A 72089-nucleotide genomic window follows, 5' to 3' on the forward strand; every position below is an offset into this window, starting at 1 on the left:
AAGTCGGTTTTGGCTTGCCCCAAAATGCCACTCCGCGAACCTTCACCACGCTTCAGTAATACTGACCCCTAGGGCTGCTGGATTTGCCAGTGCACGTACAGCTGTAGCCCATGCGCACTAACCTCCTAATTTCAAGTACCCTAAGTAACCACATTGCTTGTGTTGCATTAAATAACAAACGAAACGTATTCAGCTTTTGCAGTTGGGACGGCTACAGTATTTTTCCCTTTGCTTTGCCAGCTTACAGCTCCATCTGACATTAGGAACACATTGCCTGAAGTACAACGTCGACTATCCAAGTCTCCAGCCCAGTTTGCATAGGAATAACGAATAGCTTTAGCTTCATCTAATATGTTGTAGCAAAGTTTGCTTGTCAATGTCTCATTGAAATAGAGTATGATTTGCTTTACAGCAGTAAGATGAGCTTCTGTTGGACATGAGTTGTAATTTGAAACTGCACTTACGGCGTCTGCTGTGTCTGAACGTATTGCAACTAAAGCGTATAGAAGTGAACCAACCATTGCTTAATACTTCCTTGAATCCACAGGCTGACTGATCATATTATTTTTTATGAGTTTAACAATTGTGTCAGCAGATTTAGATACCCGCTTTAAGGCTTACTTGCCAAAGCAATTAATGATTTGTTAGAGAAAGCGTTATTAATGTAGAGATTTTGAAGAATTAGGTTGATCAGTATTGATTCCCAAGCAATAGTGCAGAGGTCCTGAGTCTTTCATTGTAAACTGTTCTGAGAGAGCACGCTTCACTTGCATTATTGATGCATTGTCATCATTCATTATAATGAGATTATCAATGTACACAGCCATTATAGTTTTGATGCCTAAATAGCTATCTTTAACATATACGCATGGGTCAGCAGAAGATTGAGTAAAATCTATAAACTTCAGAAAAGTATCAAGAGCAAGATTTCAGCATCTAGGGGATCGCTTCAGTCCATAAACAGACTTGTTGAGTTTTCACACAAGGTGTCAAGCTCCAGTTTTAATAAAAATTTCTGGTTGGGCCATGTAGACTACTTTATCTAGTTTGATTGTTAAAAAACCAGTTACAAAGCCCATTTGGTGAATGCACATGTTGTGATTAAGGCCATATGTCAATAGCGTATACAAATTGTTGCAAAGCTAACAACAGGTGAGAATTTTTTCATGGTGGGCTATTCCATGCTGCTGTGAACCATCAACTACTAGTCGACCTTGAAATTGTCTTACTGTTTCATCACATTGATGTTTAGCTTTAAACACCCACTTGCATTCAACACCACTACGTCCTTGAAGCAGCTCTGTAAGATTTCAGGTACTGTTACCTATCAGCGACTGATACCCTTAACAGCTTTCATTCGTTCCTTATGTTGATAGCTTGGTTTTGCCTCTGGGAATCTTTTTGGTTCAATTATGTGACTTTCTTTTTGAGCAGTATTTTGAGCTCGGTCTGCATATTCATCAATTCCATAGCAAACCAGAGGTCTATGTTTGCAAGCAGATAATCGTCATTGTCGCCATTAATCATTGTGTAGCTCATTGACGTTTGGAGTTGTCTGTTCATCTACTGAATGTTCAACATCCATAGACTGCTGCTTTGTAAATTGGTCACATGATGGCTTGATGGTATTTGTAAAGTTCATTTTATGAATTACCACGTATTGTCTGCTAATAACTTTACCAGACAATTCATCATTAGCAGCATCTAGAAAAATTGTTTGTAAATGTAACAAAGTATTTTCTACCTCCAATTGATTCTGTTTTCATTGCACGAATGTCACAGTGTACTATTTCCAACTTGCGGGTAGCTCTACTATCTCCTACAGATTTGAAAGATTGATGAGTTATCTTCCCTTCAGTACAGTTTCTACAGAATGTAATATTTATTGCAGGTAAGCTTGTGGCACAGACTATATTTCCTCGGCTCAGTTTTTTCAGAGTAGAGTTGTTCACATGTACTAAATGTTGATGCCAAATCTCTGCCTTAGCAGTATTGGCATATTGAGTTTGAGGTTATACCCAGTCTAGGATGAACAGCTTATTAGCGAGCAATCCCATAGCCCTAATCCGACCACTAGCATCTTTAATCCAACTTCGAGCATGACCGAACTGTACATTGTAGCCTTTTTCAGTGGCTGCTCAGGTTGAAAATAAATTGCTGGCATTGTTGAAAGGCATGAAGTACATTGTAAAATGCAGCTGCACGTTAAAATTTTTGATTGAGCTTTCACATAACTTTTACATACCATCTCCCACAGCTTCAATGGTTTGACCATCACCTAGGCTACCAACTCCCACAGCTTCAACTGTTTGACCATCACCTAGGCTACCAACTCCCGCAGCTTCAACTGTTTGACCATCACCTAGGCTACCAACTCCCACAGCTTCAACTGTTTGACCATCACCTAGGCTACCAACTCCCGCAGCTTCAACTGTTTGACCATCACCTAGGCTACCAACTCCCACAGCTTCAACTGTTTGACCATCACCTAAGCTGACCATTTCAATCTGCCCTAGCTAATTGTAGCCATCAAAAATTTCCCCGTTAAAGATGTGGCTGCGTCAAAAAGGTCGATTTAATGAAATTAAGACCAAGAAAAGGCTAAAACATAAGCTACAATTTGATGACATTTTTTCTTTGTAGACTAACCCTGTCCAGAGATCCATGCATTGGAATGAGGCCATCTTTCAAAAGGCTCACATACCAGCAAGTGGTTCATTTGTGACGTAACTAGTGATTCATCGGAAAATAGTCCACGAGCGATAAGTATAAGGTCGCTTCATTAGCCAATCATCAGCACGAAATTATCATATATGTCGTAATAAAATTATGTTATCACTCGTAAAATGTGTTGTCTGCTTTCTCAAAAATAAGGATTTTACTCTATTATTAAATCGCATGGACATCGATTTTTACTAAATTAATTAACATCGTTACTCTAATGAATTACTCGATCGACACGTTTTATTAACGAAAAACAGAATTTTAAAAATTGCTGTAAAGTTACTGCGAAGGTGACTCCAAGTTTTTTGGGCATCAGGTGGTAAAAGTGCTACGGAGGAAGATAGGAGAATGGAGGTAAATTTATCTTTTACTTTGAGTCTTCTATAGATATACTGTTGAGTTTACATCCAGATTATGTTTTCCTGCATGTTTGAAGTTATAATGTAATTTCCTGCGCATGCGAGATACATGTACGTATGTACAGTGAGTTGTTAATGGCTCTTTTTAATCTATAGCATCTAGCGATACAATGGCTTAAATTGATGAATATACAAAAGGTAATATTTTTAGTGCTATACATGTACTAATTAATAAAATTGTAACTTTTTGCCATCACCAATCATCGTTTTATAATCTTTGACAGTTTTATCTAGTAAAGTGGATTTATGACTTGACTTTAGATGTTCACTTCTCATATGTAGAAAGTGAAGAAAATCGATTGATCAATGCAAATCTTTAACTTCCAAAACGAAAGCTTCGAATCGTTGGCTTGGCATACTTATGCTTCTGTTAAACATTTATTAATTTTTAAAATTACACTTGCAATCTATCTAACTCCCAATTTGAAAGCTTTCAGTAGATACGCACTAGAATGACATATCTATGAATGAAATATATATATTGCATTTGTTTTACTGATTACAGGATGTTTATGTGGTCCCAACAGCCAAAGCAGCTTTGCCAGTGTGGAAACTGCCATAAATGGGAAAGAGAGACTTGAATGTGAGCTGCATAAACTATGATGTTTTGTTTGAGTTTGCTGCAGCAGATGAATTTGTATTATTGTACCAGCTGAAACTATGTGAGTGGCCACGATTTGGATAGATGTTTTTAACAAAAGCTTTGTGCCAAGATGAAAATCTTTTGCTTGTAAAAATTATATTGTAAAAAAATATTGTTGAAGATAATGCAAACATTGCAAAGAACATTGAATACATCATAGCCCTGTTGACACCTGTTCTAAAATCTTTTCTGATAGATGGATTTATGAAGTGCAATCAGAGCTGCATGGACAGGCACTTTTTCATAGCTCAACCATTTGTTTAGTACTTGAATCAACTAATCAAATGTGACTAAGGAATTTTTTCTACACACTGATACCAATAATGACTTGTTAACGTTGACGGTCGACTATACAATGTACATGACTTTTAGGGATGCAGTTGGTTTTGCAGCATATTCTTTTCAAAGACACGGTTTGCTTATTTTACTTACGGTAGTAAGAAACTAGTTTTCGGTGTGGGCAATGATATACAGCCCCAGGATAAACGACGGGCATAATGTGGGGGGCTGTTGGGAGGCTGTATATCATTAGGGTGGGTAGCGACGAAACTGTGCCAATACAAGGACCTTATTCTACATAGTTTGCTTGACAGAATTACCGTAGACCGGTAGAACTGGTAGTCGGTACTGAGATGTTTACACAGCATTTAGAACAAGCTAATATGACAAGTTTTTAATTTTCCTTGTTTGAGGTGTTTGAGACATTGGTAATAATGTATCTCCAGTTGGATTTAAAATTTTATTCTAGCCAACACGAGCAAATACAAGATAAAATATATTCCAATAGAGCCGCGATGGACTGGACTTTTGTCGCAAGAGCCCATGTGAATACGAGAGATAGAGACAGGTTGTATTACGCGTTACATCATTTTTGGGCAAGTCCAGGCATTTCTTTTTTGCTTGAGCATTTTTACCGTGATCAAATTTTTTTAATTTTAATCTTCAAATATCTTGACAATGAGATTGCCTCACACAACAAACAACAAATCAACTGATAGACAAAGAAAAATACTTTCTTTTAAAATCAACTCAAATTTGACGCAACCACATCTTTAAGGGTCATATGACACAATGCTCCAAAGTCGATTAACCAAGGTGAGCTACTTTGCGATGGCAAAGTGTGATCATGATTAGTGATAAATGCAAAGGGATTGTCTGCGCTGTCAACAGTTTTTCTACATTCACTTACTAATTGTGCATTCTGGCAGTGTCTGTCCTCTGAGCATTACGTTGACTTGTTGCCAGCTAGCTTATCACAGTTGTGATAGATGATTAGTTTTCTAGTTCTAGGCTGCTTTCTTGACACCAATGCAGAGTCAGATGCATTGGCAGAACTGGGTTCATTTTAGTTTCGTTTGCTGCGTTTCACCTCTTCATTTATCAATGACTGCTGATCAAACTCAAGTTTTCTACTTTTGCTTCCAGTGATATTACAAGATGAGCATAGCGGTTTAAAAGACTGCTCAGGAGCGTGTCTATTTGATCTTTCTCAGAAATCGGTCCGTCCATAGCGATGAGTTTTTCAGTAAGTCCTTTCATATGTTTCAAGTGTTGTTCTACAGGTGTACCTCCTTCATTACTGTTCTGAAATATTGTTTTCTCAGAAATAACTTGTTTGCTAGTGTATTCCAATAAAAGGTTCCGAAGCCGATTCCATGCTACATCAGGTGCTTTTGTACCTGTTAAGTAGAGAAGTTAAGTACTCATAGACAGCAGTTACTGAAAACGTCACAATTACACAGCTACACAATATATGAATTCAAAAGCAGTTTTCAGAGCTTAATCAGCTGAATCTTTCTGTGCTTTTTAGTACCGTCCACAAAATCGTTTAAATTCTTTACTAGTAAAATGTGTTCCATCTGGAATCTCCATATCTGATAGTTCTGACTGTCCAACTTATCTATGGTCTATTTATTACTATCCATTGTAGAATGAGAGATAGAATTGACTCCTGCTTCAGTAGTACTTGTTCTACTTTCCCTGGTATCAAACACATGTACAGCTCTTGGTGTCCTGTCTAGACCCATGACATGTTAGACATGTACATGTATATTTGATAGCTAAACAGCAACTGACTAACCACAGAGATAAGACAAGTGAGTAAAAGCAAAATTAGATAATGATTACATAATAAAGTCAGTAAATATAAACAAGGGAGTCTGAATGGCTATATACCGAACAAACAAATGACTGTGAACAAATGACCATGTGTGTGCGTGTGTGTGTATTTTATCTATTAGCAGATATATAACATTTAGCAAAATGAAGATATTGTTATAATATTGATCAAGTTAAACAAAATAAATGAAAGCTTAGTAGTTCCAGTAGATGCAGAGGTCTTGCGTAAGTCTATTGGAAAACTGTTCCATTGTGACGGTACTCTGTATCAATTATTTTTTACCTGAAGCAGTATAAAATAATGGTAAAAGTAGAATGGTTTTTAAAAATCTGTTGGAATAGTGTGAATAATTTTTGTTTTGTCATCGCTTGAATAAAATTTTTAATGAGCTATCAAAAGCATGTTATACTAATAAACCTTATAAACAGGCAACACAGACGGCTGAACAAACAGGGACCGAGATAAAGTCAGTGGTGATGATGTCAACGACTAGTAAGGTTGACTGGGGCACCTTTGGCCAAAAATCACTTATTTCACTGTAACTTGTGTGATAGTAATTACAACTTTCTGAAATTTGGACACGTAAGTCACTTATATTTTATGCATTAAACCAGATATTTTCAAAACTCTAATGCTGCTTTTGTCTTCTGAAAAGAGTTAAATTCTCAGAGCTAAAAAATATCAGAAAAGTAACTTTGTAGGCCAAACTCTTTGTCCAAAGCTGCCCCATCAGATAATAATTGACACAATACTTACACACAAATTACTAAGTGATTGGATATAAGATTTGACTAAATTAAATTGGCAACTAATGCCTACATTTTATTTAGTAAGCAAGCTGTTCTACTATTTGTACTTCATCAGGAAAAAACTGCCAACTAATGTCTTTCAAATGTATTTTGGCTCACAAAAATAACAATTTACTTAACACTTCCACAATACTTCACATGTGGCTCCAAGATCACAATGGCTGGTATATTACATCATTTTCTGTTTATTATGACAGGGATCACAACTCCAAGAATGTTTTCCTAATTAAACTTGGGGTGGCTAAAGCTGTCCCATGGCCAAATGTGCCCCGGTTACCCCTACATATTTAGCGTCAGAAACACTGCTTATAAGTCTTAACACCAAGAAAATCTTGCAAATAAATTTTTGTGGTTGACACACTTTAATCCCATGTGATGTAACATCATTAATTGGATGTGTGCACCATGTGCGATAGTGCACAGAAAGCAATTGGGAGAAAATACCTCAGAACAATTAATTCGTTTTTTTACCCACACCTGACTTGCTACGTGACAATTTGGACCCACAAAATGTAACCTGTGCTTTAATATATCATCATTATGTTTAGCCCACATATTTTTTCAATTTTTGAATGAAGGCCGCAACATTTTTCCAATATAACCCGCCTTTTGCTTACCATCTCAGGTTAATTTATTCCCAAGCCGGTTTATTTCATCTTTTTATATTTTGTTTGGCATTCACACTCTCTTTATGCATCTTGGTGTCCAATCTGTTATCATAAAGGTTCATCTGTTATCCATCATTCTGCTAACACGTTCAAACCGTATCTTTTATTTTACTTGAATTACATGTATGTCCTTTAGTTTGTGATTGCACCATTCATTAGTTTTTCTATTTTTGTATGTTACCCTAACATGGCTCATCGCTTTCTTCTTTGAGTGTCTTGCAGTATCTTTTTCATTTTGCCCATTAGAGTCCATGTTGCTGCTCTATATGTCATTGCTGAACCTGTGAATTAAATAGTGGTTTTTTGTGAGTATATTTATGTTACTTTTAAAAATATTGCGGTATTTTGCAAAAGCGACTTCTTCGTATTTATCAGTCTTTTGAATTCTTCATAGCTTTTGTTTTGTAAAAATAAACTTTCTCAAGGGTATATATACTTTTGCAGTTCTATGTTAGTTTTACTCACTTTCTCCTGGAATAAATATGCACTTAAATTATTTATCATATGAATGCTCATTTTTCCATGAGCGCTACGACCTATAGAAATTATGAAATATTAAATATAATAATTTGTTCAAAAATTGGATATCTAGTGTTCCTTTTATACAAAGCTGTGAATTACATTGTAAAAGTATATTCGTTTTGCTATGTCAGACTCAAATTTAGCGTAGCCAGGTTGTTCAGACCTTTCTGACCTATGGTGGACCTTACATATATGTTTATGGGTTTCGTTTTGCTGATGCCGCTGTTGTTGGTGTTGTGAGAAACTTCATGAAACTGACACTAGAGATGGAAAAAATCATTTTTAAGCTATATCTTGTCGAAGCATTTAATAGTTTCGTTGCACTCAAAAGCTTTTACTAAAATTAGCAATATGTGATTAATTTTCTGCATAAGGTTTTCACTGATGCTGTCTTTAGAGTACTTCTCAATGAATACGGCTGCTTTGCACTTCAATTAATTTTTTGACACCTTTTGGTAGTTTTAAAGTATGCTAAAGGTATCATGAACTATTTTGCTGCACTGAGACAAACTGTATGTGATTTAATAACATTGTTTAATACTTAATCAACTATGTGCTTTTGAAAATGAACATTCTCAAAGTATTCATCCACTTCATTTATTTCATTTGAGTTATGAAGTGTACCTTCATCATGGAAGTTTGTAATTTGCTAGATGTGGTACCTAAAGTATTTGAATTTATCTCTTTCCTGCATTCAATAAGGTTATGTTCATTCTATATCACATTGCAATTGTATCGGAAAGCTACTAGTTGTGCAAGAAAGTTTTCAATGTTTTCAACCTCTATTCTTTTCCGAAGTATACAAACATAATTGCAAAAACTGTTGTACTGTATAGGATCAACAGTCATGAAGCTAATTTTAATTGGTCAATTATATTCGGCGTTAAATATTTATTATATATTGTTTTGATGTTTATGTCATTGCCAAAAAGTTCCTTTACTAGACCTAGCTTCTGGAAGTTTTGATTTAGACTTCGATTAATTTGATTAAATGGACATGAGGCAACTAAACGTCATTTTGGGTTTGATAGGGTCATCGGGGGTGTAACCAAATAGGAGTCAACAGAGACCAAAGTACTTTGTTCAATGAGCTCCATCAGGCCAATTTCTTGGGTTTAGAATGGATAAAAGCCAATACCTGTTGCTCTGGTTAACGTAGCCGCTTTTTACCACAAATTTGACACCCTCTACATTGCTTAACTGAGTCCAATATGTCAACTTGTATGTGGAGTGTAAAAGAGAGGCCTTGGTGTGCATTGTGTGGACGTTTAGGAGTGTCAGGTCTTAGGTGGGAAAGAATCACAAATTGATTCTTTGGTGAGTATATATATATATAAACTATAAATTCCTAAGAATTATGAACTAGTATTACTAAAATTAGAGTGCTCAACAATATATTGGAGCAGCTATATACTAATAAATTATTTAAAAGCAATACTTATCTTTTTTCTCAGCTACTGTCAGTTTCATGATATTCTCATTCATCAGGTTGTGTTGAAATAAACAAGATGGTGTTTATCACCATCTTGTTTATTTCAACACAGCCTGATGAATGAGAATATCATAAAACTGACAGTAGCTGAGAAAAAAGATAAGTATTGCTTTTAAATAATTTACTAGTATATATATATATATATATATATATATATATATATATATATATATATATATGCATATATATATGTATATATATACATGTATATATATGTATATATATATACATATATATATATATATATATATATATATATATATATATATGCATATATATATGTATATATATACATGTATATATATGTATATATATATACATATATATGTATATATGCAACTCACATATATATGAAACTTAAGTAACTTCAGTGCCTACACAAATTTTTTTAATTATTAATCCTGAACACATGTGATCACTAAAAAGGAATCAATCAGGGCAGTATAATTTGTATAACAGCTTTAGGAAACCAATATATTTTTCATTACACAATTGTTATATGAGACCCTCATTACCAAGTCATTATTTTCATAAAATGTTATGTGTCCTCAGTAAGTCAAGCACAGTGAATTATGAGAATAGCAGGAAAACACTGTTAATATAGACAGCTCTAACCGAAAGGTGTGAGCCCATGGAACTTAATCATAGAAAGACCCCTTAGTGTCTGGTAGTTCCAGAAAAAAATTAGTTGCTTGTATAAGTTCTCTTATGAGCCGACATGAAGATTATCTTGTGTAGCAGAAGTAACACCAGTCATTATTTTCTTGCACTGTGGGGAATAGGTTTTTGAATTAATGAAATGCATATAGCTTGCTTGAAAATGATTCTTGAAACACTTCTCCAATTGTCAATTCTCATTTGATTTTTTCTTCATAATTGTTAAAACTCATGCTCTTGATCTCCTGTGTCTCCAGTAGAGAAACATCTCCTGTTAAACTCATCTAATTCTCTTGAAGATCTCTGTGTCTCTCTTTTTATCTCTCTCTGTGTCTCAGTCATTTCTTGAAAGGCTGTATCGAGTTACAAACACATCTGAAATCCTAGTTTGTCAAAGCCACACCTCACAGCTGCTATAAGCTAACTTAAAATAGCGTATGCATGTCAAAAGCACCAGCGGTAGTTTCTTATCAAATATGGTTGGTTGAATATAAACCCACAACATAATTTTCCTTAACCGTGTTATTTTATTATTTTACATATTTTACAGTTTATAAAAATTCGTTGAGGTAATTCTCTATAACAACATACCTAATTGCAACTGGTGTACTCTTTGGTTTGCCCTCTGAAGTTCTGTAATAGAAATAAATTTCATTAACTCAAGCCATCTATTTCATAAAACTTGTGCAGGATAATCTATTTATATAAATCTTAATGTTTTTGTGTTGTCCGTGCTTTGGTCTGTCTATTGCGAGTAGTATCTAGCAATGAAGAATCCATATCACAGAAGATTTGATCTCAGAACTTTCCATTCAATAGGCAATAAACTAATCCTATGATCTCTGTGAGAGGCAATTGGCTCATTGGGCGATAAGAGTCGTTATCTAGATGAAAATATGTATATCTCTCTGCGCTATGGTGCAACATAACTAAAGCTTGCTCTCACGACTCTTATTAGTAAGTTTAGCCAGGCTAGCTTACTCAAATTAGCCATTGGCAATATGTCAGGGTAATTGCAAGTATCAGGCAATTAAATTAGCTGCCACTGTTTATAAGCTATTTTCTATTACCCGTGGGACGACTGGCATACATTTAGTTGTTAACTAAGTTGATTATGTGGAATACGGAGCTGCATGTTGTCACAGTTTCACGACTGTTGATGAATCATTAAAGCCTGATAATGGTTGCAAGTTAACATATTTGTTTACAACAAACTGTTACTTACTCTTGGTTTTAATTATGTTCTCATGCACTGAGAGCCTTTCAGTTCCAAAAAGTCAGAAGTCAATCTTCTTCCTCATGAAAGTATTTAATTTTAATTACATAAACATCATTTGTTTACTTTCTGACACAACGCCACACAGATGTACGAAATTATTAAAAGCTCATGCTTAGATGCATTAAAAGTCGTCAAAAAGTTGACACTATATTAATAAATTTAAACCACAATAGCATGCATACATGTAACTCTAATAACAGTTACCAAGCAGTCGAGATGCTGACCCTAATAAATTTATTTAACCTATTCTGATCAACTTGAAAACTAAGCATTTAAGGTCTGCCTGAATTACAGTGCATATGTATATTATACAGCCCCAAAAAGTGTGGGAGTGTATATAAAAGCTTTTTACATCTTCGGTGAAAGTTTTTTCCAAAAGTTGTCTTTCTAAAGATTCAAATTCTCTGTTAGTTCATTACAGATAGGTTTAATTAACTCCAAATGTTGAAAAGTCGTTAAATGGGGCATTTAATGTCGTTGCTAGAAATATTACAAAGTTTCAAATGTGACATTTTGTGAGCATTTTAAGGTTGTTGATTAGCTACAAATTTTCTATAATTAATCTACTGACAGTGATAATGTCAACTCTGATTTAGATTATAATTTCTATGAAGTGAGAAAGTCGAACTACATAATTTAATATTTTCCTGTCTGCAAAGTATCATTTTTCCACATTGATTCTCTGAGTTCAACTACTACTCTACAAAAGTACGCAGAGTCAGGTAGATGTAAACTGATAGCCATTTTGATAGAAATGTAGGAATATTATTGTGTATACACACATTATGTGTAGAAACATTGTTGTGCACATAAACATATATAATTATTTTATAAAAAATTATATAGGAGAGAGTGAGGTAAGTTGAACCAGGGCTGGTGTGATAAGTTGAACATATGTTCAATTCACCTCAAATATCTATAGGCATGCATTTTCTTCGTTTTACATGCCTCAAAACTGATGGCAACTTAGCCCGTCCTCCCTATATGATATATACGTATATATATATATATATATAAATATATAAAGATATATATAAATATATATAAATATATAAAGATATATATATAATTATATATATAAATATATATATATATATATATATATATATATATATATATATATATATATATATATATACTAGCTATGCCACCCAGCGTTACCGGTGTAATATAGAAAAGTCTTTGGACAGAAAATTGATTTGTATTTAACATGTAACAACATTTGCCATTATAACTTTCAAAGTACATATCATGAGATAAGTGTGTCGTGTAGTCGAAATAAATTAGGAGATAAATAAAAACAACTAAAGGTTTTAAAACTTTGTCAAACAACTGTACCTTTCAAGTTAGTAGCCTGGTATATTGCCAATGGAAAACTCCACTAAGCTAGTTAATAAGGTTAGGCTTCCAATGACGGTAATTGACTTTGAGTCTGTACTGCTGTCCAGCTCAGCTGTTCTAATAATAGCTATAGCCGGATTTCCAACAGACGGATTTCCAACGGACGAACTTTGAGAAATATATATATAGATATATATATATTTAGGGAGGGCGGACTAATTATATATATATATATATATATATATATTTACATCTATATCACATGTTGAAAATGATATGAGGTTGTTAGCTAACTCGGTACAACATAAATATGTACATACATGTAGATGCGTATATACGCCAGCACATAGGCATATATGTGTAAACACAAGTGCTTGTATATATTTTCATATATATTATATATATTAATTATATGAAATATGTTGTATGATATGAATATAATATATATATTATATTTGATATATATAAAATATTATATATGCTATATACAATATGTTATATATAAAATACATTACATATAAAAGCTGTTATATATAAAATATATATATTTTTTGTAATGTATTTTGTACTTTATGTATATAATATATATTGTGTATAATATACATTGTATATAATATACATACCTATACATCTAAAAATATATGAAGTTGTATTTACACATACATGTATATGCCTATGCGCTTGTGTATACATGCATCTGTATACTTATAAATGCTGTATCAAGTTGACAACTACTTGTCACACGTGATCAAGTAACTTGTCACACGTGATCAAGTAACTTGTCATTTCGGAAGCCAAATAATTTATTTACTATCACTACATTGAGTACAGTTACTTGTATCTGTTAGGTATTTTCTACTGTGGCAGTTACTACTACATTTCTGTTTGTTGAACTAAGTTGTGTATAGTAGTTAAATGTGCTGTTTGAATATTTAGCCAAATTTCTAAACCGTATTACACACTAGTTTGTTATAGCAATATATTTTTAACAAATTTTAAAAGAAAAATTTTCTGAGCAGTTTCGTTAAATATAAGTTTTACCTGCAGTCTGCTGAGCCATGTTACTTCTCTGCTCATGTACAAGTAACTCCAAGTCTTGCACCTTTTGATTAGCTGTACTGAGCTCTAAAGTTGTAGTTGTATAATTATATGCAGCAGTTCCAAAAACAAAATCTGTGGAACAGGCAACTCATTCGGTAAAATGAAATAATTTCTTTGGTTTAAAACTTTGGCCCACGACTTTATCAAGAAAGCTGTGAACATTAAAGTCTGTGTATTGCATATAGTCTGAGTTTGTATTTGGATTTTTATTTAGGCAACTCGAAGTGTAAACTTAAAAAAAATGGATGCCATTACTTAATTTCAGAGGGTAAGTAATTGAACATTACTTTTATCAAAATTTAAACCTCTGACTTTATATCATAGTTTGCAACTAAATCTCTGTTTAGACGATTTGGCGTCTGAACTTCACAAAATTATAAGTTTGCACTGCTCTGACCATGAAGTGCTTCAATTTATTCACAGTATGTTTATTATCTTATCTTACCCGCAGCTTGAGCCTTCACTTTCATATCCAAATCCTGAACACTTTTCTTTGAGCTATTCAGTTCTGTAATATAAAACAATGTGATAGATTCTAGTATCAATAGCAGTTTGTTAACTAAACTTATTAGTGTAAATATGAGTCTGTTACTACATGTATATGTTTCAGCTGACTGTTTTGTACTGTAAATCTTTTGCCTTGATATTCAAAGTAGCTGAAAATAGCAATGAAAACACTTCTTGCTTCCAGAAAATAGAGAACTGCAGCGTAAAAACCAGAAATAGTTAAATGTCTTAGAACGGTGATTGCAACATTGAAACCAATAAAATTAAATTAAGATCAATTCAAAGCTAAAACATCTACTACAATTTTCTGTCATTATTATCTTTGTAGACTAACCCTGTTCAAAAAATATAACAGTTCGAATAAGGTTATTTTTTGAAACCCGCAAATTCAAGTGGGTCTTTTATCGTGACATATGTGGTCAGCATATACAAACTTTTATTTAATCAATCATCAGCACGACATCTTTATATAGGTCATCATAAATGTTATACCTAGAAAACTCGTCTGTGATCGCGAAAGAAACTTGTTAGTGTATTTACTAATTTACTAAATGACGAACTCTGAATCGACACGTTTTATTAATGAACAACAAAATTTTAGCAATGCTTCTTTGAGCTCTAGCAAAGGTGGATCAAAGTTTTTGGAATAACAGATAGTTAAATATTTGGGCAGCCAGCCTATGTTTAAAGCTGACAGGCATCAGCAGTGTTATGCTGCATAGAAAGATAGGATATACACTAAACTAAAAATATAAATTTTATTAGTCATGAATACATATACTGAATAATAAATTTATAATTTTTTGCTATCACCAATTAATATTTCATAAATTATCTTCAATTTTTCTCTAGCAATTTTGCTACTGAATTAAATCTATAATTAGCATTTGCAAGAAAACCTCTAATTGAACAGCACCTCTATTTGTACGCCACCTCTATTTGACCGCTACTGCAAAAAAGGTTGAAAAATAAAGCGCCAATATCTAATCGATCGCCACCTCCATTTGACCACCACTTTGGCTATCTTTGATTTTTATGAACCATAATGTCAAATGATCAGTAGAAAGGTGTTTACAAAATTGTATTACCAATGAATCAGTTACATTATTAACAATCAATTCTCTAGTCATCCAACTTCTCATCTCTTTGCTTTTTTTGTTAATGTGTAGAAAGCAAAACCATAGAAATAATCACTAACGGTTTCAGGCTAATAGTAGTTCCTTGTTTAATGTGGTCTTGGTATTTCAAATTACATGTACCTATATGAAACATGGTTTAAATTTACGCTGGTAAATGAACTTTGAAAGCATAAACATAAAAATCATTAAAATCTGTTTTGGTCTAGTAGTAGTCCCTTGCTTAACACTGTCTTTCTACTTTGAAATAGCCTACATATATAAAAAACGGTTTAGATTTATGATAGTAGATGAATTTTGAAAGCAACGCCATAAAAATAATTTATAACCATCTCAGGCTAATAATAATTCTTTGTTTAACACGGTCTTAATACTTTGAAGAACATGCGTATATAAACGGTTTGCAGGTTTTTAGCCAAAGGTTACGCTTAGCGAGCAAACGTCTGTGCGAAATGCTGAGCGTGAAATTTCCTCCACTAAAAACTGTTTGGACGCTAGTATTAACTATTTCAGCAGTGCAGAAGAAGAGTTGAGATCAGAAAATATTGTGGAAGGTGTTGAACAATTAAAAGATGTTTGTTCCATTGAAAGCAAAAATCAGAACGCAGCTATCCGAGCAAACAACGGAAATATTTTTGCTTAAAAAATGTTAATTTTTGTTTCTGTGTGTAATATAAGTATGGTTAATTTATGTCACTTGTTCATGAATAGATATTTTTATCATTTGAAAGATTACCTTTATATAACTGTTAAATATGCAGATTTATAATGTGCTAATTAATAGCATCCTTGCAACTATGTCAACACTGCTTATAATGGATCGATGCTCAAAACTCCACTACATATGCATGTTAAAAGGTAGTTTCGGCTACAAACTGCAGCAAACATATCAAAGGTTTCAATGAGTTTTTTTGAATCCTTGTTAAATATAGATATAAAATAAAAATATTTTTTCAAATTTAGAATGAAATAAAAATAAAATTGCCAACAAAGTGCGAAGAAGGACACAGGCTATACTATAATCGCAGGTCAGTTGCAAGCAATATACATCAACCGGTAAAGATATTTCGGTTTTTCTCGAGACACATTTATTAAAGATCTTTAATAAGTTGGAGGTAAGTTAGCAGATTTATTGCATGTAAAAGGTTTAATACCGGTCTATTAGAAACAGAGAGCAAAGTATAGGCAACATTCGCTTCACCCGTAATAGGGTTAAATCTTCTTCCGAAAATTCTGACGAGCCATTTGAAAACTAGACTGCCAGCTTCTATTTGAATGCCATCTCCAATTGACTGTCACTACAGAATAGGGTTGAAAAATAGAGCACCACGGCGTTCAATTAGAGGTTTAATAGTATGTTCACTTCTCACTTGTAGAAAAAGAAGAAAATGTATTGATCAGTGCTCATCTTAACCTCCCAGTAACAAAGCTTCGAATTGTTGGCTTGGCATACTTATTCTTTTGTAAAACATTTGTCCATTCTGTAATTTTACACTGCCAATCTTTTTAACTTCCAAATTGAAAGCTTACAGTAGATAAACCTTAAAATGACATATTGATGAATATCATATATTCATTACATTTGTTTTATCGACTACAGGATTTTATATAACGCCACCAGTGGAGCGGTGGTGTCAGTTTTGAAACTGCCATCTATGGGAAAAGAAAGATATGAGTGCGTGCTGCACGAACCATCATATGTTGCATTCTGTTCCTCAGTTTGCGACACATTTCTGCGACTCAGATGTGTTGCAGAAGTGCAGCACACCAGTGTTTATTAAAACAGGTCCATTGAGAGTAGCCTATTATAGTTATCAACGCTATCATGATAAGTTTTGTAGTCAATTGACATTTTGTTGTTGCTAATTTTGCTAGATGTCATATAACTTTTGAGTAAATTGCAATAAGTTATCCGAAGATAATAAAAGTGTAATATTTTGTTGCACACAAGTGTCCAGAGGAGGAGAGTATAACATCATCTAAAAGGTTGCAGGATGTGAGATGTGCAACACTGTACGTAAAGACAGAGGAAACGATGCAGCTACAGACCTTTGGTATTTTGGACATACCCAGAAAGTCTTACAGGAGCCGATTGGTGATTACCACCAACCTGTGTGTGCATCATAGTGAGAGCTACATATCCTAAGACCAAAAATGAGGAGGAATATTGAAATACAACACATGCAGACTTTGATTTTTATGCAGTAAAATAATTTTTTTTATTATATGAGCTAAAACTATGTGAGTGGCCACGACTGGGATAAATGTTTTTAATAAAAACTTTTTGCTCAAATGAAAAACTTTTGGCTCGTAAAATTTACGTAAGGAATTGATAGAGTTAAATATAATGCAAAACACAATTTGCCGAGCAGATTGAATACATCTCAGACTCGTTGCCCTCTGTGCCAAAGTCTTGTCTGATAGATGGGTTTATGAGAGGTTAATCAGAGCTGTATTGGCAGGTAATTTTGCACAGCTTGAGTCAATACCAACTGACCAGATTTTAAGAGCTACTCCAAAATTTCTACCCATCACACTACTAAGTGAGAACAGGTTGGTCCACACTAAAAACCACCAACCAGGTGCAAAAAAAAGCTTCATTAACTTTTACCAGACAAGTTTACCTTCAGAGTTGAATTAGCGGGTTAATTGATTTTAAATAAAATGACGTTTTTTTGCATTCACTATTTTAGTCAGCTAAAAAAACACATTTGTTTTGGACTTTTTTCAAGTAGTCACATGTGTCCAGTAACATTTTTTTTTATACAGATTGGTCCTAATAATGACTAAAAAATGTTGACTATACATGACTATTTTAAGGATCCAGCTGGCATCGCCACATATTCGAGTACATTATTTTTGAAGATGCGGCTTGCTTATTTTTTCTAGCATCTAGCTTACATGTGGGTAGCGACTGAGAACTTCGCTAATACAAAGGCCCCAATAAACTATATTCGCTCAATGACCTAATTACCGTTGAGTGACAGAATCGTAGTCAGGTACTCATATATTTACACAGCATTTAGAGGAAAATAAAAGGAAAACTTTTAATTACATCATTTGATATGTCAAAGACACACATAAGGATATATATGTAGCTAGACAGATAAGCAAATACAGAGTAAAATAGTGTAAAATATCTAGTAGTGCCAATGGAACTGCCTAGCAGTCATCTTTGATAGTGATAGCCAATGTACTATGATCAATAGACAGGCCGACTCACGGCTATATACATCATTTTGGGCAATTCTGAACACATCTTTTCTTTTCGAATAATTTAATTGCGCTAAACATTTGTTGATTGTGATTTTGAAGCATTTTAACAGTCCAGTCACGCCAAACATAAAAAACTGCAACTGATAGGATAGTACCTATACTTTCTGAAAGAATCAAAAAAATTTTGATGCAGGTATATTTTTAACTAGCAATATGTACATGTGTTTGTACATGTACGTATAATTGTCTATAGGTAATTGCACATACATATATATGTACCTACATACACACATAAGCACATATATGCACCACACCATTCACATACATACACATACATGTTTATGTGTATGTATGTACATGTTTTTAGCAGTGTGTGCCTCAATGATGTTGATATGAATATGAGAATTATACTATCTACTCATGCTGTAACTGATGAGCTCATTATAGTTCAAATTAGTTCCTTATCTTATCTGACCTGCAGCTTGTGCCTTCACTTTCATATCCAAATCCTGAACACTTCTCTTTGAGCTGTTCAGTTCTGTAATATAAAGTAATGTGATAGATTACAATATCAGTAGCAGTGAGTTAGCTAAACCTGTTGGAAGAAATATGCACACATCACTATCCACTTGTACTGTAGCTGATGAGTCTATATTAGTTATATGAGATTATTATAGATTCATTCAAAGTAAATCACTATCTTATCTTACGTAGAGTTTGTGCTTTCACTTTCATATCCAACTCCTGAACACTTTTCTTTGAGCTGTTCAGTTCTGTAATATAAAGTATTGTGATAGATTCTAGTATCAATAACAGTGAGGTAGCTAAACTTGTTGGAACAAATATGCACACATCACTATCAGCTTGTACTGTAGCTGATGAGTCTATGTTAGTTATATGAGATTATTGTAGATTCACTCAAAGCAAATCACTATCTTATCTTACGTAGAGTTTGTGCTTTCACTTTTATATCCAAAGCCTGAACACTTTCCTTTGAACTACCAAATCCTGTAATATAAAATGACAAAACAACTTAATAGCTGTGTGAGAACCAAATCAGAAAGATATGGTGAACATATGGTAAATTTGCTGGCAATATCAGCAATCAGTCATATCTTTTGACTTTAGCATTTGACTACCTCGAGGACAAGCTGGTGAAACAAGCGTCTCATCTTAGTAAAATTATCGGTGTTTTTAATCTAAAATTGTAGCCAATGAACTAGTTGGAAAAAAGAAAAATTGTGAGTTAAAAACATATAAAAATTTACCTGCTGCCTGTTGTTGGATGATATACTTAAGTATGTAATTGAACCACAGCATCTGAATTTAACAAATATAATTGTCAGCACTGCTCTCATCATGAAGTGATTTGTCATTCAAAGTAAGCTATTATCATACCTGGAACTTGATCCTTTACTTTTATATCCATATCTTGAAAACTTTCCTCTGAACTACTTCGCTCTGTAATATAAGATAATAACATAACTTAATAGCTACATTATATAAGAATTAGATCAGGAGAAGCCTAATAAGCTGATTAGAAAAATGAGCCACCATTTATAACTTTATTTGTTTTTGACTTCAGCATCAACAGTCGCCGCATCAATGATAGACTTATGATAACTCTATTGCTTTTGCTATAGTTAGAGATTTAGTTATGCTTTTCATACTACAGTTTTAACAAAGACTTTTTTTGCAGAAGTCAAATTTTTTTAACTAAATAATCACTGTGTCACCTTCAAAAGCTCAATTTGTTCACTTTTTGAATGTTCCTCTACTTTATAGTTAGAGTTTGGTCAAATGAAGTCCCCATAGGAATAAAACATTAACTAAAAAGTATTATCACAGAGGCTTTATCACTTGATGACCTGTTTTTAATATGATAAAAAGACATAATTAATAAAAACTGAATAGCATTATTGATTGAGTCTGAATTTTCCCAATACTTGTGCCTATGCATTTTACTGTGTAAAGAAGCCGCTGCAATCCTTTACTACTCCACAGGATACCAAACCATTTTAGAGTACATATATAGGATGTTCTAGACATGAATTTTCCTCAAATATATAGATACAGTTAATATAGCACCAAAAAACTGTATGAACTGAGTATTTTTATACTCTGCAGCTTTCTGTTCATCAGGCTCTTTTTATATATGTTGTACAGGCAGGCTCTACCTGAGCTTTGAAATGCCAGTTTGGGAATAGCCTGGTTCATTTGTGCCCAGCTTGGTAGCAGGTTGGTCTGCTCAGTGTTGGCTTGAAAGCAGGTCAACGATTGATCACTGCTCATCTTTATCTCTCAGAAACAAAGCTTTGACTTGTTGTTTTGAAGTACCTATTCCTTTGTTAAACATTTGCTCATTTTGTAATTTTACACTCCTAATCTACCTAACTCCAAACTAAAAGCGTACAGCTCTAAAGACACATTAAAATGACATATCTATGAATTTCATATGTTTATTAAATTTGTTTTATTGATTACTGGATGCTTATATGGCAGGTATAACAGGTGTCAGTATAACAGATGCCATGCACAGGGAAATAGAGACATGAATGTGTGCTGCAAAAACCATAATACCCTAGGACACTTATGTATTCGCGGCATCTAACTTTCGCGTTTTCGCGGTGTCATCCTCTTGCGAAGATTTAATGAGCGAAACTAAACTATCATAACGAACGAGCGAAAACGCGAAGTTAAATAGCTTTATTCATTGATATCCACAATAAAATCGTCATATTAGAAATGCAGGCAATTTTCGTCTGTGGTTGGGATCAATGGGAAATTTCTGGTAAACTCATTATAGCTAATACACCGACTGAGCAGCATGGCAAAGCAAATTAAGATTATATCAGTTTAGTCACCGAATTTGTAACTGATGAGGATGAAAGTCTGGTAGGTGAAGTCATAAAATTGAAGAATAATTATTGTAGTGATGAATTTTATTACCAACCAAAAACAATATCAACCCTCATCAGGTCTAACCACATTATCTCTTCCACTGCCAACCATGTACAAATTAGCTACCGGCCTAGTGCCAGCCATTTTACCGAAATTGCCGATATTGCTTCATGATATGTATACAGTATTTTTTCAAGTTCTACTTTAATTATCTGTATCATCACAAAAATCTAAATTGGCTATTATGTCATCAACAACTAATTACCTGTTTTATGACTCGCGCGGGGTAGTTAATGAACTCACAGAAAAATGTTCGTTTTTAGATTAGCAATTCTCAAACAAAAGTTTAAAATTGCTTCGTTGTTTTAGGCTGATTTTATAGAGAAATCTTCGGACAACACAGTCAATTTCATAAAACACTTAAAGACCATGAGTTATGTGGTCAACAAATAATAAAATCAGGTTACCAGGCAATTGCTGAGAAAGTCCAAAAATGCGTTTATGGCAGTGGCCCCTAGAAAACGCGTAAATGCGTTTATGGCAGCGTAAGGGTTATACAGTTTTGGTTGTGAAGTTGGTTGCTACCTATCTATTTTCTTTTTCTTGGGATTCGAGTGTGAAAGTCACAGCGGGAGGAACCTAGACGTCATTGATAGTCTAAAAAACAAATGGCAGCAAGTGATCAAATTGAATTGCCGATCTCACCAACACATTTCAACCTGTGGTTTACAAATACGAACTAGTCCCAAATTGAATTTTTTTTTTATTAGCAAACTGGACCTGAGGAATGTAATCTGTTTTTTCCACTGCATTTATTTTCACATCACTATATTTTCGCACTCATCAGAGCCGCGAAATTAAGTTGCAGCGAAATTTTATTCTGTGTGCTACTCACGAAACTAAATACTAGCGAAATATAAGTGTCCTAGGGTATGTGGCAATCTGTTTCTCAGTTGGCAACAAACTTCTCTGCAGCTCAAGTGTGTTGCAGAACTGTGTTTATAAAATCAGATCCATTGATAGTGGCCTATTATAGCTACCAATACTACCATGACAAGTTTTGTGGTCAATTGAAATTTTGTTGCTGCAAACTTTACTAGATGTTGTGTAACTTCCAAGCCAAATTTGATAGGTTATCCAAATATAATGAAAGTTAAATATTTTGTAAGTAATCAAGTATCTAGATGCGGAGAGTCAGAAATCATTTGAAAGTTGCAAGAACATGAGATGTACAAGATGGTATGTAAAGACAAAGGAAGTCATGCACCTACAGATCATTGGTATTTTGAACATACCCAAAAAGACTTAGAAGAGCGGAGAGTTGATTTCTAACAACCTGCGTGTACAACATAGTAAGAGCTACATATCCTAGGACAAAAGATGATTTCAAATATCGAGATACGACACAGAGTTTGAGTTTTTTGCAGTAAAATAATTTGTCCTATTATATGAGCTGAAAATATGTGAGTGGTCACGACTTGGATAGATGTTTTCAATAAAAACTTTTGCTGAGATGAAACATTTTTAGCTTGTAAAAATCACATAATGAAATGATGGTGTTATAGAAAATGCAAAATACGATTTGCAAAACATATTGAGTACATTATAGCCCAGATGCCACGTGCACCAAATTCTTGTATGATAGATGAGTTTATGAAGTGTAATCAGAGCTGCATTGGCTAGTACTTTTGCATAGCATGACTCAATTCCAACAAGCCAAATATTAAGAGCTCTTCAAAAACTTCTATGCTCCACAGTAGTACATGTAAGTGGAAACAGGTTAGACCACACTACAAACCGCCAACCAAGTACAGCAAGGGCTCTATTACTTTGTTTGTTATTGATTTAAAATAAATTGACACTTTTTGTGTTCAATAATTTAGTCATCTACATGTATATCAACATTTGTTTTGTACTTTAATCAACTATTCAAATAAAACCAGTAAAACCTTTTTAATACGAATTGATACTAATAATGACCACATAATAGAGCCTATACATAACTTTATCAGGGATGCATTTGGTTTTGCCATACATTCAAGCACATTCTTTTCAAAAATGCTGCTTGCTTATTTTTAACTATTGCCTAGCTTCCCATGTGGGTAGCAACTGAGAGCTTTGCTGATACAAAGGCTACAATGAACTATGTTTACTCAATGACTTAATTACCGTAGACTGACAGAATCGTAGTCGGGTACTCATATATTTACACAAAATTTAACGGAAACGAATGGGCCATATTTTAATTACCTTATTTGATAAGTTTGAGACACCTATAAGGATATATATGTAGCTAGATTAAAATTTTTATTCTGACAATCATGAGCAAATACAAATTAAAATACATGTCAATGTAGCCGCCTAGCACTTGACTGATAGCAATAACCGATGTACTAAGAGCAAGAGACAAGCAGACTCGCAGCTATTTACATCATTTTAAGCAAGTCTAGGCAAACCTTTTTTTGGATTATTTTAACTGCAATAAAGTTTTGTCGATTTTAATCTTAAAATGTGTTAGCTGTCAGGCCATCTCAAACATCAAAAAACACTAGAAAATGATAAAAGAATACCTACACTTTCTGATAAAATCAACTAGAATTTTGTACAGCTACATTTTTAACTAACACTATGCACACACATTTGTAAGTAGAAATGTCTATATGTAGGTGCACATACATGTACCTCAATATGCACATCCAGCGGTGATAGTAATTATCGGACTACTAAAAATAAACAAATTTTGTTGTTAATTCAAATATAGTTGCGTCGGTATTATGTGAGTTATGACAATATGCACACAATTGGAAAGTTCAGAATATACAGATAAGAATCTAATATATAAACGGCAATCGTTGTCTGTCTATCTGTCTATCTATCTATCTATCTATCTGTCTATCTGTCTATCTGTCTATCTGTCTATCTGTCTATCTGTCTATCTGTCTATCTGTCTATCTGTCTGTCCGCTTTATAGAGTACTGTACTTTTCAGACTATTAACCGCTACTTTTTTCTGATGTTTTGTGAGCCATGCGGCTTATATAAGGGCGCGGCTATTTTGTGGTTTTTCTTTCACTGCTAGGGCGCATTAACGGGAATATCCGGTTAGTACACGCCTCTATTATAATACGTAACCAACCATTCATCGTAGTGATGGACGATAAATACTATGCTAATGATATTGTATCTTTTGGAGTTGTCTTCTCGATATATCGAGTTACTGATAACTCCCAAATACGAGTAGTATAAATAGATTATAGAGCGGTCTTTTCTTTTTCGATTCGGTCAAACGAAGCAGTATGAGTAAGCAGTAAAATTAAATTAGTAGTAAATATTAGTAGTGAATTAAATAAAATTTATTGCCCATTAAATAAATTAATGAGTAGTAAATTACATCTAATTAATATTTACTGCCAACGTGTACCGGGAAGGTCACGTGAACATTTGTTTCTTGCAACCACTTGAAAAGCGCTGTTCTCTATATAGTAGATAGCTGAAATTGAACATAAGACAAAGTCTATATATGCTGAACAATAGAATGTTGCGCAGGTTGACTCACAACATTCATAGGAAGAGGAACCGTCAATAACATTGATTTATGGGCTGCAACCACGTCAACATGAACTAAGCTAAAGTTAAAAAGCGAAGGTAGTCTAGAATATTGATATTATACCAAACAACATCATCAGTCTAACACAACATCTTTTCTACCTTTGCGTGTCAGGCTAGAACTTCCAGGTTTAAGGAAAGATCCAACAAGATTGTTACACGCTGGCAGAGCGTCTCTAACTAACCTGAGGTGGGAGATTTGGAAGACAAAAAAGTATTCTTTTGAAGTCCAGATTTCCAACGTGGTGGATGCACTGGGATCAAGATTAACTCAAAAATGCTATTTGAATTATAAGAAACTTGAACTCAAGGTACTTTGATTTATTACATTGATTGCATTTATCAGTAACGTGATAGATTGAGATAGCTACGCTAGGTTTGATATAGTGTTGTTATAGCATTGCCTTAATTATAAAAGCAGTAAAAGGAGCTATAACAATATCGTGGATTTTGCCAACATGTTAACAAAACACTGCTATTCAAAAAATTCATTGTATCTATACTCAGTGCATTGATAAAGCAATGTGAGGCTACGAAGCGATCCCCTACAATGTTGCTTATTCTTACAAAACCATTACTTCCACCACCATCAGAGTCAGTGCTGCTATTGCTATTTTATTGCTATTGCTATTTGCTATTTTTGCGTAATCAAAAAATCTGAGTTGGCTGTAATGTCATTAACGTGAGTAATTATTTGTTTTAAACTGTAATTAAACTGTTTGCTCTTAAGTTGGAAATTCTCAACCAAAATATTAAAATTAAATTTTAGGCTGATTTTATAGAGAAATCTTTGGATAACACTGTCACTACTATAAAATCACTAAAGATCGTTGGTTATGTTATTAACGAATAATAAAATTCAGTTACTAACAATTGCTGGGAAAGTCGCAAATATGCGTCTATGGCGGTCGACCATAGAAAATGCATAAATTAGTCTACTTCAGTGAAAGGGTTAAAAACGTTGGATTTACCACTGTTTGTGATAGTAAACATGTACATTTCCTTCGGCAACTAAGTTACCTTTACTTGTTTTTCAGCTACGGGTACTAGAGAACTACAGCTACTACAGAACTTGCATGAGTACTGCTACTGCGTTTTACCTACTAAATTTCTACAGCGAAAAGGTTAGTACGTCTTATCAATGTTTTATTGTCTATGAATTGCCACACATCCACTACTTAAAAACGTTGGATTTGCCACTGTTCATGATAGTAAGCATGTTCATTACCTTCCGCAGCTGACTTTCACTTTTTTCAAGCTACGAGCACTACAGAACTGCAGTTACTACAGAACTTGCATTGGCACTCCGAGCGTTGCAATAGGTGAAGGTGAGAAGAAAGCGAGCAGCGTATATTACAAAAAAGTACCCCATCTCATTCACTTTTAGAAACGCTTGAAGCAGTACAATCCTTCCCAAAAAGCCTATTGGCCAAATGCAAGAACAGATTGGTTCCCGTAGAGAAAGAGACCGAATTCGCAAAGCAGCAGCTAGACGAGTAGAAACTGCAGAGCAAACACAGCTACGCCTACAACGAAACAGAATAGCAGCTGCTAGAAGAGCAGAAATCACTGAACAAACACAGGTACATCGAGAGCAGGCCAGAATAGATGCTGCAGCTGCTGCAAGTGCAGACTGCTGAGCCGACCCAGCGGCGACTCAAACGGCTCAGAGCAACTGCTACATCGGCCAAACGTGCAGAAACCTTCGAGCAGGTGCAGCGGGGACAAGAACATGATGCACTAGCTACAAAAGCTGCTCAGCGAGCTGAATTTTCGGAGCAGACGAAACAGCGACAACAGCAAGATGCACTAACTACAGCAGCTGTTACCAGGCCCCGTGTATGGGCAGAAAACTTCGCACTTGGCTACAGTTCTGCTACACAGTATAAGGCTGAAGTTTTCTATTGGACGAATGTCCAAAAATGCTCCAGATGTAATGCCTTACATTGAAAAGGCGAGAGGCTATATATGTAGTTTATATAGTAAACTTTATTGACAATAAATTTTATCAACACAACCACGTTACTGCTGCACAGTTTATATACACCATGTCAAAACACAGGCTATAGACGAAGAACTGGTGAGTCATGATTAGTGTTTTAAGCATGTAGAAGTCTCAATTCAATAAATGCTGGCGATAGCTAAGCAGTGCAAAAGCAAAATGTTTTCTACAATTTCTTAAAATATGTAAAACTTTTCAATACTGCCAGTTTGAAGAGCGTCAGTTTGCCTAGCAATGTCAATTTCATTATCAGTTCTGTACAAAATTAGGACAACTCCGATTTGAGTGGTTTGAGACTGATGCATTGTAGACTACCTGTAGAACACATTGCATATTTCCATTGGTCTATCCAACATTATTGACATGCACGACTGCATATGTGTATGCAGTCTGATCAGCACAAAAATTTCAGTAGATTGCATATTTGGAGTTGTTTTACAGTATGAAAGACAACTCCCAATAAAACTATTGCTTCACGTAAATCTGTTCCCAAACACGGGTAATGCAGCTAGTATTATATAAAACTAACTGATATTTGCTTTACTAGTTAGATTTTGGTACAATTTGGTATTCACGGCATAAAGTGGTACAAAAATCTAAAACAAATAATGTTTAAATTTGTGGAAAATGCAACTTGATTTGACATAATTTTTGAACATAGCTCTATAAAAGTTAAATGGTGGTGTTTTTAAGATCCTTCATAGTATTTTTGGCATCCTAGCATTTGGTATGACACCATTAGCCTAGACTGAACTGATAGGATATAATGGGTGCCCTGTAAACATATTTTATTACTAGAGTGCACCTTTGGTGGCAGCCAGGATGTCTAGGAAATAATTTGCTGTTCAAATATGTATCATATGTATGGTCTGAGATTATAAGGAAAGGAAGTTTATGCCATAAATGAAAAAGATTATTATAAAATTACCAGATTGTCTCATTGTTATGATCATCACTATATGTGCACCACAATATTTACATACATGCACATATATATGTGTGTATGTACATATTTCTGGCAATGTGTACCTTATTGATGTTGATATGAATGTGAACATGTTACTATCTACTCACACTGTAACTTGTGAGTCATAATCATTCAACATAAGCTGCTATCTTCTCTTACCTGCAGCTTCTGCTTTTACTTTCATATCCAAATCTTGAGCAATTTGTTCAGCGGCCCTTCGTTCTGTAATATAAAATAGTAAAATAACTTAATAGCTGTACAAGAACTAGATCAGGAAAAGCCTAATAGACTGATTAGAGAAATGAGCCACCATTTATAACTTTATTTCTCTTTGACTTCAGCTTCAACCATTGCTGCATCAGTGATAGGCTTATGGTCACTTTTTTGCTTTTTCTTTTGTTGGAGGTTTAGTTTTTCTTTTTATACTACAGTTTTAACAAAAGGTTTTGCAGAGAATAAGTGTTGCTAACAAGTAAATCACTGTATCTACTCGAAAAGCTCTATTTTGTTAGCTTTCCAAATGTTTCTCTACTTTATGGTTAGCGTTTGGTCAAACAAAGTCACATTAGTAATAAAACAAAAACTAAAAATTATCATCACAAAGAATTTATCGCTTGATAATCTGTTCTCATCTTGATGTGATGAGAAAATCTTATTAATAAAAACCGAATAGAAATATTGATAGAGTGTAAATCTTCCAAAGAACTTTGCGTCTGTATGTTACTGGGTAGGAATAATGGATCAGCTCAGTCTCCTCTGGCTCAAGTCCTGCAGAACAGGACGTATTTCTTTTTTTATGGTGGGCGTCCCGCTTTGTCTTCGATTGCCCTGTTGACCAGACCAATCTCCTAAGCCCGGTGAGGCAGTATTAAGTTCTTTTTGGCTCAGTGGAGCAAAGTCATCCTTCTAAGCTCTGCATGGCTGGCTGACCATAATGATGGTCCTCAGCCTTGGGCTTGTCTATTATCTTACTTCACATATTAATCCTAATACAGGTTCTTGTTGTTGCTAATAAAGCAACTAAAGGGGTGATAACCTTTGGCTAGAATGGGTGCACCCTTGCTCCGTGCTCAATGCTTTGGGACTCCTGCTTGATGATCTCTCGACTCTTTTAGTGCAGCTTATGGCTGTGCATCAGATCGGGCCACTTGATTCGATCTGTTGGAAGGTGGCTTTTAGGAGATAGTCACTAGTTGCCTTGTGCTAGTGCTATCGGTCCTCCACCAGCTGCCAGGCTTTATTGTTATATGATTGATTGTTATATGATTGGCCGTTATATGATTGGCATGAGGAATAGCAAGGTGACCCAAGGATCTCCGCTATAGCAACTCGGACAGGGAGCTAACCCAGAGATATTCTGCCAAAGCCACTCGAAACTACTATGATGTATTGGAACTGCTATAATCTTTATGCCTTGATCCCTGCTCGACTGAAGATGGAACAACCGGAGCCTAAACAAGCCATGCAAGGCAGGACTGCCAAGAGTGGGCGCAGTCACCGATCAGGGCAGACCAGGTCTGAAGCCGGCAAAAAGCCTGCCTTCAAAGCTGCCAAACCAGCTCTAACTGCCCCAAATTTCCTGGCCAGAAAAACACACCAGAAGCCTGCCCTGGCAGACTCAGGCATGTCTAAGCCAGATGCCTATGGTGGTGCCAGCTGATCAGAGTACAGGCTCATGACTGGCTCTAATCCATAAGCTATTTACTTCTAGGAAAGGCAGATGAGTGGTCTATCCAGTTCCTGATCAACACTAGATTCACCACAAACCTTCTTAGCAAGCAGCTATTCAACAGGCTCCCTTTGGTCAAATGAGCTTTATTGAAATGAGTCACAGTCACAGTCTTATGGCCAATTGGATCTTGATTGACATTCTATTACAAAGTCATACAATTTCCAATACTACTTCAATATGTCAAGAATGAAAAGGTCTTTGGAATGAGCTACATCAGCAACGATGCCATTTTGTAGATGTCTTTTCTGGTGGCTCATCAGCGTGCTATGAAGTTTCAGCAGCAAGTGGTTTCCATTGATGGGTGACCATTTACCTGCACGGATAGACATGAGCAGCTGTTACTTAGCAAAGTGTATGTGATAAGACACATGAAGAGACCTGGATTAAGATGGCTGTCCCATGTCGAGTCTCCCGCAAGAGCTACTACCCATTAAGGTTGATAGAGGACTGTTCGAGGTCCTCTGCTGAATAAAAACTTGACCCAGCCTTAAGCAAAAGGAATGAATTGTCACACAATGTCTGAACCTTGCTGACCATCCTCTGACACTTTAAGTTAGCACAAGGTCGGCATGTGTGCTGGAGTAACAAAACATTGGGTGAATCAGTGACCACCCCATCTTTTGCTCAGGCCTAATGGCCCGAAATGCAAAAGCATATAAAGTAGTGGTGTCAACTCACCTACATGTAGAAGAACTGTTCTGAGCAGCAAAAAAAACTGCAAGGAGCCAAGACAAGCTTAATGGTTAGCCAGGCAAATAACACACTACCGAACTACATTTAGCACATGAGAGAAATACATAGGTCAAACCTCTGGAGTACAACACTTAATTTTACTGAATGGTGGGACTCAGCCTATATGTCAACCTTCCACTGGCTCAGACTGAAGAAAGAGCTTGAGGGGAACGCCAGGTGCCAGATTTCCTCAGCAAAGGGCTCAATGAGCCCGCTGAAGGCGCTTAAATTTCCCCTGTAGTGTTGGTTAGGAGGACAAATAAAAAGCGGTGGTTTTGCATTGACTTTTGCCTGCAAAATGCAATTACAAAGAAGGATGACTAACCCCTTTTCCAGGTCGAAAAAAGACTCTATGCCTCTTTTGGCATCGAGTTCTTTAGAATCCTGGATATAGTCAGTTACTACTGGCAAATGTGTTTAGATACCGATGCACATTATGGAGAAGTCAGCATTTACAACCTACTCCAGTTATTGAAAGTGAGAAGTCTTGTCACTTCGACTAACTTCTGCACCAGCCACTTTCCATAGGCTAATGGAGCAGGTGTTGCATAGTCTTTATTGGCAAATGCAAATACTGTGATTTGACAACATCATAGTCATTGTAACAGATTTCAACACACGACTGCAACAGTTAAAAAGGTGGCCCAGGACTGAATGGTCAAATGTAATATTTTTCAGTCGCAAATGCGCTACCTAGGTTATGTATAAGCAAACAAGGGAAGGCTACTGACCCTAAAAAACCTAACAAACAATCTAAGAATAACAGGTCGTCAGAGGTTCAGAAGGCTGCAGGGTTTCGTGTGCATGGTAGGATACTGCTAACTTGTTTGCAGTATGTATTAGTCATTATAATATATGAAACAGGTAAAAGTTCAGGATGTGTACATGTATATTTTGGACTGACTAAACAACAAATGAACTCAAAATGACAACAGCTACACAAGATAATGACAGGATAATAAGCAAGCTATGCAGGGTAATACAGGATAACTACCTTAGCAGTATTGGTCACACAAATATGTAAAAAATAGTTCCCACAGATTACAACATGATGATTTTGTAACAGGTAACACAGTCAGTACATTTTGAGCTTTGTCAACATAGTTTAGTTATTGCACAAGTTGACAGGGAATGAAGAGAAGTGGAAATAAAAAGAGAAAGAACAGGCTGCCTTTGATACTCTGAAAAAATCGCATCTTGTCCACACCCATTTTGAAAACCCCAATCTGAGCTAGCCAAATATCTTAGATACTGCTTCGAGCAGATGTGGAGTAGCGGCAGTCTTGGCTCAAGTTTAAGACAGAGCAGAAATAGCGATCACCTACTTCAGCAAATCTTTGGCACCTGCCGAGGACAAATACTGCGCCACAGAGAAAGAGTTGCCAGCCATACTCAAGGCCGTAGAAAGTCTCTATCCGTAATTATATGGTTAACCGTTCTTGCTCTGCACCAATCATACTACATTCTGCTGGCTGTGCAGGTGGAAGTAGCCTTCTAACCAGGTGGTGCAATAGTTGGAGATTCTTGTGGAGTTCTAATCTTAGCAAGAGCACCGAGCCGGTTTGATCTATAGCAATGCTAATGAGCTGAGTCGGCAGTTCTGTGAAACAGTCAAAGCTAATCGAGCTAAAGGATAGTGAGCACACTCAAAACTAACTTGTAATGAAAGACCAGTTTTAGTTGTGTAGATTTGAGAAAGCTAACCACAGTTTCAGAGGTTGCCGGAGCCGCATACAATATGGCCGGCCATTTGTGTGTACCTGCTGCTTTTCAAGTGGTAGAGAAGGAGGTTAACTCAGAAGTGGCAAAAGTCACTCTGAGACCTTGTGACAAAGCTTGGGTTAAGACTCAAGGTGACATTGGCAAGAAACTGGCACAGATGTGGGCAACCAGTCGAGAGCTCATGGCCACTATGCACCATTCATTGTCATAAAGAGAGAAGCTGACCAAGTCGCAACTAGAGTTGCAGAACAAGAAACTCTGGCATTTGCGCAAAATTTAACCATTTCTCCAGATACAGCTAAACGAAGTGTAAAGACTGGACCCCCAAGACCAGCCCAAGTAGTGTGTAGTCTGTCCTACAGCTGTCAGAAAAACTACTGCATAGCAAATGCATGCCTTTGTCCACTCTAGAAAGGGAAAGACAACCAGTCGCCTCAAACTAGTCTCATACTGGTAAACAGTTGCGAGGTCTGTCAAGGTGTGCTAAGCTTTAAAGCGCAATGGGACATTGGCAGGCAAATGCAGAGAGAGGCTTTATGTCAAATGTCTCCCAAAGCAGGTAGCAGTGAACATGGCGGGGCCCACTGCCAATGAATTCAAAGCGCAGCAAATGGACACTGGTATTGTTCATCCGCTTTACCCAAAGCTAAAATGCTTTGGCGCACCTACAAGCCACGGTGCTAGTGGTAGCCAGCGCTGTGATAAAATAGTCTTCTGCTACATGAGTTTGCGAGACCAGATCTACACAGACCAAGGGGCACAGTTTAACGGTCAACTAGTGACTGGGCTGTGTGGAGTAAAAAATTCTAGCATGTGGGACTTTTGTGCCAATGGAGTAGTGAAGTGATTGTGTGGATCACCAGCTGAGTGACCCACTCAGGGTGGTGCTGCTGCTAAACAGGAGACAAAAGGAATAAGATGTGTTGCTCCCTAGCTGTTAATGAGGGCAAACTTGGGTACGCTACATTTGGCCACATAGATACAGCACACATGCTCATGCTTAAACAAAAGTTGACAAACTGGAGTACACTCTCTATCCATGGACTCTCAGCTAACACTGGGAGGTGCAGACCCTTCTCCACAAGGTGCAGCTAAAAATTTAACATGAAGACCAAAAAGATTTACACCTCAACACTCATGAAAACTGGGTCTAGATGGTAAAAATATGGCGGAGAAGGGGAGACAACCTTGAGTTCTAGGTCAGATTTGTTATGCCATAACAAATCAGAAAAGTCTGGCCCAACCACATACATCTGGTAAAGCAGCCGAGATAATTCTCTATCCAAAGTGAAAGCCGGCTAAAGCTCCATCTGCCTACCTAAATGATTTGAAACTTTGAGGAGGCTTCCACATAAAGGAAGCTAAGATGAGCAAACAAGAGCCACAGCTATGGCTAAAATAATTGCTTAAGTTGCTCCTCCAAAACCAAATGCTGTAAAGCAATGAGACTCGGGACAAAGAATAGAAACAATTTCGGAGAAATTAACAATTTGTCCTCATCAGTTTGTGGTAATAATCCCAGCCCGATACCTAAGAGAACCAAATCCAGCAGTCCCTAGACACAATATTTGGCTGGCTCAGACAACCAAAGATCTGGATCAATACAGTGAGTAGACATGCTTTAATATAACACGAGTTCTAGTTCAGTAGTCCTTGTTTCACTGTTCATGGTATAAATTGTTTAACTCTTGGTTCACCAGTCGTTGGTAAGTCAGTATAATAGCCAATCGTGCTTTTTCTGGTATCAAACTCGTGCACAGCTTCTTCGGTTGCCTGTCTGGCCCCAAAACCTGTTACTTGTATATTTGAAAGCTAAACTGCCACTGACTTACTACATAAGTGAGACAAGAGAGTAAAAGGATTGTTACATAACAGATGAGTGAGTCAATATGAACAAAGAGTCTCACAACAGCTATATACAAATACAAGATAATAACTGTGGTCAATTTCAACAACTAGTACATATTTAACACCAATCATGTAAACTTTTGGTGGAGTAATATCAAGACAAAAGACATGCGCCTGGTTAAAAATCTAACAATAGCACTCATAACGCATCTAGCAGACATAAATGGGCAATGCAAGAATAGTGGTCTATCACGTAGACTGCACTAAATGGCTATTGTTCCTGAAAGTGCCCAGGTAGTCCAGGTCTTCCAAAAACCGTATACTGTCTCCCCGACCATGGCTCGCCAGATTCACAAGTAGCAGTCGGTGAGGTCAGTCAGGGAAGACAAGCTTGAGCTTTTGGAAAAGAAAATCTAAAGAAAGAAATTGGACAACACACTGACCATCAAAGAGCTAGCCCAGCCTTTAAGAGACGCCTTGTAGCCAGACCGACAGCTCAAGAAGCCAACCACAGCTGGACTAGTTCAGCCTACCAGCCACCAATACCAGGCCACTCTAAGGATTGCCTCACCTGGATCTTTGAGGGGCCGGCTAGCCAGCTAGTTGTTATATGATTGGACACTATATGTGGCCACAAAAGTAGTGCCACAAAAATGATTGGCATCTATAATTGGAAACATTGTCATCTATGGTGAACATTGGTATCTATTGTGGATATTATTATCGATAGTGAACATTATTATCTATATTGGACATTGTCATCTAGAAGGATGTTGTAGCTTGTGTTGGACATTTTTATCTGAAAAAGACATCGTTGTCAGCTATTGAATTACACTCATATTCAGCAAACAGCTTCGCGAAATATAAATAATTATGTCTAAGGAAAATAATATTTAGCACAAATAGAAAATCTAATATAAAGTAATATAGGCATTAATAAAAAGTATCTGTAAGCACATACAAATACTGTATTACTAATATTGTTGGATGTGTTTCAGTTTAGAAGCACATGAATAAATTTAGTGTTTCAACATTTAAAAAGATTTTATAGGCGGGTAGCTTCATATCTTTAAAACGCCATTCAATAAAAAAGACTCGAATTGTATTTTTGAATATTTCAACTAAACATGAAATTTTATTTCACTTTTTGTCCACCAGGAAATACTGCAATGTCATCAAAATTCTTAAATCTATAGTCCCTAATATGTCAAACTCAGATAGATGTAGAAGTGCTATTATGACTCATTGTAGTTCGGCAAAAAGACAGACATAATAGAGACAGACAAAATTATAAATCTACTGAATATTTTTCTAGCGGAAAAACACACAGATCCTACACCAACTGTATATCATGCCTTGCATGCAGAATCTGTAAAACATTACCTTCAGCAATGAAGTAGCTATAACTGAGGTCAGGTAGTGTGATGTACCTTGAAACTGTCTTTTTTTCATTGCTTTTAATAGACAGCAGCTTTTTTTGTTGCTCTGGTGTCACAGAGGTCAGTAGAAGTTGTAAAGTTGTTGAATGGTTTCTTATGGCTGCCCGATGAGCTGGTGTATTTCCAAAGCGACCTGATATTTTGAGAATGTCAAACCGGTGCTCAGGTAAGAGGTTACCTAAGAGATACATTATCATGATAGTGTCAGCTTTTGCCGCAGCCAAATGTAAAGGTACATCACCAGCATCATCTTTATGCTTCATAACCTCATAGAACTGCAATGAAGTAAATCCAGCTAACATACACTTCATGGTTTCTATATCCTTCTCTAAAGCTGATCTTACTGCTGGTGTCCAACCATTTGATCCTTTACAGGAGAGCATTGCTTCATATCGATCTTTAACACTCGTTATCTTTAGCAGTTCTCTTAACTTCCCTTTTTTCTCTTCATAGTTGTCGCAATATCTGCTCATCAGTCTCTCTAGTTTTGTGCTTCTGGCAGCCATGATGAAGGTAGGCTCATAGTTCAGTGCTTACTTATGACAAAACTTCAGCGTATATGATGGCTAAGCAGTGTACTAATCGCTATATCAACTGTGTGCCCTAGACATACACTTGGGTATAATTGTGGCTGTTATTCTATTACGGTCTAATTGCAGACTGAGACTAACAATTGCAGACTAACAAGACTATAGTCTTGTTAGTTCAAGTATTGTTATCATAGGAACAGTTTGATTGAAAGTTACACAATAGGCTTTTTTAAACTATCAATGAATCAACATTCATAAACATGTACAAAAAGATGAGCTTGAATAGATTTAAGAAATAGAGGGTTCAGTTGTTGGCAGCCGTGATGGAAGCTAGCCAGTACTCCAATTACAAAGAAACTATCGTAAATCATGAAACCGTCAGGCAGCAAATACAGTAAACACTGTACAATGCATGCTATACTTCTAGGTGTTTGTCAGTGACTGTTGTGATATAAAAGTTTTACCAGAATCATACATTTATTTCTAAATTTTATTGCTCCAACAATTTTTTTTACTTAAATAATAGTCAATTGTTCATCTGAAGTGATGAAGCGCATGTAAATAAGTTTGATTAAACCTATGTATATACACTTACCTGCTACCTGCATTATTTTTCTTTTAGTCTAGGACTACACTACTAGACTACACAGGAGCCTGTTAAATAATTTCATTTAAGTTTTTTCTGTGATACCTTAATAACAACATCGTCTGTTATAACAAGTACCATTGGCAGCTTTATAACTGCATTAAAAGCCCTATACCTTGAATCTGTACAAGATGTTAGGTTGTAAAATTCAATAATTTAGGTTAAATTTGTTACTTCCGATAATAATATCAATAACTATAGTTATATAGATATAAATCTCAAAGTTTGTGTGTTTTCTGTAAATCGGTGTGTCAAGCTATGCATGTATCAAGAATGGAATCAAGAATGGAATCAAGAATCAATATTACAGAAGGTTTAATCTCTGAATCTCCCACCTCCCAGGCAATATGCTAACCCATTGAGCCACCCGAGATTAAAGGATTCATCGGGTGATATGAGTTGCTATGTCGTTTAAAACACGGAGAGCGACCCTACATTACGTTACAGCGCAACATCAGTAAAGCTTTCGTTCATAATTCTTACTAGTAAGTTTAGCAATAAAGATACTAGCTTACTCAAATTAGCTATTGGCAATGTGCCAGACTAATAACAAGTGTGAGGCAACTATATTACCTGCAACTATTTATAAGCTGTTTTTAAAACCTGTGCAAGCTGGGAATTTGGCTAGTGTTAGAATGAATTTGATAAAATGGAGTTTGCTGTATAAAAACCACCTTGACCTGGTTTTGATTCACATGCCTTAAAAGAATATTGATAATCTATTGGAGAAAAATTGTTTCAAAAACAGCTGGTCAGGTGAAGACAATCTTTTTAAGAGCCATATCAACTACAAAATGTTTTTTAAATTTTGCCGAGTTTTGACAAGTTTACATCAAAATTAGGACATGAGATACAAATGACATGAAGGATGAAGACAACTCTTACAACAAAATCTTCTGCTGCTGATTTTTGCTACTGTTCCTAAAAACTTTGTGCAAAACATATGGCTTTATTATAATTATTCTATTATAAAGTTGTAGTGGAGTGCTGACTTATTCTTTATATTTATTTTAAGCTGTAGCAAATAGTTTAGTCTAGTCATTTAAAAAAAGAGTCACTGCTATGTTGGTTGAGATACCACTCCACAATAAAACTGCGGAAAACTGTTTTTTATTAGACATGTGAACTGGGGGACTGGGCGGACTGGTGGATAGACGAACAGACAGGTGAGCAGGCGAGCAGACAATAAACGAACAGATGAGTAGACGGACAAAAAGACAAGCATACAAAAGGACAAGTGGTTAGGCATATGGGCGAACAGGCCACCCACTGCCGGCAGGTGTCAAGGTGTAAAAGAGTAGATGTATACATGCAAATAAATTAATGACTAGATGAATAGATGATTGAAACTTAACTGTGAAATACGGTTAAACAGGATGGCATATGGAGAGTAGACTAAAACACAGATGTAAAGATGGATAAGTGAACATATAGTCAGGAAAGAGGGAGAGAGGGGCGATTCAATAAAAACATTAGATAAGTAATTGACTGAATGATAAGATTGGTGGAAAAATAGATAGACCAGCAGATAAACCCGTTGTATTACGATACATGCAAACATATAGATGGACCAAGAACTGGACAGATAAAAATTGTTAGCTTGGCAAATAGACAGATAGGTAGATAGATAGTTGTTTGTCTATCCTCCCACTTAGTTGGCAGATAGAGAAATAAATAGGAGGACGGATAAACAGGTAAACCAATAGACGGGCAGAAATATAGATATTGTCAGATTATTGTACATATTGTTGTTGCTGCTAATCAGGTCCCTTTCTCAATCCTTGTTTGACAAAGAGATATGTAGCTTACTAGCAACTTGGCCTATATAGATCAGATGAACAAAATATCAATAGCTGGGCCTACCTGAGTGAGAGACTAACGGCTCAGCTCAGTCAGACCAATAGAACCACATATCTACATTATTTTAGCATAACCCCTACTTGTTTGCAAATGTTTCAATGCATTCATAGCATTTCTTTCTCTGAGGTGACATATGACCTTTCATAACTGAGTCTCTATCCCAGGGTCACACTATCTAGAGTGCACTAGAGACTTTAAACTGTGACATTTAGGCTAACTTTAATACTTAACCAAATATGAGACTTTAAAAAGACTTTCAGACAAAGTGAGTTCAGCAGACTGATGTTTCAGATAAACTGAAACTGTTGTAGTGAGATGTAGAAAAAGGCAGAAAAAAGTTTAAATAAAGCTAAGAGGAGGGAAGAGTGCAGTTGCCCAGTTGGCTGCTTTATCACAAGAAACTTCTGCAAATATACTCTTTATGGTACAAATTACTAACACTTTTATCATTGTCGTGCAACCTGCTTGTAGAGGTCAGTCTGAACATATCAATGCAAACCTATATTAATCTAATGGTAGAAAGTGTATTTAGTTCGTGCATTAAACTCTAACCAGAAATTTGAATAATATTTTTTAAAAAGGCACTTTTTATTGTTTTTTTTGCATTTGGGTAATCATTCTGTTTTGTGGTGTGTTTTTATGGCATTCGCTCTAGCATACAATATCGTGAAGAAATGTGTCGCTATGTACAAGTACAATTATAATTAATGTTTCTAATTGCTGTTTAGGACAGCGAATAAACTATAGGCCTAAGTAGAACAGACGCACACTAATCCATTTGATCTATACAAAATATCTTAAGAAAATGAAGGTACACTTTGTCGTATATATTGTTGTAGACTTTGAAGGAGTAGCTGTCAAGCTCATACTCAATAGTACTACAATGTCATCAAAGTATCGATTATTATAAAGACCAAGAAGTTGTCATATTTCTGTTTAAACTCAAAACTGGCCAGTTTCGGTTAGATAACTTTTCAAAGTAAAAATTATCTCTTTTCTAATATTGCTTGCAATGCTACTTTTAACATAAGTTTTTACTGTTGGTTAGTCAAATATTAGAGGCTCATGAAACATAAAGTGAGGAATATCGTGATTTATTGTAATATAATAAATAAATAAGAAATACATTGCCCAATCAAACACCCATAAGATCTAGAAATTATTTATCCTGGAAAGCAGGTAATAAGTATTTACCATTGTTATCTGGCCTGCTTGTAGAGATTAGTTTGTAACCAGCCACTCAGTGTATCCAAGCTGAAGTACATACCCCTCATGTGGTTACATCCAGAAATCTGAATTTTAGTTTGATTTTGTGAATTATTACTTAAAGAGTTGAAATTTGTCTTACTTTAGTGTATTAGTTGTAAAACTATAAATTCAAAGTGATTTATTATTTTAAATTTACATTTAAAGTTAATGTTTTATTACTTTAAAATATAAAAATTTAAAAAAATAAATTTTATACTACTTATTTCAGTAAAATTGCGTTTATAAATGCCAGTTTAGAACAATTGGTACAGTTCAGTCAATAATAGTTAGCATATTGATCAATTTCTTTAATTCACTCTTACTGCGTATATCGAGCGCTGATCACTAGTCAGCTAATACCATCTACTCGTCGATATCATCATTTTTTGTGATCATTACAATAATACTACAATTAACAGTGAGGTGGTGAGTATTATTGTAGTATTATTGTTTAACAGCTAAACACAACTTTGACACTACAAAGTTGTATTGCGTTTAGTTAGTAAACAGTGCAGTACAATAGCTTTAACCGTAGACATAATGAATAAATCTGTACTGAATATCTCTCTAACTTACAAACAAGCGGATAGTATAACGATTTAATATTATGTTTTGCATGCATTTTCTGAAAAACATTACCTTCATCAATGAAGTAACCATAACTGATGTCAAGCAGGGTGATGTAGCTTGAAATTGTCTTTCCTTCACTGCATATAATAGTCAGCAGCTCTTTTTGTTGCTCTGGTGTCACAGAGGTAAGTAGTAGTTGTAGAGCTTTGGTTTTGTTCTTTATGGCTACCCAATGAGCTGGTGTGTATCCATTATTAGATAAGTGCTTTGTGGCCGCCCAACGTGCTGGTGTATCTCCAAAGTGACCTGATATTTTCAGAATCTCAAACCTGTGCTCAGGTGAAAGGTCACCTAGGAGGTACATTATCATGACAGTGTCACCTCTTGCTGCTGCCTCATGCAAAGGTGTATAACCACCATCATATTTTGCTTCATAGTTTCATAGAACAACAATAAAGTAAATCCAGCTAACATAAACTTCATGGTGTTCATATCTTTCCCTAACAATGACATTGTTGCAGGGGTCTAACTGTTTGATTGTTTACAAAAGAGCATTGCTTCATGTCGATCTGCAACCCTTGTCTTCATAAGTAATTCTCTCAACTTTTATATCTCTTTATACTCGTCAATGTAGTTGATCATCAGTTGCCTTAGTTCTTGGCTGTTGGCAGCATGATGAAAGTGAGTTAATAGTCCAATACTTCCTTAAGATACAATGTCAGCATATATGATGGCTAAGAAATATATATACTAATTACTCTAACAGCTGTGTGGTATGTGCTTGGGTGTAATGGTGACTGTTTTTATATTACAGTTTTATTATAGTCTTGTTTGTTCAAGTATCAATCTCATAAAAGTAACTTTATTGTTAATTCAACTGTTACTAATCAATAAAGCAACATTTCTAATTGTATACAAAGTGAAGAGGGCGAAAAGATTAAGGAGATGATTGATGCAGTGGCTTGCAGCCACAATGCAAGCTAGTCTCGGCACCAATTATAATGAAACTATGCTGATTTATGAAACAGTCAGGCAGCAAATACAGTGAGCACTGTACCATGTGTGTTACACTCCTAGGTGTATGCCACTGACTTTTACGGTACCTAAAGTCTCACTAGAATCATGTTTGTTTGTTCTTATTACTGCACTAGCAGTTTATTTTTCCCAAACAGTAGCCTATTGCTCATTTGAAATAATGACAATCTAAATATTTCAAACTAAACAACTGTGCATATACACTTTTGTTCTGCTGCCTTTAGTATAGGAATACACTGAAAGCAAGTTTTTCTAATAACTCATCAGCAGTAGATATCTGTCAATGCTTGTATTTAGAGCACACGCAGAAGCCTGTCAAATAATTTCATTTAATTGTCTCTCATAATACCTTAGTAACAACATATTATGATATAACAAGCACCATATGCAGCCTCATAGCTGCATTAAAAGCAGCAGAATATGAATCAACACAATATTTTAGTTTGTAAGATTAAAAAAATTAGGTCGCATTTGTTACTTGCACTGCTCTTATTGATTACTATACTTGTTAGAACGAAGTTGCAAACCTACCAGAGAGACTTGGTATTTGGTACATCAATATTTAAATTCACTTAATATTTAAAAGCTCAAAGATGTTAGTTATAAACAGTGTAGTGTGGAATAGTGAAAAGTCCCTTTTCTGCTAATTAGTGAATCCTATGCAATATTTCAAAACCAATTTGCAAATACCTAAATCGTGAGTAAAAAGAAATGGATACATATATCTATACATACATACCCTAGGACACTTATATTTCGCTAGTATTTAGTTTCGTGAGTAGCATACAGAGTAAAATTTCGCTGGAACTTAATTTCGCAGCTCTGATGAGTGCGAAAATATAGTGATGTGAAAATAAATTCAGTGGAACAAACATTAGATTCCTCAGGTCCAGTTCGCTGGTACGAAATATTTTTCAATTTGGGACTACCGTACTGTTTGGACTATAAACCGCACCTCTATATAAGCTACATGTGCTTTATTTTCCAAAAACGATAATAAAACAATACATAAGCCGTACCTTACTATAGGCCGCAGAACTAAGGACTGTGCTTTTTAACGCCATTTAAAACGGAACAGTGCAGAATGGCACAGTTTCGTATTATCCGACGCTTTTTAACTTAGTGCCTAACGGGACAGTACCCTGAAGCATTGTTTCGTATTTTCTTTCACAGCTAAAAATGCACTAATTGGAGATTCCCGTTAGTGCGCCTTAGCGGTGAAAGAAAAAGCCACAGAATAAGCCGCAGTGATTAGCCGCACCCTTGTAGGCCTACCTATGAGCCGCTTGGCTCAAATCATCAGAAAAAAGTAGCTGCTAATTGTCCGAAAAGTACAGTAGTTTGTATTTGTGAACCGCAGGTAGAAATGTGTAGGCTAGATCAATAATGTAATTTGATCGCTTGCTGCCATTTGTTTCCTAGACTATCAATGACGTCAAAGCCGCAGTGACTGATTGGTACCAATATTAGAATTCAAGTATTTATAGCACGCGGTGCCGCGGTGGCCATGGCACCGGGTTGTTATTGCTTTTGGTTGGTAATAAAATTCATCACCACAATAATTATTATTCAATTTTATGACTTTTCCTACCAGACTGTCATCCTCATCAGTTACAAATTCAATGACTAAACTAATATCATCATCTTCTTCATTTGTCTAGGCTTTTCCAAAAAAAATTTATTATCTTAATTTGTTTTGCCAAGCTGCTCAGTTGGTGTATTAGCTATAATGAGTTTAGCAAAACTTGCCCAATGAGCCAACCACACACGAAAATTGCCTGCATTTCTAATATGATGATTTTATTGTGAATATCAATGAAGAAATCCAATTATTTTCGCGTTTTCGCTCGTTCGTTATGATAGTTTAGTTTCGCTCATGAAATTTTCGCGAGAGGCTGTTGCCGCGAAAACGCGAAAGTAAGATGCCGCGAATACATAAGTGTCCTAGGGTATATATATATATATTACTTTGTTGGCAATAATTTCATATATATATATATATATATATATTACTTTGTTGGCAATAATTTCATTTCAAATAAAGTTGTTTGTCAAATTATGCCATACACCAATAGTAAAGCAAAAACGAAGAAATGGCAACAATTAGCCACTGAAATTGAATAAATAGTTTGACAAATAGTGTTTAAAATGCCTTTCTGCTAAAAGAACTGATATTAGGTAGAATATTGTTAAAGCAGCTGGCAATTATTTTTTCAAAATAATTGGTAGTGGTTGTATGCAATTTGTTCATAGCACATAGACGGAAATGAGTTGAGAACCAGTAACTGCCATGTAAAAAACAAGGACACAAACCATGAAAAATGTTGAAACTTTTAATTGAAGTAAAATATACATTTAGCACAGACAGAGTAAGAAGATGCACATATTTGGAAAGATTATTCATTTGAATAATATATGTTGGAATATGATGTGAATTCGCTATTAGTCAATAATTTCTCTTTTGCAACAAAAATAAATCATTTGTGACATATCTTGGAGCTAGATTACAACAATTGTGTATACCATATAAATAATATGACAACATATGAACTGATAATGAAGTGCAGTGGCAGATTTTGAGTTTATTTACAGCCTGCATAACTAGAGCAGAGTCAATGGCTTAATGACCTTGTTATAAATAGTGTCGACATGATAACTCCAAGAAAGTAGATCTGTCAAAACAAACCCTAGCAATTTTGTCTCTTGCCTACAAGTGATAGATAGGCTTTTAAGCTTTTAAGAAAGCTATTTTGAAAGTTTATTTAGTATTTTGAAGAGAAAAACGTGATTATTATAAATTGATTGTCATGAGATTACAAGTACACCAGTTGATAATTTGCATGATGAGATTGCAGTTCGCCTCAAAAATTTGCACATCTTTCTGATGCTTTACAAAGACAGTATTATTAGGCAAAGACAGGCGAAGGCAGAGCATCTTGGAATAAACCTGAGAAGATCCTTTATCTATATTAAAGATTATACTGGAGCAATAAGAGACCTCTGTGGAATACCAACATCGATTTCATGCATCGAGAATTCTTGTCATTCATGACATCTTTTTGAAGTCTTTTGTGAAAATAGGATTGAGATATTTGCAGAGATTTACTTCTCGAACCAAAAAATTTTAGTGTATAAAAAAGATTTAGTATATGACACAATCACAAACTTTGCTGAAACCCAAAAACGTGAAGCAATTTTTTCATCCTTTTTTAGGATCTAGACATTCTGATATTAGTTTATTAACATCATCAGCGCATGAGTGACTTTTTCTGAAACCACATTGATAAAGATGTAAAATATAATTTTTGGGCAAATGAAAGCGGATGCAAATATTTAAGCGATTTTTAAAAACTTTATATAAAATAGGGAGTACTGAAATAGGACACCAATTTATGTTATGATTTCCGCTGCTCAGGAGACTTATGTTTTTTGACTTCTCATTTGGTACCTTGCGTTCTACAATCATTAAATACGAACTAAATCATTGTTTGTTTAACAAATATTTTACGTTATTTCTTTTAGTTTAAATTAAAACATCTTTGTTTGGATGAATATTTTTCAGTTTGTTATTAAACCTTTATTTTAATAGCGATATAGTATATTACCAAGCGCAATTTCCTTTTCTCAACAGACGGATAATACGAAGTTCGCAAACGCACACGAAAATCACAAAAGTTCCTATCAGTGCTCGCTTTCTGTACTAACTTACACACCTTTTCTTCTAAACCTAACCAATTAGTAGTTCGTAATTTATTTTACATTTTACAACAAACATTTGCAAGATTATCTATTAGATTATCTGTAAGATTTTTCGTGTAACGTTACAAGTATTAGTTATTCCTCGCTATCTTATATTTACACACATTTACGTGTTTTGAGAAATATCTATCTAGATTTACATTCTCCTATTACATTCTTAAACTTATAAATTTTGAAGTTTATAATATTAGTTTTTAAAATTTGTTTCATTATTGTTATTATTTCACCTTGAATTTTTTTAAACATATATATTGAGTATCGTGTTTGAGGTTTTAACATTATTCATTTTTAAACACCGCTATTATTACTTAGTCAGTTTCCAATCTTTATTATTAATAATAGTAATTCGTAATTAATTTTACGTTCTACAACAAACATATGTAAGATTATCTGTTAGATTATCTGTTAGGTTATCTGTAAGATTTATCATTTACCAATTTTGAGGAATATATATCCAGATTTACATTCTCCTATTACATTCTTAAACTTATAACTTTTGAAGTTTATAATATTAGTTTTTAAAGTTTGTTTCATTATTGTTATTATTTCACCTTGAATTTTTTTAAACATATATATTGAGTATCGTGTTTGAAGTTTTAACATTATTCATTTTCAAACACCGCTATTATTACTTAGTCAGTTTCCAATCTTTATTATTAATATTAGTAATTCGTAATTAATTTAACATTCTACAACAAACATTCGTAAGATTACTGTAAGATTATCTGTTAGATTATTTGTAAGATTTACTGTAAGATTTATCGTGTAACATTATAAGTATCAGTTATTCCTCACTATTTTATATTTACACACGCATTTGTAAATCTAGATATATATTTTGAGAAATATATATCTAGATTTACATTCTCCTATTACATTCTTTACGTTCTTTAATAATCTGTTCATTACATGTTTTCTCAAAAGTAACACATTGTTTAATGCCTCCAAAGAAAAGAACCTGCAGTGAGTCATCACAGGAAAGAGAAAAAACACTTAGAAAAGACAGACTGAGGAAAGCGGCTGCGAAAGCCTTGGAAACTGAGCAGCAAAGAAATGAACGCTTAGCAAAGCTAGAGAAAAGAGAGCATCACAGACTGAAGAACAACGCGCACGAAGACAAGCGTATGATTGAGACCGAATTGCAACTGTAAGATCTTTGGAGACCGACGGACAGCATGCAAAAAGACAAGCGTGTAATCGAGGGCGGATTGAAACTGTAAAATCTTTGGAGACTGACAAACAACGTGCGCAAAGACAAGCGTGTAATCGAGGAAGGATTGAAACTGTAAGATCTTTGGAGACTGATGAACAACGTGCACAAAGACAAGCGTGTAATCGAGGGCGCATTAAAACTGTAAAATCTTTAGAGACTGACGAACAACGGGCTCAAAGAAAAGCGTATGATCTAGAGAGGATTGCTGCAAGAAGATGCACATCTTGGAGAGAAAAATTTAATGCAGCATTTTTGTACAACTGCTCTTTTAATTATGAGAGTGATTATTTTTGTTTAATAAGAAATACGAATAAAATTTGTCACCATTGTCAAGCACTCAAGTGGAAGGACGAAGCTCCAGGCATGTGTTGCGCTAATGGAAAAGTCAAAATACCAGTCATTACTGCACCCCCTGAACCATTGCAAAGTTTAATGATTGGAGATAATGCATATTCTCGCCACTTTCTACCTAACATTCGCAAATATAACAATTGTTTTCAGATGACATCTTTTGGAGCTTCAAGAGAAATTTGCGAGCAAGGTTTTATGCCCACTTTCAAAGTGCAAGGACAGATTTATCATTTGCACGGATCACTGTGGCCAGCTGAAAACGAAAACAACAAGTTTTTGCAAATTTTCTTCATGGGCAATTCTGATGACGAAAGTAAATCAAAGATGTAAAAATGTCTCAGGTGTGTGGCGTAGCATCGTCCGTGATTTGCAAGACTTTTTTCACCGCTACAACAACTACGTTCAGGAATTTAAAACATCTATGGAAAATCTAACAGATGACAGTTTGAAAATTGTAATTCGTGCAGATAGGCGGCCAGCTGGAAAACATGAACAAAGATATAATGCACCCGAATTAGACGAACCAGCGATTGTTGTTGTAGGACAGGACTTTGATAAGAGAGATATCGTGTTGCACAAATGACAATCAGAACTTACAAGAGTTTCTAAAACGCATATATCCTATGATGCGCTACAGTACCCAATCATATACTGGCAAGGACAAGATGGATATCATCTTACAATTAGGCAGGTGGACCCAAACACAGGTAATAAAGCACAAAGGAAGACAGTATCTGCCATAGATTTTTATGCTTTTAGGATAATGATACAAAACACAGGATCAAACCACTTACTCAGATGCAGACACCTGCTCCAACAATTTCTGACAGACATGTACGCAAAAAGTGAAAGTGAAAGATTGGCTTATATTAGACATAACCAAAGAAGACTTAGAGCTGAAAGTTACATTCACCTAAGAGACGCTATGCTAAACGATGATGCACAGAACATTGGCCAATTAGTCATTCTTCCTTCTTCCTTTACTGGAAGCCCTCGATACATGCATGAGTATATCCAAGATGCTATGACCTATGTCAGACAACATGGAAGGCCAGATCTATTTATAAAATTAACATGCAATCCAAAATGGACAGATATCAGAGAAGCTCTCATAGATGGGCAAGCAGCTCATGACAGACATGACATTGTAGCTAGAGTGTTTGGGATAAAAGTGAAACTACTGCTCAACTTGCTAACCAAGGGAAAAATTTTTGGCGATGCTCAATGTTTCTTTTATTCAATTGAATGGCAAAAATGAGGTCTGCCTCCTTGTCATCTTCTTCTATGGCTGGTAGAAAAAATACGCTCATTTCAGGTCGACTCAATAATATCTGCGAAAATTCCAGATAATGAGGAAGACCCAACTCTGTACAGCATCGTTACCAAGCAAATGATACATGGACCATGTGGCAACCTCAATCGCCTTTCTCCCTGTATGAAAGATGGAAAATGCACCAAACAATACCCGCAAGCACTAATTCATGACACTCTGACTGCTGATGATGGGTATCCACAGTATAGAAGATGAATACCAGGGATGGGAGGACATTTTGCAATAATTCAACATGGTGGTACAGAAATAGAAATTGACAACATATGGATTGTACCATACTGCCCTCTTCTATCGAAGATTTTCAACACCCATCTCAATGTGGAATATTGTCATTTGGTTAAATCCATAAAATACATTTGCAAATACATTCACAAAAGTAGTGATCAAGCAGCTTTTGTTATAGAAAATTACAGGGATGAAGTTACTACTTTTCAAACTGGTAGATATATTTCCAGCAATCAGGCTGTTTGGAGGATTTTAGGTTTGCCAGTTTATCAGAGACATCCTGCAGTAACACACCTTAGTGTACATCTGGAAAATGGGCAGTGAGTATACTTCAATGAGGAGAACATCGAACAACGTGCACAGGAACCACCAAGAACTACCTAAACAGAATCTTTTAAAGCATGCCAAAACGATGAGTTTGCTCAAACTCTACTATATCATCAAATGCCTACTTACTACACATGGACAGCACAAACAAAGTGGCAATCTAGAAAACAAGGTAAAGTTGTTGAAAACTGGCAGCACATACATGCATCAGATGCGCTGGGAAGAGTATATACCGTTCATCGAACAAATGTAGAATGTTTTAACTTGCGTATTTTACTACACAGAGTTACAGGACCTACTTCGTTTCAACAGCTTTGAACTGTCGACGGAATCGTTTGCTCAACATTTAAAGAGGCATGTCTCAAACGAGGATTACTAGAAGATGACAGACAGTGGCACAACACTCTTCAGGAAGCTTCAGTTTCAGATTCACCTTCTCGGTTGCATAATCTGTTTGCTGTTATTCTTATTAGCTGCAATCCTTCTGATCCTAAACCATTATGGCTAGATCATAGAGAAAGCATGAGTGATGATGTACGCAGACAATTGAATCAACTTCAACCGCAAATCTCTTTAGATTTCACAACTGAAACTTTAAACAAAGCTTTGATTTTATTAGAAGACAAAGTCATTAATATTTCTGTAAGAGACTAGAGCAACTCGGATTCACATTGCCGTGCAGAGATTTAGACCTGCTTCCACAGACAGAATTGCTACGAGAAACCAACTATGACATGGCAAAGTTAGATAGATTTGTTAGCAGCACCGAACCAAACCTCACATTTGATCAGAATTTAGTTTATGGAAAAATTTTAAAAGCTGTGGATGATGAGCGTAAAGCAATCTTTTTCTTGGACGCTCCCGGTGGAACTGGTTAAACTTTCTTGCTCAATCTTTTGCTTGCTAAAATCAGATCTAACCGACAAGTCGCACTGGCAGTCGCATATTCAGGTATAGCCGCTACGTTGCTGGAAGGTGGAAGAACGTATCATTCCATGTTTAAACTACCATTAGATATAGGATGCTTGGAGACTCCTGTTTGCAACATCCGTAAAGGTACTGGATTGGCTCAATTGTTACAGACCACAAAATTAATTGTTTGGGATGAATGCACAATGGCACATAAAGCAACAGTGGAAGCTCTGGATCGCACGCTTAAAGACCTTTATAACAGTGACAAACTTATGGGTGGTGTATGTGTACTTCTTGCTGGCAATTTTCGTCATATCCTACCGTTCATACCTAGAGGAACTCCAGCTGATGAACTCAAAGCTTGCTTAAAGGATTCTTATATATGGCACTGTGTAGAAGTTTGTAAACTAACGACAAATATGAGAGTGTATATGGGAGGGATGACGCTTTGGAGGAGTTTTCTGCACAACTTTTAAATATCGGTGAGAGAAAGCTACCAGTTAACAATGGGCTAATCTCTCTACCTGATAATTGCGAATTTATTGGAGACACAGAAGACAATTTACTACAAAAAGTGTACCCAAATATTCACGAAAACTATCTTTAGCACCAATGGCTGAAAGAAAGGGTAATTCTGGCACCTAAAAATGACACTGTTGACCACATCAATCAACTACTTCTTGAAAAGATTCCTGGGACTACGACTTCATTCCTCAGCATAGACTGTGTTGTTGAAGAGAATGACTCCGTCAATTATCCTACAGAATTTTTGAACTCCTTACAGCTTGCCAGTATGCCTCCTCATAATCTTCAACTATGCGTTGGTGCCCCAGTTATGCTTCTTCGAAATTTGGATTCACCTAGACTTTGTAATGGAACAAGATTGGTCATCGAAAATCTATCTCCAAATCTTTTTTGTGCTACTGTGCTTACCGGAGCTGCAATGGGTGAAAAAGTTTTTATCCCTAGAATACCACTAATTCCGACAAATGTGCCATTTCAATTTAAACGTATTCAGTTTCCTGTTAGACTGTCATTTGTTTTGACTATCAACAAATCCCAAGGTCAAACACTAAAAACTGTCGGCATTCACCTCCTTACACCATGCTTTTCTCATGGACAGTTGTATGTTGCGCTACCCCGAGTAGGCAGTAAAAATGGTCTATACATTCTCTCGCCATTCAGTCAGACAAAGAACATTGTTTACCCTCAAGCGCTTCATTGATACACTAGCATTATGCTCGGCAAATTTTCAAAAATATCTTCATCAGCAACAGCAACTTTTCATTGTTATTATTCATGATATTTTGGTTTTTCATCTTGTATATCATATTTCTATCAATTCATATTTTTTGCAATCATTGTGGTAAAACAGACTACATTTAACAATTGCTTGCTAATTATTTCACATTTAAACACCTTTACTGATGTCTTATTTTTACTTTAAATTGTTTAGATTAGCACAAACTGCCTTGCTCATGAAATGTTTTGAATTTATATTTCCATGGTCATGTAATAAACTTCAACAATTAAATTCTTGACATATTAAACGTTGTATACATGTTTGGTGGTCTATATGCTTACTGGGGAACCCACCACCTTACAAAAATGGGTAATGCGCCATTTGTCTACTTCTTGGGTGGTGTGGAAACGACATGGCCACAAATATTACAAAACTTTTATTTCATTTATGGTTTTTACGTTAGTTCTTTAAATTTAAATAACTTCTTCTATCATTTCTATTTAAAGAAGTTCTTTTTGTTTATATGAATATTTTAGAAATTTTGTAATGTTTTTTTAACTCTTTGTTTTAACATATTTTAACTCTAATTTTATTGCTTATCTGTTTGCGAACACTTTTTTTATTATAACAAATAGAAAAACAAATAAAACAAAGTCCTAATTGTGAAAGGAAAAGGTAATAGTGAAGGAAAAATATTAATACAACAATAGAACACTATTAGCAAGATTGACTCAGAAGCATGTTAGATAAAAAATCAACTATGTAAAAAGTGATTTCTAATCACTGAGACAACAGCTAGGTAGCATCTATGTGCTGCATATGAAGATTCATAAAGCTACTATAAAAATGTATACATTTGTGGTGGTTTATATGCCTACTGGGGAACCTGCCACCTTAAAAAATCGCTATTTGTCTACCTCCTGGGTGGTGTGGAAATGACTTATGTTCAAAAATATTAGAAAAATTTCGTTTCTCGAGCAACGCCGGGTAGTACAGCTAGTCTTGGAATAAACCTGAGAAGATCCTTTATCTATATTAAAGATTATACTGGAGCAATAAGAGACCTCTGTGGAATACCAACATCTATTTCATGCATCGAGAATTCTTGTCATTCATGACATCCTTTTGAAGTCTTTTGTGAAAATAGGATTGAAATATTTGCAGAGATTTACTTCTCGAACCAAAAAATTTTAGTGTATAAAAAAGATTTAGTATATGACACAATCACAAACTTTGCTGAAACCCAAAAACGTGAAGCAATTTTTTCAATCTTTTTTAAGATTTAAACATTCTGATATTAGTTTATTAACATCATCAGCGCATGAGTGACTTTTTCTGAAGCCACATTGATAAAGATGTTAAATATAACTTTTAGACAAATGAGAGCAGATGCAAATATTTAAGCGATTTTTCAAAACTTTATATAAATTAGGGAGTACTGAAATAGGACACAAATTTGATAAGTGCTATAATGATTTCTTCCTTTAAAGGTTGACTTGCAACAGAAATCACATTAACTTTTTTTGGTATCAAAAGATTCACCATGTCTTACTCTGTCATGTTGTAGGCGCAAAAATATGTGGAAATGTGATTACAAGCTCCTAAAAGCTAAAAAACGAACAGTTAATTGCCGCCATCACAAAACCGCCGTAGATTAGAATTTCTTTCCAAAATAGCTCAAATGGGACGTGATCAGACAAGATGGCTTTTGTTTAGACTTACACGCAACCTCATTCGTCAAAAAAAATTTCACAAATATACTTCACGCATTCAATAAAACCATGTCTATTGTTCTTACGCGTCTGTTTTATCGTCATTGTAATGCTGTCACTTTCGGCACTGATATCTTATAACTTACCATAAAAAGTCGTTTAATTTTTTAATTTTAGCTCGAAGGAGTACATATCATTGTCTGATAATCATGACGAGTCTGTTGGTCACTTGTGATAATTGAAAATTGCTGCAGAAATTATTTGCGAAGTATTGGGTCACATGATCAGATTACGACTAGACGATTAAACAAAGTCGAAACAAAACTGTAAAGTAGCGAGCATCTATAGTTGATACGGGGCCTTTGGTAAAACCCGAAGTGTTAGTCATAAACTAGTGCTACAAGAAATTTTATATTGAGCCTTTTATTGGCCTCTCAATTCTTGTGAGAACATCATGTGACAAGGCAATAACCAAATGTAATGACAGCGTCAGAGAAATAAACGATTCTAATCTACAGCAGCTTTTCGTTTTTGAGCTTTTAAGAGCTTGTAATCACATTTCCACATATTTTGCACAACGCAGCAGGGTAAGGCGTAGTGAATTTTTTGATACCAAATAATTGTAATGGGAATTTTGTTGCAAGTCAACCTTTAAACAATGGAGTAGCTCATGAATGCTTCTAGGCCAATAAAAAAGACATCAATCTATATTATGATAAACATATCAGTCATAATAGGTACAATGAATAGAAAAGTTGCTTTTATCATTTATACAGAAATATTGCCTAAGCCCAATTCGTTTGAGTTAGGTATGTTACCTAATAAATACCAGATTATGGTCACTCATAGACAATTTAAGTACTCCAAAAACTTGGCGCAATGAAAAGATTTTGTGTACACATGATCAACTAGTGTCAATAAGTTTTTAGTTACTCTTGTGGGCTCGCTAATCAGCTGTTTTGAGGACAGCGGATAACATACTTTGCTCTTCCAGTTGGAACCCTTTTTTTGTTCAACAAGTTGACATTAAAATCACCTAGTACCAAAATTTCTTTAATAAGGCTGTAACAATTTTTCAGGAAGTCTGAAAAATTTTGTTATCCAATGTACTGCTGAATTTGGAGGTCTATGAACAAAAGACACTATGTAAGGTTTCAAAATGACTGGAATGACTTTAATGGAAAGACTATCAAACAGGATCAATTTCATTAATTACAAATTCTAAATGCTTGAAATTAATGAATTGTTGAATATAGCATAACAAGCCATTTTATCATATTATAACCGGAAAGTTTCAAGTAATCCTCACCATGTTTAGCTCCAAAAAATGTCTCAGAAAAACAAATAACTTTAAATACATACTTGAAAATCAAATGCTTGACTTCATCCATTTTGGAAGATAATTTTTTATTATTCAAATGAGCAATGAAAAATATTTTAGAGAGACCCATCATTAAAAAGGTTCAGCATGAACCCCTTTAACAATAAGTTGATGGTATAATTAGTTCATGTGAGATGGCATTTTTGGTAGAACAATGACGAGGAAACCCTAACCTTTAAGAACCTCAATCATTTACCGTCTTTGAACAATTTTTCTACAGAGACATCAAGGTCAATATCTTCAATATCTTGATTAATGTTATTATCATCTACATTGAGTGAGACACCTTTAACAATAACTACATTCTCTTTAAGAGAATCTGCAGGATGATCCATCAAACAGATCAGATTTCTAACAATCTGTAACTCCTATGCGATGTCCCATGATTGGAAATGGATCATAATTGTAGGATTGTCTGATATGAAGTTGTAACGAGTAAAGAATTCAAAGATGGTTGGCCTATACCGACTGTTAATAGCTTTCCCTATAGTGTGTTGATTAAATGATTTATGGAGGGAAGAGATTGGTTGAATTGAAACCAAAATATTGTTGTTTCTAGCAAAGCCAGTTTTCTGTTGTTTAGATTGAGCTGGTTGCTTGACAGCTGTTGCTGGAATACGTTGATCAACATCCATTAAGGTAAGATTTGAAGCTACAGGCATACTGAGTTTGTTGCAGGATTTACTTTTTGGGTTTGAACACACCGTAGAATTGATTGATTGTTTCTTTGGTAGTTGACCTTGGACATAAAGATTTTGTTATGCTGTATCCGCATAAGAGCTATGTTGTTCCTTGAGCTCATCAAATAATGATTTTTGCATAGCTAGTGGTTTGTTATCAAACTGAATTGATGACCATGATGAAAAGTTGATGAATTAATCCTCAAGGTTCTTTGTGGAAACTGATATTGATGGTAACTTGACAATTTTTGTTACCAACTCTGCAAATCTGGTGATTAAGAATTTTACTGTAGTACTCTTAATTGTGAGCAGTTTTACCATGTTTCCGTAGCTTTTTTTCTAAAATAATGTATGAAGCACTTGTTGAAACTTTATGATTTTTGGTAGACAGACAGACACAACAACATCAATTGAATAGAAGATGAAGAACTGGATGAAGACAGTGTTGAAAGCTCAGAATTGCATTTCGTTTTTATTTGCTCAGTAAAAGCCTTCTCTTGGTTTTTTGTGAAGGTGGTTAATATCTGTTTATAAGAGAAAAAAAGATGTCAAGAATTGTATGCTTGTTTACAAGTATTCTACTCATAGTGTTGTAAAAACTCACAGAATACAAGGCTAAAACACTTGAGTACACAGCGAGACCAGAATGGTCTATATTCTTCTTGATCGACTTCACTTTGTAGTTAGATAATAGGTAAATCATAAAACCAAGTTTGAAAAGCTCATAACCGACAGCAGTACAGTTTATTACTACTTGTGGGTTTTAGGTTTACCCAGAATGTTGTAAGTAGTTTTAGTCCTTTCGGTGTGATTTATTTTCTTGTGAAGAGACTTTCTCGTGAACAAAATGTATTGAAATTTTTACTGATTGAACTTTATTACTCTACTTGTTTCTTCTTCAGAAGTCTGACTGTCCAACTCGTCTATCTGTCCTTCTTTATTAGCTTCAGAATATGGCTTTTTCCTCCTTTTTGACTTATTACTCATTGCTTTACAAAAATTTTTCAAATTTTAAAAAGCAGCAGAGAAAGCAAAAATTTTGAAGCTTCAATATGAAGTAATAATCATTATCGTTACTTTACATTCAATATACTATAAAGGGAACGTAGACTCGGTTATCCCATCAGAGACGAAAGAGTGATGAAGATAATTGGCATAACATAATTTAGCATAAACTAACTAAAACAAATTTGTTATTTCTGCAATTTCTATTTTGTTTATTGTTTATTAATTGCTTTACTTTGAGTTGCAAACTTGCAAAGTTCTGCCAAACTTTTAGCATTTTATATTCAAAGTAACTGTGGGTATATAATTTATTATTCACTAATTTATAGTATCACACTCATTAGATTGTACAGACACTCAATAGAAAAAACTTGGTCTAACTCTCATTAGGGGTAACTTCCTACTTTCTGTTTTAGTGTAGTATTAAATACATGATTTCATTTGTAATCAGCTCACTTGTGCCAACAAATTGTATACATAAAATTATTAAAACTTGAGCATTGACATTCAGATATTGCTTGTGGTGTTAAAAAATTATATAGGTAAATGTGAACACGAAAACTGTCGTCACAAATTAAGAACTTTTACACACAAAAATATTAGGTGGTATTGCATACATCTAAATTTACCAAGAACTCTATTGAAAATAATACACACACACTTGAATCTCCAGCAAAACCATGATGTCATGCTGGTGCCAGAGTATTTCCTTATATAGTGAAAAGCCGTACTTATATTTTCCGGGTATAACTAGTTCTTCTAGTGCCAGCCAATGACCCACTGATTGGCTCTTTTGGCCAGTCCAATCCGGTCAGTCTTTTCTCCTTTTTACCCTGTTGGGTTAAGCAATCTCCTACTCAATCCGGGGAGACTGAGCGGTCTTCTTATTGGATGATGCTGGAGCCGGTTGGCAGGCTGGGTCTTTGGCTGTGCTGGGAAGTCAGCCAATATCCTTTACACATTGTCTACTATGCTGACATATTCAGACAGGCAAGTTTCACATATAGCAGCTATGTTAATTCTGTATCTACTGAGCTCTACAGCTAGTGCTGTCTAATGAACAGGTATTTTTGAGCCTTTTGTTTCCTAATTTTCTGGCAGTCTACTCAGCTAGATTCAATAGTTTATAAATGTTTAGAATTTTGCTAACATTCTTTTTGCGAGGTTCCAGATAAGCCTTGCTAAATCTAGTGACAATCAATCTAGTATTAGAGATTGTCACACTTTAAATTTATTCCATAGAGCTGCATATGAATGTATTAGTGATTTATGGCTTTTGCTGGACCATAGTCATTCTCTCAACCAAGAGGAAATGGTACCCTGCAGGCAAGGACAAGTAAAAAAATATTTGAATTTTTATCATGTTGCAGTGGCTAGCTGATGGATAGGTTTATATATCCTCTTTCTCTAGATGTTGCTATGATGCATAATTATATTAGTTAGGTGTTTTTACAAAATTTGCTTTTGGTTATGCAATGGTGTCCATCTAAACCTCGTCATTCGTATGGGAGTTGGTAGGTTAGTTGCTCTCAGCTTGGTCAGTGTTTATGTGGTACCAGATTACATGTATTATTGGTAGCAGGTTTATATGGTTTGGCCTACCCTGAGCAAACTCTTACAAACATGACCTGACATGCAAACTCATGGCAGAAGACTGTTTGTTGTCAAGCTGACTGGAAATCTGCCATCAAACTAAGCCACAACCATAGACAGTCTTAATTGTTTTGACTGACTGCAAAATAAAAAGAGCAAAGTAATTATTTGAAGTTTATACTGAAAGTTAACCAAGACATGATATTTATTTTTAACTGGAGCATTCTTGTAAACGAGCTACAGTCTAGCTTCCTGGTAAATAAGCAAAACAAAACTGATCTATTTGATATGAGATCCTAGTGTGCACTGTCAATTATTTATTATTGCACCCTGCCCTTATTTTGCAGTTGGTACTGAAAGACTTCATCACTAGTGGTCAACAGAGTATAGACTACATCAATGCTAGAGAATTACAATAGCAAACAAGCTGAGTGGTATAGCTCCAGGTCTGAAATTTATATTTAAAGCAACTCTATGTTCTGTATATGTCTCACAGATTATTCATTAGATGATTACCCCTTACATTGCTCTTAAACGATGATATCTGCTTGTTGGAGAGGTGCCAAGCGTGTTTTGCAAACACATAAATATTTTTAGCTAGAAACCAGGTAATGGTCTATAGGCAAAAAGTATTCATTACTTTGTAGGTAGAAGGTAGATATTGTTCTTTTGAGAAAAAAATAATTCAATAGGTAATAGCAACACCTACCTGTCTGATCATATCTGTGGACTACTTGACAGTTAACCAGAGTTTTACAATCAAATAGAAAAATGTGCATGCACACTTACACTAACATGCACACACATACGTGTGCGCACACACACTCACATGCATACACTCACACGTACACACACGCACTCACACCGGTACACGCATGTGCACACATGCATCCGCACACACGCATGCACAAGCACCCACAACCACAATTTGAGATCAGTCGCACTACATCCACAACCTATACTATACACAACTCTAAACCAAAAAAATCTGGTGAGAGTAGAGTATTAGGTATTTTATTATTTTATTATTACAGACAAGTACTCTTTTAACGCTGTGAGAGCTTGTTCTGTGTAATAACTCATTGCTCATTATTTCATCATACAATCATATTGCTGTGGTTTCAAATTTATGAGTTTAATTCTCATGTCGTGCAATTTTTTTTCTAATGCTGCTAGCAAGACTTCGAATAGCCAGGTAAACACTGATTACATAAAAAATTGTATATTTTCAAACATTTATAAAGAGCTCATATTATAAAAATTGCTTGTTTAGCGTTATAAAAAGTTCATGCACGATTTGTACGTATTGGTATTCATCAACAGAACCTACTTCGAAACAGCTAAAAAAAAACCACTGACATTCTTTTGCTTCACTGTTAAGATCCTGAAAGAGTTGTGTCAGTGAAATATTCCTGCTTTGTAGTCAGGTACTAAATTTGGCTTTGAAATATGGCACAGAATTAGAACTTTTGCTACAAAGTACATCGGTACCCCAAAAGCAGTAGATCGAGTGTGACTCCAGGAACTGCTAGAGAGGACAACAACAGCAGAAAGAGTTCAATTGCAAACTAAAGTACGTCACCTTTGAACATGAGCTCTCACACAACTATATATACAGCAGCGAGTATTAATGATATCTACACTTTAAAAGATATGATGAAAGGCTGGACATCTGATGAAATATTTGCTGCTGTGAGACTTCCAAGCAGCAGACAAAGGACAGCTTTACACACTGGGCCATACAATGGTTCAACATCAGTCGTACGGTATCTGCTAGAGAAACTTTCCCATGACAAAAAGTTGGAGCTGCTAAAGCTGACAGGTTGCCATGGAAACACGGCTCTCCAAGATGCTATATCTCAGAATAAGATAGAGACAGCTCATGTTATCTTGGCTTCAGTGGAACCAAATAAGCTGAAAGATCTGCTAGTAATCAGAAATGAGGAGAATAAATCAGTTATGAAGGTTCCATTTGCAACTGGTGTGATCTTCCAAGGTATCATCTGTAGTAAACTTGTCATTGTAACAATGCATTGAATTTTATTTGAAAACTATTCCATATTTTAATTAAACTTAACTCTTATTGACAAAACCTTATTTGAGATAGCCCCAAAAGATTGATGAATGTCTCTGATTTTACAAAAAGATTTATTTGTGACCTAGTGACCTTTCTGTTATCACTGTTAGTATTTTTAAAAATTAAACATAGTCAGTTCTGAAACAGGAACTCTAATGCACTTGGTAACAGTTTTATCCTTTGTCATAATGTGCAATATATTATCATTAATTGTTTTTTACACACTTAAGCAAGGTTATCTACAAACATTTCACATTTTGTAGCTATTACCAATAACGCTAGCCATTGGCTTTACAGCCATAACTTCATTTTGTAAATAGAAAACTCTTAGTTTTCTCTACTTCTGACTTTCACTAATTTGAAAATAATTACTTGAAATAGTTATAGTTTATTATTAACAATCCTCTGTACTGAGTGTATATTTCAGTACTTGAAGAGATGAAGAAAGAGGTGACTGAATTGCAAGTTAGCAATATGCAACAAGAGGAAGGTAAAATTAGCTTAGGTTTTTTTATGAGTCAATGACTTAGTTTACCTGAAAAAAGTGAACATCAGCAATTAAAATGTGGAAGTTTCCAAATTTTTGAATACCAGAATCAAGGTCTGAATGAAAACTCTGTCACAAATAAAGATTTTAAACCAACAATTCTTCTGTTATCATGTTGGAAAAACAGAGAGTTTATATAATTTATATATTTTGGGTCTGCCAATTTTAGTTTGTCAAATAATGCTTTATTATAGAGCTGTTGAATTTGTATAAACTGAAATTGCACAAAAAATTATGAGTTTCTAAAGTAAAAAGTTTATTTTTGTGGGCTGACAGTTAGCTTAAAGAAAGAATTTTTTTTTCTCTGACAGAGAAATGACTGTTAATTCACTATTTATTTATTATATAGATAACAAAATAAATGAGTGGTCACTGGAACAACTACAAAAAATAAATAAACAGCAGAAAAAAGGTAAATTTATGAATTAATCACTTAAAAAACTCGGCTTTTTTGGCTGCTCTTTTGACTTGCAGAAAAACATTTTACAAATTTTTCTACTTCATGAATTTCGTAAATAAATTTCAGAACCTTTTTTGTCACTTTGACAAAAATACATAAAATTACTGCTGTAAAATAATAATTGCAGTCTAGATCATCTTAAAGCTTACAAGTTTTGCTTCTTAGTGTTTAATAGTAGACCTACAACCTTCTTAATACCACTAACCAACGAACCATGTTTGAGATACGAGCACACGAGTCAGTGGTCAAGTATGTCAGAGGTGCTTTATGAGAACAGCACCACTCTGTATTTTTAACTGCTCAGGTTATAATTTTGCACTGTGTTTTTTGTGCACGTTTTTCAGTGAAGAATTATGTGAATTATAAGTACTGTGAAAAGACTGAAAGTTAACCGATACAATGAAGGATAATGCAAAGAAAAAGCGAGTGACAACATTTGATATTAAACGTGAAATTATTGAAAAATATGCAAAGTGTGTATGAGTGATTGAACTACATGTAGCTCAGCAATATGACAGAAATACATCCACAGAAGGATTATATTAAGGGCATTTAGTTTGCAAAAGGACTAACCATAGTTTCTTAACGGCGCTTCGATCTTCACGATTACTGATGGAGAGACTGCTCAGGTTTTGGATAAAAGATAAACAATTGGTCGGTGACACTGTAACTGAAACAATGCTATGCAAAAAGGCCGAGGCTATCCATCAAAACTATACAAAAATAGACATTCAGACCAGTTGGCTAGTGGTAGTGCATTATAACCCTTTGTGACAACACCTGTGTTCGTCCTGATCGCATAATGTTGAGAGGGCACAAAAGCAATTGTCCTTAGATAGGTTTCACTTAAAACGCCCGGCTGATTGTGAAAGCAAAACAAAGAAAAAATTAGCCAAGCCGCGAGAAACTTAAAACTATGAACGGCAAATAAGTTTTGGTTACGCCAAGTTTAAAATGAAAGTTTGTTTTTATGTCTGTGCATTAGAATCCCAATTATTTAAATTCAACTGTTGTAATGAAGGATAACTTATCTCTCCCTTCATGGCAAATGCTAGCGTTAGCTGCTGTTGTATGTATTTAATTTTACATTTAAATCAATCACATTTCCTTGCATTAGTTTTATTGGTTTGCTTTTTGAAAGCATGTGGTAAATTAGGACAATAACCAACATGTTGTATCTGTTACAATATATTGTTTTAAGTTTTTTTGTTTACGTTTTTTAGAGTACGAAAACCAATCAATATATATTTAATTGTTCTATATAGAAATAATTTGCACCAACATGCGAGTAAATTGACATACCATCTCAGTCCCAAAAACGCATTAAGCTCGTAAGTCGAAGCATGGCTGTATAATCTGGAACACTTTTCAGTTAAAAGATGGCTTATGGAAAGATTTGTTGATAACAAATTTTCACTGCATACCAAGAACCAAAGAATTACTGCTACGGAAGCTTTAAGACTTGGAACTCTTTTTTTCAATATTGGACTAACCATCAACGAATCTATTTTTTTTCTATAACTCAACAAAAGTAAACAACTTATAATTCATTTGAATGTATTCTAAACTTGTGTTAACACTACATGAGAAACAATGAACTTAAGGTGCAAACAGGAACATATCAAGTGATATTCTAGTAGATTTAACACTATAATATGTATCTTAAATATATAAAAATTGCTGAAACTGATTCCTTCAAGCTTAGCTTATGGCTAATGTAGGAGCTATCCGTCCTTTTCTGGCTACCATGTAAATGTGTAAATCCATCTACTTTGAGAGCTCTCTTCGGCAACTAATTTTATAACTCTAACTTGCATGCTAGCTACCTGCTGACTCTCAAATTGAGTATGCAGAGTAGCTTACATTATAAGGCCTGCAGCAACTCTAGTAACGAACCAGAAAATCAATCTAACCTAATATATCCTTATCAACACAGTCTTTATTTGACATACCAACAGGCTAAGAAGTGAGCTTTAGTAATATAGGGTGCATGGTGCCTACTTATATACTAACATAGTAAGGAGTAGTATGATTGTATTATGTAAGGAATATATTCCTTACTAGTTGTATCACCAAAGAGTCTGACATAGACGAAAAAGAGTAAGAGCTATACAACTATATCAGTGGTATAAGTTGTATATACACTCAACACTCATTTTAAACTCTCTACATAAAAACATTTTAAGAGGAGTTTAAGAGATGCTAATATAAACTCTAGTTGTTGAGCTTAAAGATACCATCAAACTTTCAACTAAACGCTACAGCCTTTTTGCAGCCTTTTTAATAATTATGCTTTTGTACCACAAAAAATGGAACAAGTACAAATCTGCTACTATGCCTTCACTTATTGATGAAAATTAAAATTTGAATATATTTTTCAGCCCTTGAAGAGAGCTAGCGTGAGAATCAAATCTAGAGAATCTTTTGAGAATCAAAAGCTAGAGTGTCTTGAAGAAATGACAAAGAAGCAGGCAGAAGGTGAGTTGAAGTCAAACTCTTTTGCTATAGTCAAACCTTGTAGCTAAAGTCAAACCCTGTAACCTTGTAGCTAAAGTTAACTCTTGTAGATACATACAAACTTGTTAATTACAGTTAAACCCAGACATAAGAGATCAATCCACCCCAATATTTTTCAAATGTATCTTTCAAAGTTTCAAATGTCAAACTAACATTTTAAACTGGATAAAAAAATTTTGTAATAAATTAACTGTAATCGTTTAACCTGTTCCTAAACTTAGAATCTTTGATAACTCCTTGTTTAATACTGCAAATACAATCAAAGTTAATTATAGATAAAAAACCCATAGTAAAATCCAAAATTTAAAAGACTGAAATATATTAAAAAGCTAAATAATTAAGTCTCTATCGGTAAGAGAAATCATGGTTTTATTCCCACTATATTCCTAAGAAACAGGAGTAAATGTTAGGTTATGCGCAGGTTCAGAGATGAATAGGATAATCTGAATATGGGGAGTAAGTTGCTATCATTTAAACAAGATTAGCTTTTGTATTTTCTACTATATATACTATTACTAGCAGAAATCCCGATGTTGCACGGGTATTCAAAATTAGCTGATAAACAATAAGAGGTAAATATGTAGTTGCCTGTCACTTGCTATTAGCCTGGCACAGTGCCAAAGGCTAATTTGAGTTAGCTTACTAAAATAACTAACTAACTGCTCTCCCGATTGAGCACGCATAAAATTATGCTACTGCTCTCCAGGACGTTACGCCATGGTGTTGCGCCGTAACAGAGTACAGTAGCGTATTTGGACTCATATAACAATAAATATTGCTTAATGAATCCATCAAGCTCGAGTGGTTTATTTAGTAGAGGATTGGACTAGCGAATGGGAGATTCTGAGATCAAATCTTCTGGGGTAAGGATTCTTTAGTTCAAGACTTTAATAGCTATAGCTGGGCAAACACAGATAAGCTTTGATTATATAAAGATTTGTGTAGTCACTTTATGGCATTCTCTTCCCACTTACTAATACAACTTCTGAGCTTTGAAAAATCTTGAAGATAATAATTATGTTCAAAAGTACTACAGGTGACACATTGAATATTTACTATAGCTATATGTGCAGGTACATGTATTTGTCTGTTAAAGTAATCATGAGTAGAGGTTTGATTGTATATGTATAGTATTCGCTGCTACAACGTAAAAATTCTGTTCTAGGATCGTTTACGTTATAAGGATTGTAAGTTATAAGGACATTAAAATACATGTAAATTAGCTAATCCCTTCTAAGATAATTTCAAACTTTTTCCTCTGGCCATACGAAAAACTAAATTTATTTTTTTAATTTGTGGCTGTCCCATGACTGTAGTATTATTGGTTTGCATTGACAATTTTTCTCAATTTTTGATCAATTTCTTAAGTTTTATATGCCGGTATTTATATTGCGGTAATTTTAAAATAGATTTAAAACGCTTTGCTTATTTTTTATAAACAGCAAAGTTTGTTCTTCAAAGTAAAACTAAAAACAGGTATTTTACACACCTATATTAAAACATAACAGCAAATATTTTACTTTAAAAATGTGATACCACCTTTTCGTTTCTCCGTATGCTGGGGTCAAGGTTTGGATAAAAGATAACTCATGACGATACTCTACTAGTGACATTTCGATTGGTCAACCTATGCTGTAACACTTGCACCAATTGATCGCCTTAAAATATGTATCAACAATTGTACAGCTACCTATTCTCTGTTTTGTCACCATAGTTGCTGAATTATCACGACAAACCCGAATGTCATGGAAATCGTATATGATATGTAATAGATATAACGCTATGCGTACATCGTTTTTTTCTCACAAATGTGGCAAGATAGATTACCATTCAAAACAGATTTGAAAACTTGCCCAATTTGACACTTTACGCTCTATGAAATTTTTTACGTAGTATGACGGAAAAACTTCCTATAAATTCTTTAGGTCATCTGGAAATACTATAGGAGGTACAAGCTATAGAAGCATCTACTGTAGTAGAAATTGTTAGATGATTTGTTCCCAACTAGAAAATAATCGTAAAATTATCATTTTAAAAATACTATCCAATTAAACACAGCACAAATGGTATATAGCTAGCAAATACAATATAGCTAGTAAAATTTCACCTTTTGTAATACTTCTTGGTAGACATTAAAACTAGACAATTTAAGCTATTTGATATGTTGTGCAGATATAGAAAATTTGGTACAGAAACTTGGTCAGGTAGAAGTCTACCTAAGAACACTTGAAGACTGTGATATCACAGAGAACCAATAGATTGAAGATATCCATTAGCTATTGGGTCAAGTGAATGGCTAGTCAAAGGGCAGATACACGTGTATGTCATTATCTGATGAGGTTATAAAAAGTTCAAAGTATATGTATGAAAGTATTGATAAATGTAGTTTATTTTATAGGAAATAGGATGTGAGTCTCAAACGGTGTTAATAATTCTTCTATCTTTTTAGGATTGTGTCCTCTAAAGTTTTCAGCATATACTAGAATTATATTAGATTAAATTATACTTATGCTTGTCAACTACTCATAGCACTGTGCTTCTAATATCAGCGTTTATATTGCGCTACGCAGAATGTGACAGTGTTCAAAGTCCAACATTCAAGTGCTTCTACAGGTGTCAAGTTTGATCTGATGTGACACATTATAGAAATATATTACTCTATGTACAAACACAAATTTTCCATAGAATAGCAAAATGTGCTTAAAAAGCTATAGAAAGTGCTCTATTGAAGTATGAAAACATGCTATGATATGCTAGAATACAACCAGGTGTAATGTAAGACACGGTAGTGTGGTAAAATATAGTATGTTTCGTTTAACAAAATCTGTTCAGTCATTGAATATTTATATAATATTTTCAATATCTTATATATATTAAGCAATAGTGGTGTCTTAATAAAAGATACAACTTAACAAATATATATAACATGTAAGAGAGGAAGGTATAAGCAAAAAGGGTGATATTCCCTTTTATACCAAACAATGACTTACACTAATAAATATACATGTGACGTTAGCCAGACACCAGGTACAAAAGAAGAAGATATATTGTAGCAATAATAAATAACATAGCAACATCAACTTCCTTATAGGTATAGTAAACTGGAGCTTTTTAGCATAACTCTGTACTGGTTTATTTTGCTGAAATAAATTATCAACTAAACATTACAATATGTTTGATGTGTACACAGAGTTAAATTGTAAGTAAAGGTACAAATCACATTATTAAGAAAGAAAAATAACTATTTGCTTTTCGAATAAAAAACATTTCGCTACTATCTACTATTTTTTATTAATCCTTTTAATAATTTTTTGTGACCATTTCTTCCGCCTGCAATAAAAATATAAAAGCTGCAGTGCCTGCTCAGCCAATAAAATGTTGCTTTCAAAACACATTGGGCACGACCACTCGCAGGGAAGTATTTCACTACACCGGACATACAGACAGAGGTGACAGAGAAGCATATACAAACATTTCATGGACAAACAAAAGGTGCATTAGAGCTGAGATTTCATGCTGAAAATTTCAGTTTGAATTGAATGGGTAGTACACTTTAATCAGTGTCACATCTTTAATTCTCAAAATGTTATCATATGTTCTGAAGTAAATGTGTGGTCAAGGAGAATACAGAAATGAGACTTACATGTATGTACCGCGGTAATGCAGATTTCACACGGGTTTGACATTGGTGTGTTGAAATATCAGCTTTGTTGATCTAGCTTGATCAATATTGAGCATAAAGACACCATTTTTTTAATATTGATGAGCGACAAATAAATCTTACAAAATCTATCTTTAGCTTTCACTGAATGCTTTTGTAATTACGTCAAACACTTTATTATAATACAACTCAGCAAAGCAATTATTAATTTTTACAAAAAAGTCGTGTCATAATTTAGAATGACACTGTACTGTCAATAGACTCTCCCCGAGTTTAGGAAAATGTGTTACGCGTGAATCAGCGTGATGATTAAAAATACTTCTAAATAACATGAAATCATTTTAAAACACTCATAGATGAGTTTTGGAGAATTTTCAGTTGGGTAAAAAAGGGTTTGGCACTGCATGAAGGCTAAAATCATGCCAGACCATCATAAAATTATTCCCAATAGCTTGCCAAATGTATTTTAAGTAAAATCTCACCAGACCTGAACTACTTTGTCAGAGTGTTATTTCAATAAAGTGCCTAAATGATATAATTGTAACTCCAGAGCCGTATAGATTCACAGAGTCCCGCAAACAGCGGATGCGTATATGGGAGCTCCCTCGTTTCCAAACAAACAGGCCATGTCCACTATTTTTATATAAGTTATAATAGGGTGGCTGTAAAGTAACCAACAAAAATTACTCCCATTGGCAGTCACTCTGGTGCTGATTGTTGTAATCCGACGACCAAACACGAGCAAAGCATTTGTTTGGGAGTTTTATGATGAATGCATATGTGCACACAACTCCCAATAATTATTCATGAACGGCCGTCCCAAACCCTTGTGTCCAAATCTCATCAACAAATTTAACCATTTTTCTATGGAGTCGTTTAAGTATAATAATGATACAAAACACATAAACCTATTTAAATATGTTACCAAGTCTTTGAAATTTGTAGACAATATCCTAAATTTAACCCATCTGAATGGAGTATACATGATTAGACAAATTAATTTGGTCTAAAATCGTCATTAAAACTTTGACAAGCCTTTTTTAATCAAAATTAAGACCGGCCAACAAAACGCCGATAAGGCCGTATGACAGAGAGTAGAACCATTAAGCCGTGCGCATTTAATGAGAAAAACGAGTATACTTCACCAGTCTATGGCATTGTTCAATGGCCAAAAGTTTCTGTAACTAACCCAGAAGTACTGAAAAGTAATTGTTTCTTTTTTGCTGATTTCAAAGTAACTGATATTTTGAACACTTATAATGAGTACTTTGGTATACTAACTGATGTCCTAAGCAGTAAAAGTAAAGGAAATGACGATGATATTTTGCAGCGATTCTTATAAGATTATTGCAATATAATTATAAAAATAATTATTCGATTTTATAAAATTTAATTATAAGAATAATCATTCGAATTTATATGATCGAAGTATATATAGTGACCGACGTTGGGAAATATGTTACTGTCATTATATTTTTCTATATGTTACTGTCATTATATTTTTCTAAATAATTTTGTTAAATAGATTTTTTACAAATCTAGATAAATATCACAACTCTTGATATTGGTTGCTAGGACGTTTTGAAATGTAAACAAAATTGTGCATTGGTTTTCTATTATTACTACATTACTATATTAACAGCAATGGTTATTGTGATAATATCAGTGCATTTTACTTCTAGTATTGCATTTCTCCTATTGCAGGGGAGAGATATAAACATAAAATATTTTCCTTTCATTATGGCTGTTTGTTGTACATAATAACACCCTGTACATTTCTGTTAAAAAAGTTAACGCCGCATTCGTGCGGTAGCAGTTGGATACTACTAATATTTTGACTAATTATTAAGATGAAAAAAATTCAGCAAAAGAAAATATATCGTGGGCTGAGCCAAAAATTGTTGCAACTTCCCTTTTGTTCTGTATGAAGTTACAACAGTTTTGCGCTCAGCCTACAATACCCAGAGCGAGTTATGAAAAGAAAATTCGGTGTAGAAGGCGCACTTCGGCTCTGCTCCTCAACCTACACTTTAGGCTAACAGTTAACTGATGATTCTAACTTCTTGCACAACATCTCACGTCACCATTAAAGCACTCTCAAAGCTAACAGAAAAATCATTCTTCAGCGCTTCTGTGGTTTTTCTACACACAAAGTGCAGGCGTACCGTGACAAACTTTTCTGCCAGACGATGCCTAGCTGATGCTGGCAGCTTGAAGATGTCAGTGAATGGCACTCTGAACCTAAAGTAACATGTACATCTTTATCTCGTGTTGTCTAAGGTGGGCTTCACTTGCCCTTTTCTCTTTCTGTGCCTAAAACAGAAACATTATGAACACAACCCAAGCAAGCAGAAGTATTTTAAGATACATATTACATAAATACATACTTGGTTTAATGTGGAAAAACACCCCCACTGTAATAATGGCACTAAAATGGGTAAAAAAGTTATCCTTTACAGAAAAACGGCAGCTTTTTTATAGCATATATAATTACCTGATTGTGTATTTTCTGAAGATCAATAACCTTGCGTTTGAGTTGGTCTGCCTCTGAATCACAGGTATCATGGACTAGACCTAGAACGAAAAGAGAACATTAAGGAATAAACATTAAAGGTTGACTTGCAACAAAATTCACCTTATAGTTATTTGGTATTAAAAGGTTCACCATGTCTTACTCTGTTGTGTTGTAAGTACCGAATACGTGGAAATGTGATTACAAGCTCTTAAAAGCACAAAAACGAACAGTTAATTGCAGCCATCACAAAAACGCCGTAGTTTAGAATCTCTTTATTTTGATGACGCTCTCAAATGATTTGGTTATTGTTTTGACACATGGTGTTATCGCGTGAATTAAAGGCCAATAAAAGGCTCAATATACATGTAAAACACCTCGTAGCACTAGTTTATGACAAACACTTTGGGTTCTACCGAAGGCCCTGTATCAAATATAGATGCTCGCCACTTTACAATTTTGTTTCGGCTTGGTCTAATCATCTAGTCGTAATATGATCGTTTGACCCCATACCTCTTGCCAAACAGCGCGAACAATTTTTGCAATTTTTTTTAGTATCCCAGGTGAAAAACAGGCTCCTCGTGTTTATCAGAGGATGATATGCACTTCTTCAAGCAGAGGTTAACAAATGAAACAAATTTTTAAAGTAGGGTTTGAGATATCAGTGCGTAAAGTAACAGCATTACAATGATGATAAAATAGACGCGTAATGACAATAGACATAGTTTTATTGAATGCGTGAAGTATATTTGTAAAAATATTTTGATGAATGAGGTTGCATGAAAGTGTAAACAGAAACCATTGCGTTCATCTACCTCTCATTTAAGGGATTTCGATCTATGGCGTTTTCGTGATGGCTGCGGTGAACTGTTAGTTTAATTACATTTCTACATATTTTGCACCTACAACATGACAGAGTAAGACATGGTGAATCTTTTCGTGCTAAATAACTGTAATGGGAATTTTGTTGCAAGTCAACCTTTAAGCTTCGTTAGACGAACCTAAAATATTCAATTACTCAGCTTTTACTCTATGTCCTGTGCTTCTCCTCCTTGTGTCTAAACACATGATCTCAGATAGAGAAACTATGAAGAGATCGGCATACTTGACTATGAGTTCAGCTGCGAGAAGAAAAGGTAATTGATGTTTAAGGTTGATGAAAGGTCAAATGACAAAAATTTCACTGCTGTTGGTATTTTTTTAGCATCGTTCTGTTAGTATTTTTTCAATCAGACATGCAGAAGAGAAAATGTTAGCTGTTTGGTGATATGTTAGCCATACCAAGAATTTCAGGGTGCAGTAAGGTGCAACACATACTAGTGTTAATTGTGATGGTAGCAAAAATCTATTACTAAAACAGATGAATCGCATGCAATACTAGCAATACCATATGCCGCTATCTACCACACTCACAGCAGTTACACACTTGAAATAAGTACAATTTTGCTGAATTGACTACATGTGAAAGAATAGAGCACGGCAATAAATTGTAGTCAATATGAGGAAATATTTATTACAGGTTAGAAGCTAACATGAAATTTGAATAAAATTCCACCAAGCCTCCTCCCCTAACTGTTCAACACCACCAGGCTCATGAAAATCAAGGCAGCTAGTCGTGAGTGGAACAACTGCATGAGGCGCATGACTGCTACTGCTCGGGTGTCCATCTTCTATGACCTTGTGCCATTTGGCTCTCTCTGTCTGAGGATGCGGTCTCCTTTGAGCAAATACATTAGGGATAGCCCCCAGTTTTCAATTGTATCTTCTTGGTATTAGTCAGTGTAAACTAATGCTCCTCACAATGTTTCTGTTAAATATTTATCAAACCTATATAGCAGACATTCTATATCATACTAGAAACTCCCTGTTATACAGCCTACAACCAAAGTGATGATGGAAAAAAGAAAGGAAACTGCTGGTTGTTGAAAAAGTGGTTGTCAGCGGGAATTGACAGAGTATGGTGTTGTGAAGGAATTTGCCAGCCTTTACTTGACGCGATCTAGACTATTACATAAAGAGAAGAAAATGTGTGTAGTTTCGTTCAGTTTTTGTTACATAAGGAAATTCCGCTAGCCGAGGAGTGTACAGTTATCTGCTCTGCCCAGCTTACTGATCGCGCTCCTTTATCTACATACTATATAAACGGCAATCGTGGTTTGTCTGTTTGATTGAGTGTCCACCTTATAGAGCAGTTTCTCCTTTTATCGTCGTATGAACTTCGGTCGTACGAAGCAAACTGAATTAATATGTGTAGTAACAGTAAATAAATTATAGAGCGGTCTTTCTTTTTCCATTCGGTCGAACGAAGCCAACTGAATTAATATGAGTACTAAATATCATAATTTCTGACTGTTAGCCGCTACTTTTCTCTGACGATTTGAGCCAAGCGGTTTATATAAATGTGTGGCAAGTCTGTTGTTTTTCTTTCACTGCTAGAGCGCATTAACCGAAATCCCCAGTTAGCACGCTTTTTAAACAGCAAATTTTCTGCCGTGTTAAAAAGCACCTTCCTGAGTTCTGCGGCCTATACAAAGGTGTTTATACAGCTATACAAATGTAATATTCATTAAATAAAATAAATTAATGAGTAGTTATTTACATGCAATTAATATTTACTGCCAACGTGTACCAAGAAGGTCACGTAAACGTTTGTTTCTTGGAGCCACTGGAAAAACGCAGTTCTCACCTACTAAATTTCCACATCAAAAAGGTAAGTGTTTTTTATACAATGTTGTAATGTCTACGAATTGCCACTTCTCCACTACTTAATAAAGTTGGATTTGCCACTGTTCGTGATAGTGAAACATGTTCATTTTCTTCAGCAGCTGAATTACTAATTTTTTTTCCAGCTACGAGTAGGCCTACTGTAACTTACTATTACAGAACTTGCACGAGTACTCCGAGGGTTGCGATACAGTATTGTGAAAAAAAAGAGAGCAGCTGCTATTGACTTACTGTCACCCTGCTTCAGCCACGACCAGCTATACGTCACCTGCTCAAAAGTAGGCACAAGCTGAAAACTGTTTCTTCATACGCCCGACAGAAAAACCAAAAATATTGTCTATCCACAAGTGTTGCGTTGAACTAACATTGTGTTATTGTTTTATGTTC

At 34.9% G+C, this 72089-nt stretch overlaps 1 protein-coding gene and 1 pseudogene across 1 annotated transcript; both read left to right on the forward strand.

The window, feature by feature from the left end:
• Nucleotides 1–46988: 46988 nt before the first annotated feature.
• LOC137402605 (uncharacterized) lies at nt 46989–49556 on the forward strand (annotated as a pseudogene).
• Nucleotides 49557–49793: 237 nt separating this feature from the next.
• Nucleotides 49794–50815, forward strand: LOC137402606 (ATP-dependent DNA helicase PIF1-like). The gene is made up of 2 exons (XM_068089110.1): nt 49794–49988; nt 50198–50815. The coding sequence occupies exons 1-2, from the start codon at nt 49794–49796 to the stop codon at nt 50813–50815; spliced, it is 813 nt and encodes a 270-aa protein (XP_067945211.1).
• The last annotated feature ends 21274 nt before the right edge of the window (nt 50816–72089 follow it).

This window comes from Watersipora subatra, chromosome 8 (genome assembly GCF_963576615.1).
Source record: "Watersipora subatra chromosome 8, tzWatSuba1.1, whole genome shotgun sequence".
Taxonomy (NCBI): domain Eukaryota; kingdom Metazoa; phylum Bryozoa; class Gymnolaemata; order Cheilostomatida; family Watersiporidae; genus Watersipora; species Watersipora subatra.

Bases quoted from the DNA above. Each gene is read 5' to 3' on its own strand.
- LOC137402606 (XM_068089110.1), top strand. From the start codon at position 49,794: ATGGCACATAAAGCAACAGTGGAAGCTCTGGATCGCACGCTTAAAGAC. The intron at 49,989-50,197 runs GTTTGTAAACTA...AACTATCTTTAG, and splicing joins ATATATGGCACTGTGTAGAA to CACCAATGGCTGAAAGAAAG.